The 62,426-nt window shown below is 37.6% G+C and overlaps 2 protein-coding genes and 1 long non-coding RNA gene across 4 annotated transcripts; all 3 read left to right on the top strand.

Moving 5' to 3' along the window:
• Nucleotides 1–15,296: 15,296 nt before the first annotated feature.
• On the top strand, nt 15,297–42,886 carry LOC105702600. Its single transcript, XM_012430279.2, has 4 exons — nt 15,297–15,475; nt 32,439–32,607; nt 40,290–40,549; nt 42,695–42,886. Exons 2-4 carry the CDS (start codon nt 32,440–32,442, stop codon nt 42,795–42,797), a joined length of 531 nt encoding a protein of 176 aa, XP_012285702.1. The 5' UTR covers nt 15,297–15,475; nt 32,439; the 3' UTR covers nt 42,798–42,886.
• Nucleotides 42,887–54,509: 11,623 nt separating this feature from the next.
• LOC105702603 lies at nt 54,510–58,435 on the top strand. The gene is made up of 3 exons (XR_001104302.1): nt 54,510–54,823; nt 56,270–56,494; nt 58,342–58,435. It is a non-coding gene; the product is annotated as an uncharacterized LOC105702603 (long non-coding RNA).
• A 306-nt stretch (nt 58,436–58,741) lies between these two features.
• Nucleotides 58,742–60,243, top strand: LOC105702601 (28S ribosomal protein S21, mitochondrial). 2 transcript variants are annotated; one of them, XM_012430280.2, is made up of 2 exons: nt 58,742–58,839; nt 59,529–60,243. In XM_012430280.2, exon 2 carries the CDS (start codon nt 59,529–59,531, stop codon nt 59,799–59,801), a length of 273 nt encoding a protein of 90 aa, XP_012285703.1. In that variant the 5' UTR covers nt 58,742–58,839; the 3' UTR covers nt 59,802–60,243. The 2 variants fall into 2 exon arrangements, with proteins under 2 accessions (XP_012285703.1, XP_012285704.1); XM_012430281.2 differs by lacking the exon at nt 58,742–58,839 and adding an exon at nt 58,867–59,377.
• Nucleotides 60,244–62,426: the final 2,183 nt, after the last annotated feature.

Here is a 62,426-nt window from a genome sequence, read left to right on the forward strand (position 1 = left end):
GGCTGATGGAGAAAATCGAGCGATTTACCGTACTTGGTTCATTTCATGGAATTGAGTAGTTGAGAGAACCGCATTGGGGAAAAGTGTTTATGAAATAGGGCAGTCCTTAGAAAGGAGATTATATGCAAATCCGAAATAAAGAATGACATTATAAATTATGATTGTACAGAATATAGTTGCATATCACATCCCTTTCAGGGACTGGAGACTATTTCATAATGTTTAATGCTGGTTTCTTAAACACGAATTTTAGTTCACTCGACTAAATTCGTATAACGTGATTGGTTGAATCCATTGCTTAATTTTAAAAAATATTCCAGACAATAAATGAAACGTTTCGAAATGTATGAAATTACTTTAATGCTTCGTGTGAGCTATCGGGATATTTGCTGTAAACAAGCAAAAGTTAATTGCTGATGAATTTTATCGTGTAAATAAAATATTTGGTTGTTGGTTTAATAACCATAGTTTATAGTTGAACCAACGATCATTTTATTCATCCAACCAAATATTTTTCTGCGTGTAGTGAACTCGTAGGTGGAATTTAGGGATTCCTGAATAATTTTTTTAAGAGAGTTAGTAGGTTGTGCAGTACGTGGAATGTTCATATCTCACCCTTAGGGTTAAAAGACGTCTTTTGTTTGTTGTCTTTAAATGGCTAAAAGACGTCTTTTAACTGGAAAAGAGAAATATGAGGACATCCCTGAAATATTTACTTACAGGGATCCGATTCTCGAGTTCATCCGGACTTGTTTCGCGTACAAATAGATTCGCATGAAAAAATGATCCATTGTTGCAAAGTCGCGTAATTAATTAACATTTCAAAGTCTTGTATGAAAGTTTAAATTTTCCACGCGAAAACTGATCGTATGAATTCCAGAATTTCGGTTGTTTTATTTTATATCTTATAGAGAATTTATGACAAGGGATTTAAAATGTTGAAAAATGGCGAACAACAACTGCGCCATTTAGAAACATTTTAGAACCTTTTTTTATCTTACAGTCTTCGCAAAACGTGAATTAAAAATAGTCCCGTAGTATTTCCCGTATCTTTTCGTCCTCTTTAAACTCTAATTAAAATGCATTTGACAATCTACTAACGCCCTTAATTGCTCGCACTTTTCTTTCGTCTATTTGACAAGCCCCTTGGCTTGTAAACAGTGAGTACAAAAACTCACCCTGTAACGCCGTATTGTATTGTATTGTATTGTATTGTATCGTATCGTATTGTACTGTATTGTATTGTTTAGAATTTCATTTTTTGCGAGACAATTTTGAGAGTTCAAAAAGCACCGTCTGGGTTATACAAAACGTGTCTTTGAGAGGGTAGAAGGGTTGAAAAGGGGGCGTGAAATACAGTGCATGTTAACTCGTAGGTTTGAAGTAAACGCAAACATACGCACCGAGAAATGTCAAGGAAATTAAATACACCCTAGTAGCACAGAATAATTTCTATATATTTCTTTGTAATCTTTGCTAAATATCTCAAGCGACAGATTTTTCAAGATTTCTTGTAGATTTCATTCAAAGATATCTGAAATATTTGTTGAAAATCTCAATGACATATTTAGTTTCAATAATTTATAAACATATAGAGAAATTATATTTTTTAACTTATTAACATAATAAAAATACATTTTTTACTTCACGACTATTATCGGACACTTCATTTGGTATCAAAAAACACGAGAAATTTTTCTAATATTTTCGTTCCGCTATTTCATTATGGGAGCAAAACGTGTGATTTTGATTTTAAATATTTTTAAAACGTTTATAATGTATTCGGCAGATAATATTTAAAAAATACTTGTATTAAAATGAAACGAAATGTTTTGTATATCTGGTAGAAAAATATTATGAAAACACATGGAGCTAATATTATATAAATATTATAGGGATAATATTCTAAAGTAAACGTTTTTCAAATATTTCAAATGTCTGGTAAATATTTACAAAATGTAGGATATTCGTTAAATATATTGAAAATATAGGACAAATATTTTGTGCTACTAGGGCAGTGGACATTTCTCGCTCGGAATTAAGCCGGGGGAATATAGGGCTGAAAAAACGACTGGATAAATTTACTGTATTTTCAGGGCACTCTGAATATTACTAGACTTCCATGTTTATACAGCGGATGTTACATGCAAATTTGCCGTATATTCATGTGGGAAATGCACAGCAGAGTGGCTCGCAAATGGACTTATTCGTTAATTCCGTTTCGCTTTTTTTCTTCTTTTTTTCGTTACTTCTGCCTTTCCATTTCGGAAATGCTGATCCGCAGAATGTTTCAGACTCCGATTTCATACGAATCTCTCGGACACCTCGTAAACGGTTCAGACTTTTTGTGCCATTATACTTAAGAACACGTACGTTTTTCTTCCGAGTATTAAGGTGATATGAAAGTGTCATGTATATACATACTAAAAAGGAAAAATATTAATAAAACTTTTCCCCAAACTGGGGTCACCGAATCATTTGAATCTTCATCTCGAGATTATGGACGCCCTGAGGAAGAACGCGATGCTGGTGGTTTCATTTTTTGAGAAAAAAATTCTATTTATCTCGGACAAGATCCAAAAGAAGATATTTTTTGTTGGAAAAATGTAATTTCACCAGCACCGCGTTTTTCCTTAGAGCCTCCCTAATCACGTGTTAAAGTTTCAGATAATTCGGTGCATCCAGTTTGAAGAAAAGCTTTATGAACATTTTCGCGTTGGATATATATATATATATAGATTGACCCTTTCATATCACCTTAAGGGGATGTAATAGTGGCATCTCAAGAGTCAATCATGAAACTTTTCCCCTAACTGGATGTGCTGAATCGTTTCAAACTTTACAACGTGAATGAGGAGGATATAAGGAAGGTCCTGACACCCATGAAATATCATTATTCATAAGAAATTTAAAAAAATCCCCATGAACAAATGAAACAAAACTTGACATTTCGAGAGTTTCGGAACCTTCCTTATAGCCTCCATATTTATATTGCAATGTTTGAACCGATTCGGTACATCCAGTTTGGAGAAAAGTTACATGGCCGCCACTTTGACATCACCTTAACGAAAAATACAGCAAAAAAGGGAGGTGACAGCTCCGATGAATTCGAAAATCTGTTCAGACGAAATACAGAGATGTGTCGCGAGACCTTTAAAACTGTAAGACACGGTTCGATATTTGTCAAGTAACACACGGTTGCATGCAAGCACAAACGACGGGTACTTATGAAAGGGAAAGACAAATGTTCACCTACGAATACGAGGTTCAAAAGAAAGTAGACCAGTTAATCCGCGATTATGAGACCAAATTGAAGGTCAATGCGTAATCTCGCTCCGTGGAATTGTAATATATATATAAGTACGTTTACGCGAAAGCACTATCCAAGTTGGAGTCGACTCTTCTTCCTGTCTAAGTACTCATATGAGACTGTCTAAGGTTCTCTTTAAAGGCATGTATGGTGTCATTACGCATTGACCTTAAAAATTCGATGAATCGGCGAGCCATTTCGGCTGCGTGTGATTTTGCGTGCCAATCTGTATGTCAAACCCTGTTAACAATGTCGTTAGGTTTCGGCGGAAAGTACCATTTTTCGTTGCAATTTTAATAGAGTTTAGGGGAACTTAGTCCAGGATAAAATTAATTTATTAAAATTAATAGAGATGGTTAGAGGGATTAAGTCTATCGGTTAGTATTTTAGGTCAGTTTAAAAGACCAAGGAACTCAACCTTTAAAGGCCTTTTAATCAGCCACACATGGACGGAGTTTATGAAAGATTCGTTCCGCGGACAGTAAAATCTGCGATAAAGTGCACTTTTGTGTGGTGGTCGCTGGATCAGACTTTCCCACAGGTTATGTTTGGACTAATCAAGTCTATTCGTTAGTATTTTAGTTTTACACTTGCTTAAAAGGCCGAGGAATCAATTGTTTAAGGGTCCCTTAACCGTGTACACCCTGACGAAGTTTATAAAGGATTTTGTTCATGGGCAAAATTCACAATAAAATGCCCCTGTGTGTGGTGGTCCCTGGATCAGACTTTCCCACAGATTATGTTTGGACTAATCAAGTCTATTCGTTAGTATTTTAGTTTTACACTTGCTTAAAAGGCCGAGGAACCCAAGGTTTAAGGGTCCCTTAACCAGATACACTCTGAAGAAGTTCATAAAGGATTTTGATCATGGGCAAAATCCGCGACAAAATGCACTTTTGTGTGGTGGTCACTGGGTCAGACTTTTCCACGGGTTTTGTTTGGACTAATCAAGTCCACTCGTTAGTATTTTAGTTTTACACTTGCTTTAAAGGCCGAGGAACCCGATGTTTAAGGGTCCCTTAACCGGGTACACCCTGACGAAGTTTATAAAGGATTTTGTTCATGGGCAAAATCCACGACAAAATGCACTTTTGTGTGGTGGTCGCTGGATCAGTCTTTCCCACGGGTTTTGTTTGGACTAATCAAGTCCACTCGTTAGTATTTTAGTTTTACACTTGCTTTAAAGGCCGAGGAACCCAATGTTTAAGGGTCCCTTAAATGAAAAAATCCACGTTCCATGTAGCACGATATGATGGCGTGTCAAAACGCACCCCTAAAAGTGGCAAAAAATTAGGACCAACGAAAATTTGAAAAATCCTAACGGAGACCTAACGACATTGTTTTCAGGTGCGACATATCTATATCCGTACAAGTTTTGCGAAAGAGGCGTACAAAGTGTTTTCTCTCTCCTAAAGACTGTCCATTTTCGGGCGTTTGTACATCTTCCTCGCTTTACCGTCTTTACATGTGCGCGCTCTTTTATGCTTGATGTCCGCTATACATGCGTACTGTAACGTAATGTTAGATGTAAGCAAGGCAAGTGCGGAATACGTTGAAAATCAGGACGAGGACTGTCGAATTTCCAGACACTGCATCGAAATCCCCCCAAAAATCCACTTCTCTGAGATTTCCTGACAAATGTGTCAGATTATCCCGCTCACAAGGAAACGTTCTCAAGTGTCCCTATCCCATCCGCTATGGGCAAAGATTCATTTTAGGGCGAAAAAAAAACATTGTATATGCTTTATGAATATATGTTTGAAGTTTGTATACATATAACATTTCTCCCGCCCTAAAAATACACTTTGAACCACAGGGCATGAATTAATTGTAATGAAGAAATTGTTTGCAGACAGCTATTTTCTTCATTTTTATACAATGCAAGTCTCTTTCATCGTTTTGGAGGTGGAATGATAAGAGCGCACCATTTTCGCGTTTCAGATTAGTCACGAGTTTTTTCTAACAAGGAAACATTCCCAAGTGTCCGCCGCCGATCTTATGGATTTTCATATATGTTGAAGAACACAAAAATCTAAGAGACACATGTTCTTTTTTTATCTGCAATGGTACACATATTTAAGGGGTGATACAAACCCCCAAAGTTTAGCGAAAATTCTATTTTAATATTAATTTTCCTAGAAACAGTGGAGGGATTTCGACGAAACTTTGCATAAACGTAGAATAGAATGACCTTTTCTTATCACCTTAAGGCGACATGAAAGTGGGTCAATCGTATATGAAACTTTTTTGTTTATTGGATATATTGAGTCGTTTTGAATTTATTACGTGAATATAGAAGCTCTAAGGAATGTCCGTGAAACTTCATTTTTTGAAACCGAATTAAAAGACGTGTATAAACAAATTAAAAGAATGAAATTTCGCTGATAGCAGGACCTTCCTTAGTATGTCGATAGTCACATGGTAAAATTTCAAACGACTCAATACATCCAATAAAGAAAAAAAGTTTCATTAATGGTGGACTTCTCAGACGCCACTTTAGTATCACCTTAATGTCCCTAGGGGAAAATTTGGGGGAAATGCAGAGATTTGAATATCCAAAAAGGAGGTTTTTCGAGCAGCCTTGGTGCACGCGGAAAGTAGGATCCAAAGTGTCGATCGACTTTTTCACAAAGCTTTGATACGCCGCGCGATTTCCTCTTTTTTTACCGCCAGCCGTCGCACTTCTCGTGATATACATATTATAATACATATATATATATATACATACATACATACATACATATGCGCCTGTACATAAACGACTTTTCTTCCTCAAGATTAAAGGAAACGTCGAAGTGTCTGAAAATTTACGGTAAAGGTGAATTACAAATAAAACTTAATTAACTACGGTGCACCACGAAGTATATAAATACATTAAAATTAGCCGTTAATTATATAATTAATAATGCACCGCTCTCGATGGTACTTTAAGTCTTGACCATAAGTATTTTAAAAGTCTCGAAGCCTTCTCGCGCGTCGTTATTAAATTATATACATACGTGTGTACTTCGACTTAAGCCTACGTCTAAACAATCTATTTACACTGGAAAGTTTATATACATGTAAACAGAGTAGGACAGAAAAATTGTATATCTTTTGCGCCTGCGTGTCGACGAAGAGAAAATCCCGATATTCGAATCCGCGCGCGAAAATTTCTCTCTTTGTTTCTTCGATGATTCCTTCGGATGAAATTAGACTGTACTTGTCCCACGTTACCTGAAAGAACTTTATAATAATGTTACCGTTGTCTTTATAACCAGTCCAATCTGTGTAACAAGGGTAATGCCCAAGCATTTACATCTCTTTTGTTCCGGATAAATATGTCGGTGCTTCTTCAATTTCCTTTCATTTTGATAAAACTCAAAAACTCGTTAAGGGAAAGTTGTTTCATTATCTCAAACAATTTTTATACGAAACACCAATTGGTAAATGCAATGTTAAACGAGAAACTGCATTTATACGGAAGAATAGGATATAAACACTGCTCCGACATTTGGAAATGTCTTAATAATTTATCATATGTTTACATTTTCCATAAATATTTCTCATGGCCAGCTGTGCCAATTAATATCGTTAATTCAGGTGCGTTAATCAGGTTGACTCAATTTTTGTCCGACATTTGGAAATGTCTTAATAATTTATCATATGTTTACATTTTCCATAAATATTTCTCATGGCCAGCTGTGCCAGGGGGCAGAAAGCAAGAAATCTCATATATCACCACAGTCATTCGTGTTCGATAAAATGATTTTATTCAGTGGACCAAATTTCATTTCTGGGGGCATAAAGCGAGAAATCTCATATATCACTAGTCATTCATGTTCGATAAAATGATTTTATTCAATGGACCTAATTTCTTTTCTGGGGGCAGAAAGAGAGAAATCTGATATATCACCAAAATCATTCGTGTTCGATAAAATGATTTTATTCAATGGACCAAATTTTTTTTCTGGAGGCAGAAAGCGAGAAATTTCATATATCACCACAGTCATTCGTGTTCAATAAAATGATTTTATTCAGTGGACCAAATTTCTTTTCGGTTGGAGAAAGCGAGAAATCTCACATATCACCAAAATCATTCGTGTTCGATAAAATAATTTTATTCAATGAACCAAATTTCTTTTCTGTTAGCAGAAAGTGAGAAATCTCATATATCACCGAATTTATGTTTGATAAAATGATTTCATTCAATGGACTAAATTTCTGTTCTGGGGGCAGAAAGCGAGAAGTCTCATATATCACCAAAGTCATTCGAGGAACTCGCAGACAAACTTTGGCGCGCAACCTGACAAGTGGGACCCTGGAAATTATTCACGTACAAATTTAAACGAGAGAGAAAAAGATGAAAACTCGTAGATAACGTCCGTGGCCAGCACGGGAACTTATTAGAGTCGTTTCAGAGAAATTTAGCGTCGAAAATCGAGCGATCTTCTCGACACGCCGGCCACGATGTTCGACTACCGTTGGGGTCCACTTAAAAGTAATTAGACACAGTTGCAAGTCCGCAAGCAATTAAGGCAACGTTAACACGCTAGTCGCGTGAACGGAATGGCCAAGACGGACGAGACGTTAAGGTGAAGTGAAACCCGTCGAGAAACTTAAGGTGATATGAAAGTGTCATATACAGATGTCAAAAAGTTAAAATATTTACATAACTTTTTTCCAAATTGAATGAAACATCAACACGTGATTACGAAGGCCCTAAGAAGAACGCAATGCTCGTGAAATTTCATTTTACGACAAAAAATGTCCATTTATCTCGGCCAAGAACCAAAAAAACCAAATTTTTTTGTGAAATATGAAATTTCACCAACATCGCGTTCTTCCTTAGGGCCTCCAGAATCCCGTGCTGAAATTTCAAATGATTTGGTGCACTTTGTTTGGAAAAAAGTTTCATAAATATTTTGATGGTTTAATATATATATAGAATGAACCTTTCATAACGCTTTAATCGTTGTCGGTAAAAACAAATTTTTCTACCCGATATGCCACCTGAAACAGAGCTCCTTGTTATGGAGGTTTATATTTATATTGACACCTGGGTCGTATTATATTGAGAATTGTACCGAATAACATATTTCATATGTTGTTTCCGTTCGATGATCGTAAAGAGATCGAAGTAAAACTCAAGAAATCCCCTGGATTCATGGTTTTTGATATTATAATTAACTGCAGAGTGCCGCCCTGCGCCATCTGTCGCATTCAGGGGAAAGTAAATCTTTTCTTCGAGACATTGTTACCTTCGTCTCAGCACAGAAATTCATAAACAATTTTTTTTACATTTATCGCGTTCAAATGAGCGTTTCCCGATCACTTGTATGACGGTCTTGAGACTTTCGTTTCTTGTATCAGAGCTTTAATGAATTGTAAATTGGCTGAAATATGAAACCACGACGAAAACTCAAGAAATCCCCTGGATTCATGGTTTTTGATATTATAATTAACTGCAGAGTGCCGCCCTGCGCCATCTGTCGCATTCAGGGGAAACTAAATCTTTTTTTCGAGACATCGTTACCTTCGTCTTAGCACAGAAGTTCATAAACAATTCTTTTTACATTTATCGCGTTCAAATGAGCGTTTCTCGATCACTTGCTTGTTCTAAACACATGTATGACGGTCTTGAGACTTTTGTTTCTTGTATCAGAGTCTTAATGAATTGTACATGTACTGAAATATGAAACCATGGCGAAAACTAAAGAAATCCCCTGGATTCATGGTTTTTGATACTATAATTAACTGCAGAGTGCCGCCCTGCGCCATCTGTCGCACTCATAGGGAACTAAATTTTCTTGTCGGGATATCGTTACCTTCGTCTTAGCACAGAAGTTCATAAACAATTCTTTTTACCTTTATCGCGTTCAAATGAGCGTTTCCCGATCACTTGTATGACGGGCTTGAGACTTTCGTTTTTTGTATCAGAGCCTTAAAGTATTGTAAATTGACCGAAATATGAAAACACGGCGACATTTTGATTCTGGTCTAAGCTGCGTGAAAGAAATTTATTATTGAAAATCCACGTTTTAAAAGTGTCAGAATGTTTAGGTACTTGCGAGCCATGTGTTGAAATTTTATCCAATTCGGTGGAAAATTCTTTAAAAGAAGTGTCTTATTCGAATCGACCGCTTTGAGGTGGGTCTCACTTCACCTTAAAGTTCAGGACGAGGCGAAATGAACTCTTGGCCCTCGTTTTGCCGGTTCTCTGCAGTGATAAAAGTGTACATTTAAGCGATAAGTGATTTGCACCGTGGAAATCTCCACGCATAAGTTACGTGAGTTTCGGATTAATTCTAAGAGCTAAGCACGACTCGTACCTTCCTACGCTTGATAAACACGAATTAGCGGAATAGACGTTTTGTACAAATAAAAGTGGTATGCAACACTTGTAAGATGTTTGTGAATTTTGTTTATTCCATGTATTTTGTGGGAACGTCAAATGCGTGCTCACTTATAATTATTAATTAACGTAAAATAGACGCAACGTTAACGTTGAATTTGACGTTGATGACATAGATGCGTTAATTGAAAGTATAGTGAACGTATATAAACGATTTTTTATACATTAGAACTGTAACACCTATAAGATGTTTGTGAATTTCGTTTATTCCATGTATTTTATGGAAACATCAAATGCGTGCTCACTTATAATTATTAATGAACGTATAATAGACGCAACGTTAACGTTGAATTTGACGTGGATGACATGGATGCGTTAATTGAAAGTACAGTGAACATATATAAACGATTTTTTATACATTCGAACTGCAACACTTATGTTTGTGAATTTTGTTTATTCCATGTATTTTATGGGAAAGTCAAATACGTGCTCACTTATAATTATTAATTAACGTATAATAGACACAACGTTAACGTTGAATTTGACGTGGATGACATAGATGCGTTAATTGAAAGTATAGTGAACGTATATAAACGATTTTTTATACATTCGAACTGTAACACTTGTAAGATGTTTGTGAATTTTGTTTATTCCATGTACTTTATGGGAATGTCAAATACGTGCTCACGTATAATTATTAATGAACGTATAATAGACGCAACGTTAACGTTGAATTTGACGCGGATGACATGGATGCGTTAATTGAAAGTATAGTGAACGTATATAAACGATTTTTCATACATTCAAACTGCAACACTTATAAGATGTTTGTGAATTTTGTTTATTCCATGTACTTTATGAGAACGTCAAATGGGTGCTCACTTATAATCATTAATTAACGTAAAATGGACGCAGCGTTAACGTTGAATTTGACGTGGATGACGTGGATACGTTAATTGAAAGTACGGTGAACGTATATAAACGATTTTTTATACATTCGAACTGCAACACTTATGTTTGTGAATTTTGTTTATTCCATGTATTTTATGGGAATGTCAAATACGTGCTCACTTATAATTATTAATGAACGTATAATAGACGCAACGTTAACGTTGTATTTTTACGTGGATGTGTGGAAATTGGACTGCGAACGACATATTTCCTTGGAATATTATCTTTCTACGATTATTAGTTAACGATTGTGCGTTACTTCTAAACGTGTATTCCACTACTTCGTGTTTATCGGGCGATGTAATAGACCCTCGGCATTGCGGCACTCCATGTATGTACCGAGGACGCATCGCGTACTGCATTACGGGTATGACACGTTATTGGGTGGAAATTGGGTTCCTTCATCGCCGTGTAAATAATTTTCTACTGGACCCAGCTGAGCATCCAGCCCAGCTGGAAGCCGATAATTTGTTCAGCGCGATTTTGATATCATGATTTGATATCATTTTTTTTAATTTTTTATCTTTACATCGAGCCCTAGGGTAACCAAAAATGAATCACTTGAGCGTAGAAGCGTCCATATGAGTTTTACGTCTTGTGCACGTGTGTAGGTCATGAACACTACTTTAAGTCCTTATTTAAAGTCTGAAGATAACGAGTAACCGCATTTTTGGAGCGATTATCACATGACGATTATGATGATTTCGTAGGATTTTTTATTTTTACATTGGTCCATCCGATCGTGAAGTCTTCAAAAATGAATTACATGGGCATCGTTGATGCAAAGCATCCCTATGCGTGTATGCTACATGCACGGATAATGCAAATCATGTACAACTACCTTAATAAGTCCTAATTTTGGATTGGTAAATAACGAAAAGTTGCATTTTTTGAACGATTCATTATGATTTTTGATTTTTATAATTATATCGAGATGCAGGGTTTCCAAAAATCAGTTATATAGGCATCATTGATGCAAAAGCTTTTACATGAGTTACGTGCATGCACGTAACATGCACGCATAATGCAAGTCATGAACAAGTACCTTAAGAAGTCTTCATTTTGAGTCGTAAAGGAACAAAAAGTTGCTTTTTTAAGCGATTTTGATATGATGATTTTACGTAATTTCACTATTTTTATCATTAAATCGAGTCGTAGGATCTCCAAAAATGAGTTACATGGGCATCGATAATGCAAAGCTTCCCCAAGAGTTACGTGCATGCACGTAACATGCACGCATAACGTAAGACATGAACAACTACCTTAAGAAGTCTTCATTTTGAGTCGGAAAGTAACGAAAAGTTGCTCTCTTAAGCGATTTTGATATGATGATTTTATGTGATTTCACTATTTTTATAATTGAATCGAGTCGTAGGATCTCCAAAAATTAGTTACATGGGCATCGATAATGCAAAGCTTCCCCAAGAGTTACGTGCATGCACGTAACATGCACGCATAATGCAGGTCATGAACAATTATCTTAAGTTCTCATTTCGGATCGGAAGATAACGAAAAGTTGCTTTTTTGAGCGATTTTGATATGATGATTCTAGGTGATTTCTTTATTTTTATCATTTAATCGTATAGTATGGTTTCCAAAAATGAGTTACATGGATATTGTTGATGCAAAAAACTTTTACATGAGTTACGTGCACGCATGTATCATGTACGCATAATGGAAATCATGAACAACTACCTTAAGAAGTCCTCATATGGAGTCAAAAGATAATGAAAAGTCGCATTTTCGAATCGATTTCATCGATTTTTTACGGTAACGCGGCACGGAAATCTCGCAGAAAGTGTGTAATAGTACCGCACTATAGATCGTTATTTTTTTAAGCATCTTTTCTTATGACACTTGAGTATCAAATAATTGTATACGCACGAAATCTTAGGTCTATGTTTATTCCTTCGTTTTAAGTACACCTGATAGAGTTATTACTACATTTTATGGTTATAACACGTAGCTACTATATTCAGTAACATTATGACGAATTTGCAGCTATTTCTCGATTTTTCTAAATAATTGATCTAGGGACAAGTTAATTGCGTATGTATCGCGGCATTTAATAACAATAATTGTGTTTGATCGCAGTTGATACTGCACATTTTTTCCTTATTAATCGAACGATCTTATTAAACATTTCGTGCTGCGTCGGGATAAAATTATAACAATGAAAGACGTTTCGAAGGACGAGCTTAGAGTCGCTTTATTCGATGGCGAGCACTATTGTTTAAATAATAATCCACATGCAGCGCCTGCAAAAAGTAACCACGTAAATGTACATATATAAGCCGCGCACACACATATACTGCGTTCACGCTGAAATTGATACTAGTTATAAACAAAGTATGTAATACAGTAATACCGATAAAATTAAGCTAAGGTAGTAAAGAAAAGGACAAAAAAAAATGCGTACACGGTGTAACGAGTGTAAAGAAACGTCGTATCGTTTAAATGTATTATTATTTTTTTTTATATATATAAAAACGCACGTTGCTGTGGAAAAATCCTGTAGCGGATATTTTTCGAGCCTCGCGTGAAATTATGATTTTCTTTTCTAGAAAATGGTCTTCCTGTTCAGATATGAAAGGTGCAAAGGTGCCGACGATTTCTCTTATTAATTTAGAATAATTGTGAAAAGTATATGTTTGGTAATCTTGTTTAGAGGATAGGTTGTTCTTTCGGCTTGATCATTTTTCATGCACGAAAGGACTTTTAATCCTACGATATTTGTTCACTTTGTACACTCGGTACACCAGTCTAATCATGCAGAAGGAGTTGATATCGTAAGACGACAGTCTGACATCGTCGAATACAGCATATTGTAATCCTGTATGTGATTCTACCGTAAAACAAACTCTACCGCTATTGTAACTTTCAGAGTTTAATAAAACGTTTTCACTAACAACACATGCCTAGTCCTTCGACCTGTACATCTTTTACCGTTTACAATGCGTGAGATTATTAAAAATAATAAATAACACCCGTCCCTCAATTTACGCAGAATATCCGTCTCATGTGGATTCGTTTTCCGCGAATGAAAATCGCGTAAATAAAGTCTGTCGGTACAAAAGAAACGAATATTGAAAATAGAAGCCAGTACATATAAGTTTTAGAAATATATATTTGTTTCAAAGAGCTTAGCAACGAAATAATTAAAATAAATAACCGTGTAAATTTTGTTGTAATTTACCTTAAAAAGGGAAAACAAATAGCGCGTAAATTGAGGGAGGGATGTATCTACCTAATACAAAATAATGTAAAGGTAAATTTGTTTCATTTAAAGCCTATTTAAAATTATAATCGAAATGAATTCATTCAGAATATCGTTTTTGCTAGTCGCGCAAAAATGTATGATCATTTAACTGATTTTCATTTTGGAGTATAAGGGAGGGAGGGGTATATCTACCTAATACAAAATAATGTAAAAGTAAATTTTTTTCATTTAAAGCCTATTTAAAATTATAATCGAAATGAATTCATTCAGAATATCGTTTTTGCTATTCGCGCAAAAATGTATGATCATTTAACTGATTTTCATTTTGGAGTATAAGGGAGGGAGGGGTATATCTACCTAATACAAAGTAATGTAAAAGTAAATTTTTTTCATTTAAAGCCTATTTAAAATTATAATCGAAATGAATTCATTCAGAATATCGTTTTTGCTATTCGCGCACAAATCTATGATCATTTATCACTAAACACTATTTTAAATGATCGAATGAAATTTCCCCGAGAGCCTAAACATTCATAAGCACCTTTCCCCTGTTTTATCATCTTTCCCATTTGAAATTGTGTAAAATACGTATAATCAACAAGCCAGCATAAAGAGACATATTGCTACAGAATGCTAAAATAAGATGTGATCCTATCGTTTGACATTAAACACTATTGTAAATGATGAAATGAAGTTTCCCCGAGAGCCCAAAACTTCATAAGCACCTTTCCCCTGTTTTATCATCTTTCCTGTTTAAATTCGTGTAAGATACGTGTAATCAACGAGTCATCATAAACAGACATATTGCTACAGAATGCTCAAATAAGATGTGATCCTATCGTTTGACATTAAACACTATTGTAAATGATGAAATGAAGTTTTCCCGAGAGCCTAAAACTTCATAAGCACCTTTCTTCTGTTTTATCATCTTTCCCGTTTGAAATCGACCCACTATCCGTTATCGTCGTTGACAATAAGAAAGAGATTTCCCGCAAAGTGCGCACTTAGAAGCGTTCCTTCCCTGATATTCGATCGCCTATATAAGTAGGAATGCGATCCAGGATTGGTAGTTATTTCGAGCTCGCCAGCTATAAGCACTATTGCGGTGGGTCAGGAAAGCTCGGTTTCGTATATACCATTGAAGAATCGTGCTTCTTCAGGGGTAGTTCCAGACGTCGATAAAACAGGTGCAGCAGCCTTCCTTCCCGGAGCTCGACCGATAAGTCTTATCCCTCCTAAAAACCACGAGAAAGAAACCCCAAAGAGAATCGAAAGACCCCATAAACGAGTTCCGCCGAAGATCCTAATTTTGTCCACGTAGAATCGCGTATTTCATTAAGATGTTCATTGTTTTCTTAGACTAGGTGAGGCAGGGGTGGAGGGATGCCGGAACACGGTTGTGGGGACACCTTTACACCCAGGTGGGCGGAAAGAGGGCGGTTTATCGACCAGGGTACGGACCTCGCGAGACTCAGTATTCGCGGGACCATCACCCCGTCGAAACGACCTCTGGTGTGCATCTCCAAGTAATCCACTTGTTCTGCCATTTTCCGAAAACTCGATGACCTGTCGGAGATCCGTGTGACTGGAAACGTCATCGGGATTTGACAGCTCCAAAGCCACGTGGGTCGTGGACCGCCAAGGCAGGAGACGCAGCGAAGTGAGTACCCCCAAACACCATTACACGTAACAAATGAACACTGTTTATGGAAGTCAAGTAACCGCACATCAAGAAGACGTCTATGTTCATCAGAAGAAAAATATTGGAAATTTATCCGTCGATTATTTCCATTTTTCCGAGAATTTATCTTCGGTTCCGGGCTCGAGAGTTAAGGGGGTTAGTAGGTTGGGAGGTGGATCTTGATCAAAGTGGGTCCAAAAGGGAACGAAAAGGAGGAGGAAATAATACAGGACTGTTTTAATCGTATCTTTACGTAGAATTTAAAATAAAAGAAGTTTTAAACGCCTCAAAATGCCGGGCTTGGGGATGCTGAAGATTTTTTAGTTTCTCTTCAGGGCGAATTCTGTCACTGATTATAGAGAAAAGATGTGAAAATGATTTCTATTGGCTTCTTTGTAGTGGAATCTACAGTTCTTTTCGGTATTTTCATTTGATCATTACTTACTACATTACTCTTACGCAAAAAATCTGTATGGACCTTAAGGGGGTTAGTAGGTTGGGAGGTGCATCTTGATCAAAGTGGGTCCAAAAAGGAACGAAAAGGAGGAGGAAATGTTAGGGGACTATTTTAGTCGATGCTTTACGCAGAATTTAAGGTAAAAGAAGGTTGAAAATGTCTCAAAATGGCGAAATTGTGGGGGCTGACGATTTTTTATTTTCGTTTTCAGGCTGTCCGTGATTCGGGGAGAACGATCGGTACGAAAGGAAAAGTTAGGGTGTTTTTAGAAACTGGAAAAGACTATTTAAGAAAAGATGAGATGGGTTTTCGACGAACTTGGTACAGAAATATCAACGATCAAAGTGCAAATAACAATGAACAATGGGTTTCCATTGATTTCTTTTTGCTAGCATCTGAATTTCTTTTGCATCGAAAACTCGTGCCACTAGTTATTAAACAATCTTCTCCAGTTTCAGAGCCCACCTTAACAATTTGCCCCACACTTTCCGTGCTCCTGGAACGACGTACATTAGGAATAATAATAAAAAATCTCCATCCGACCTAAGTCCGGCGTTTCGAAACATTTCCAAACCTTTTAATCTGAAATTCCCCGTAAAACATGAAATAAAACCCGCCCGTATCATTTCCTCCCACACGTTTTCATTCTCTTCCAATCCAACCTTGATTAGGACGCATTTCACAACCCACTAACCCCCTTAATGCCTTCAGGGACATATCTCTTTTAAACAAAGAGTTACCAAATGAAATTGTAGAAACAGGACGACATATTGAAGTCTCTGCAATTCGATTGGCCAGTTCTTGTCGTTATGTTTACGGTCACCGTAAAACGTATCCGTGAAAGCTTTTATGACTTTCGATGTTCGGTATCACATCCGAATCGAAGATGGCGTCCAGGACTTTCCAGGGATCCTCGTTCGGCCGATTGTTCAACAATCCTTATCAGAGAAGACGACTTTCTTCCTCTGCGGTAAATGTAGAAGTGAAATGTAGGAAAGTGCTCGAGACGTGAGTTAGCCTTTTGCTCGTTTCTACTTTAAACTCGAGAGCACTTATGCCTTCTACGTAAGCGTCGTTAAGGGTAACGTAGTTTACTTGTTGAGTCTTTTATCACTCAGTTCTCGAGGCGGCATCGTGACTTCATTGTCTTGGACTCCTGTTTTCCTGTCCCCTTAATTTCGTCCCCGCGAAAAAAAAAGGGGGGAACAATTATGCGTCGATATCAAGCGAGGTATTCGTGAAAGCCTTTACGACTTTCGATGTTCGATATTACATTAGAATCGAAAATGGCCTCCAGGATTTTCGAGAGTTAATGAAGGAAAGCGCTTGAGACGTGAGTTAGTCTTTTGCTCGATTCTGCTTTAACCCTTTGAGCTACGGAATTTTAGGAAATAAAAAGGCCCGTGTTGCACAGAAATTTTATTTCCTTCTAAACCACCTTTAATTCACGCATTAAGAAGGTGGGACACTTTTAATATCACCGTGCCTCAAAGAGTTAAGGGGATGTGAAAGTGGCATCCGAGGATTCGATGGTTCATGAAACTTTTCTCTGAACTGGGTGTACCGAATCGTTTCAAACATTTTAATGTTAACATAGAGATTATAAGATAGGTCCTGACACCCGTGAAATTTCAATTTTTCAAAAACTTGTTTATATACATTTTTAATTTTTTTATAAAAAATGAAATTTCATGAGGGCCAAGACCTTTCTTACAGCCTCCATACTCATGTCCTACAGTTTGAAACGATTCGGTACACCCAATTCGGAGAAAAGTTTCATGAACGATTGGTACATCAGATGCCAGTTAAGGGGATGTGAAAGTGACATCTGAAACGTCAATCGTTCATGAAAATTTTCTCCGAACTCGGTGTGGGGAATCGTTTCACTCTGTACAAAGTGAATGTGAAGGCTATAAGGAAGGTCCTAACCTTCGAGAAATTTTATTTTCTTTTTATAACAAATTTTAAAAATACCCCCTGAAAAAGTATTTAAACAAATTGACATTTCATGAGTTTCAGGACCTTCCTTATACCCTCCATTCTGATATTGTAAAGTACGAATCGATTCAGTACCCCCAGCTCGGAAAAAAGTTTCATGAACGAGAAATTTACTTCCTTTTTATAACAAACTTTCAAAATACCCCCTACAAAAATATAAAAAAAAAAATTGAAATTTCATGACTTCCAGGACCTTCCTTAAACCCTCCATTTTTATACTGTAAAGTACGAATCGATTCGGTACTCCCAGCTCGGAGAAAAGTTTCATGAACGACTGATTTCTCAGATGCCACTTCACATCACCTTAAGCTCGGCAACACTTATTTCTTCTACGTAAGAGTCGTTAGGGGTAACGTAGTATACTTGTTGAGTCTTTTATCACTTATTTCTCGAGGGTGCATCACGGCTGCATTGTCTTGAACTTCTGTCTTACAGTCCGTTCATTTTCGCCCCGGCAAAGAAAAAAAAAGAAGGTAGCAATTGTGCGTCGTTTCTCTGTGAAGTACCGCGAAGGTCATTGCGCACTTCCGCGTCTTTCAGCTTTTCGATGACACTTCTGAGATAATGATCCGCCGACCCACTTTCTTTTTTGGGAAATGATCCGCGGAGGGGAAATAGAAAACCCGGGGAACGGGTCGAGTGGGCCGGTTGCGGAATTCGTTGTGCATCTACGGGGCGATAAATGGGAATCATTGCACTTCTCTGCGCATCTGTGTTGATGACCAGTGGTCGCCGAGTCGGACATTTCCCTCGTGCTCCTGTCCTGACCCATATTCGGGTGATCCCGATTGCAGGAAAAAAAAGTATTCGACATAATATCCAGGAAATTAAAGCGAGTTGTTATCGAACTCTGGGATGAATCGCGAGAAATTTTTTCGTCATTATTATGTCGTTATCGCCGAGGGTATTCACTCGGGAAATCATGGATTTTAACGCTTCAAGACATATGGAAATCAGCTGGACATCGCAAACAGCAATCACGATATCGCTGGAAATCACCGAACACTGTCACAATTTGCAGGCCGAACGTCTCTTGCTACCGAATTGCATTGTTGTTTATCATATGAAATCAAAGGCAATTGTGGATATTAACGCTTGAAGACATGTGGAAGTCAGCTGGACATTGCAAATAGAAATCACGATATCGCTGGAAATCACCGAACACTGTCACAATTTTCAGGCTGAACGTCTCTTGCTACCGAATTGCATTGTTGTTTATCATATGAAGTCAAAGGCAATTATGGATTTTAACGCTTCAAGACATGTGGAGATCAGCTGGACATCGCAAACAGCAATCACGATATCGTTGGAAATCACAGAACACCGTCACAATTTTCAGGCCGAATGTCCTTTCCTACCGAATTGCATTGTTGTTTATCATATGAAATCAAAGGCAATTGTGGATTTTAATGCTTGAAGACATGTGGAAATCAGCTGGACATCGCAAACAGCAATCACGATATCGCTGAAAATCACCGAACACTGTCACAATTTCAGGCCGAATGTCCCTTGGTACCGAATTGCATTGTTGTTTATCATGTGAAATCAAAGGCAATTGTGGATTTTAACGCTTGAAGCGATGTGGAAATCAGCTGGACATTGCAAATAGAAATCACGATATCGTTGGAAATCACCGAACACGGTCACAATTTTCAGGCCGAATGTCCCTTGCTACCGAATTGCATTGTTGTTTATCATATGAAATCAAAGGCAATTATGGATTTTAACGCTTCAAGACATGTGGAAATCAGCTGGACATCGCAAACAGCAATCACGATATCGTTTGAAATCACCGAACACTGTCACAATTTTCAGGCCGAACGTCACTTGTTACCGAATCACATTGTTGTCTATAATATGAAATTAGTGGCAATTGGTTCTCAAATGAAGGAAATCGTGGATTTTAAAGCTACAAATCATGTGGAAATCAGCTGGACATCGCAAATAAAAATCACTGGAAATCGATGGAAATCAGCGAACACTGTCATAATTTTAAGGCCGAACGTCACTTGTTACCGAATCACATTGTTGTTTATCATACGAAATTAAAGACAATTGGCCATCAAAGAAGCAAATCGTTTCCACTGATTCCTAAGTGAATAGGTTATCTCAGTTATCACCAAATAGCCCCGAAAGAAATAAGAAACAAATATCTTAGTTGATCTCGTTTGCAGAAAAAATATTGGACATAATATCTAGGAAATTAAAACGAGTTATTATCGAACTCGGGAATGAACTATGAGAAATTTAATTACCATTATAATGGTGTTATCACCGAATAGTCATGAGAAAAATAAAGATCAAAGAAGCGTGAATCAATTATTGATTATGATTTCCTACACTCGGGAGTATGTCAGATTATAATTCAAAAGTTGCGGACAAAAACCAATAAAAAAGTGAGAACAGGAAGTGTCCCTTCAAAGGCAGTTTGATGACTTTAATATCTCCAAACAATTGAGCTCATAAAAGTCGTTGGCGATTCTCTCGGTTTATAGATTCGTATAAACCTAAAATCGCATTCCAATTAACGTCACTGGATGAAAACCATAAATCTAAAAAGAGCAAAGGGCACGCTTTCGCCCCCAGAGATTGGAAATGAACAAAATGGACAAAAAGCACTGTACGAGGTATTTCGACAACCTCTGCATTTTTAAACAACTTCGGTTAGTCTAAATTCTAAAAGCTTTTTCAAATATTATATCGGTCCGCAAGTCCTTATCGGGTTATATTATTTTTCACTTTTAATTGTTAGCTTTTTTGTTTTCCATTCAAACAAATTTTTGAATTGATATATTCTCCATCGTTGTCAATGATATTAAAAGCCATGTGCTGGACAATGAGTGAATACCCTTTAAAAAAAGAACAAGGTGGTCTTCGGAAACGACGTTATCAATGATATTAAAAGCCATGTGTTGGGCAATTAATGAATGCGTTATTAAAAAAAAAGCGGGGTGATCGTCGGAAACGACGTTATTAATGATATTAAAAGCCTTGTGCTGGGCAATGAGTGAATGCCTTTAAAAAAAAAAGCAGTGTGGACTTGGAAACGATGAAACTTCGTTGGGAAAGCGAATGGGGTGGTTCGACTACTGCACCGTGTGGTAATGTTTGGATAGGTCACCCTCGTATTTACACATTTATTTAGAAATTTACAATAAATATTTGCCAATTCTTTTTTGAAACATGAAGCTTTTATACGACTTTATGAACTAAAAGTGTGCAAAAGTAATGGACGTTTTTAATAGGGTTGGAAGAACAAAGCCCGCTTGTAAAAATGAAACAGCTGATCGAGGGGTGTATCTCGATGCTGCGTTTGGCAGTAATTCGATGGGTCACCCTTGCATTTACACATTTATTTATAAATGTATAATAAATATTTGCCGATTCACCTTTAAGACACCAAATTTTACGGTTTTAATACGACTTTATGTACTAAAAGTGTAGAAAAGTAGACGTTTTAAGTGTTGAAACGACAAAGTTAGTTTGAGAAAACGAAACAGCTGATCGAGGGGTGGTTCGGCGCCTTGTTTCGCAGTAATAGGGTGAACCACCCTCCTATTTACACATTTGTTTACAAATGTACAATAAACGTTTGCCAATTCACTTTTAAGACACCAAATTTTAGACAATAAAAGTGCCCAATAGTAATGGACGTTTCTAACAGGGTTGAAAGGACAGAGTCCGTTTGTGAAAACGAAACAGCTGATCGAGGGGTGGTTCGGCGCCTTGTTTGGCAGTAATAGGGTGAATCACCCTCCTATTTACACATTTGTTTATAAATATACAACAAACGTTTGCCAATTCACTTATAAGACGTCAAACTTTACGGTTTTAATACGATTTTATGTACTAAAAGTGTAGAAAAGTAATGGACGTTTTCAACAGAGTTGAAAGGACAGAGTCCGTTTGTGAAAACGAAACAGCTGATCGAGGGGTTGTTCGGCGCCTTGTTGGCAGTAATAGGGTGAACCACCCTCCTATTTACACATTTGTTTATAAATGTACAACAAACGTTTGCCAATTCACATTTTAGACACCAAATTGTAGACACTAAAAGTGCACAATAGTAATGGACGTTTCTAACAGGGTTGAAAGGACAAAGTCCGCTCGGGAAGACGAAACAGAAAATGATCGATGGTTCGACGACCGCCCCATTTGGCAGTTATTGGGCTGGCCACCCTCGTAAGCATCGCAGAATGCTAGAAATGTAACGACTGGAAAGCGTGGGTGGTCGAAGGCGGCCTGGAAGTTGGCCAGCAAAGTCGGGGCGCATTCGGTAATGCATGTCGGTAGACGTCGAGGGAGTCAACGTACTCGAAATCGGCGATACGAGGGCGATGCCGTAAATCCCGGGTGGCCTGCTTCGCGCATTCCGGCCTCTACGAGGATCGCGATTTACGTAACGCCGACGACCCGCGAAACTCCCCTAGCAAATATTACTTAGGGCAGTGTTCAAACAAACCTTGTATCACGAGCTGACGGTTGTCCACGAAGTTATCGCGACTTTGTTCTATTTACGATTTGACGCTTCATTTGCATAGGCACGGCTTTAAAGCGCGGCCTTCGCTTTACATTTTGATTACGATAATTGTCTTTTAAATACTAATTTACTAACTTTGTTTTATTTACGATTTGACGCTTCATTTGCAAATAACGTTTGGTTCTCTTCGCTCCCATTTTAGGCACCGCTTTAATGCGCGGCCTTCGCTTTACACTTTGATTACGATAATGATTTTTTAAGTACTAATTTACTAACTTTTTTCTATTTACGATTTTGCACTTCGTTTTCAAATGCGGTTATTTCTCTTTGCGCTCATTTTATGTACCGCTTTAAAGCGCGGCCTTCGCTTTACACTTTGATTACGATAATTGTCAATCAAATACTAATTTTCTTTTTATAGCGTCGATGGCCGTGGGTCATTCGGAAATAATTAAATATAAATAAGTCACATTTTTAATTAGTAATACATCTCAAACGGTAAAAATAGAAATGGTCATCTTATTTTTTGTTCTATTGACGCATTCTTTACGGGACCATTTCTTCCATTGGGGGCCCTGAATCCAGATCTGGCCCATTTTACTTTTAGCGACGTTCAAGGCTACGTATATCCTTCGAAGTTAATCCAAAATATGAATCTGGGAATTCACGAATATATCCACAAAAAGCCTGTTAATTTTCATGAGACAAAATTTTGCCATCGGGTTTGTACCCCATAACCATTTCCTTCCCTTTCTTTAGGCTTTTTACGTACCTATTTAAAGTCACATGAGAAATTTCAAAATCTCTAGCTACTCTCCTCTGACTGGGATTTTTATTAATAACTAAATCTGCAACACGTTCGATGATTTCTCCAGATGGACTTCTGTTCGATATCCTTTTGCGGACACGGGGCATGTTCAAAGAATCCGAAAAGAAGAGACAAATATATTGTATCGAATTTATCCGTGGGAACGTAGATGATCGGGGTCAATTGTCCCATGTTACATTTCTGCCAGTCCGACTTGTTACAATTGTTCCCGATGGCTCATTTCAAATAGTTGATACAATAACGGCAATTTAGAGCCATTCTAATTTCACATGCATTAAACATATAATGAACATCTGTAGGTATAATACCGTGACATGATTAAATCCGTTTTATCCCCTCCGAATTTAATATAAATCGAAAACATTAAACTCATAATAATATTACTCACCCATGCCTTATTACGAAAAATGAAAATACAAAGAAAATAGAAAATACAAAGACCTGATTTAATAAACATGGAACTACTGACAGATATTCATAGTATCCATGGAAAGCTTCCACTGTTTCACCGCGCTTTCTCAACATTGAATAAATAATTTATAACGTTTGTAATAATTGCCCGGTGTTCCATTTGACCTCGGTCTCCCCTACTAATAGGGGATGAATTTTATGAATATTTGTAACGGGGCAAAAAGACTGGAAGGCCGAAGCTTTACATCTCCTGAACACAAAACTACATCCCGATGTCATAAAATGGTAAATTCATAACAAATGTATACTAATTTACTATCAAGGCGTCAAATTTATAAATTCATTACCACTTTGTATAACAAATGGGGAGGAATTTTCTGTATATTTTGAACGGGGCAAAGGGGAGACGTTGCCCTGCCGCCGGGGGTGGAAGGCCGAGGCTTTACACCCCCGGCGCAAGGTGGCACCTTCCAGGGTGAACCACCTCCTGTCGTGCCGTGTCCGATAAGCAAACATAACCCAACATAAACCCAACCCAATCTAACCTAACCTAACTTAACCTAACCTAACCTAACCTAGCCCAACCTAACCTAACCTAACCTAACCTAACCGTGCGCCGCGCAATCCAACTATTTGCATCTGGGATTTATTTTTATGACGACCGTCTACCGCGTCGATGGCAACCTTAATATCGAATCCTGACAGAGAAACTGTGCCAGTCTTATTTTTTTTAGACGCCATAGTTCTCCCGTGTTTCCGGAATTCCCTTGTAAACGGTGACCCAGTTATCAGAATTTCATCCGGTTATTAAAAGTATTGAAAATATGCATACACTTTTAGTACATAAGGTTCAGGAATTGGGAATCCGATGTCTTACATCGTGAATTGGTATACATTTATTATAAGTTACTAAATAAGTTTTCTAATTTTGTGACACCGTGTTACAATTTTGTGAAGTTTTATAGGAATGTCGACATACTTATGTGCTCGTATTAACCAGCGTAACATAGTAAAAAGAACATAGGAAGGGTTAGTTAACAATTCAATCAATGTAACTACAAGGAACGAGTTGTTCCAACATTGTGCATAGTTGCGAATATCCATTAAAAAATTTACCGTCTACGTAAGAAATTCAATTATTATGAATATGAACGCTATGCTTACGGTTCTGTCAGGTTCTCTTCTACCTCAAGGAGTAAAATATCATTTGATGCTGAAAAATGTGGTTTTTTGACGATCACTTCCCTTTTCTTTCTTCTTCGAGAGGGGCAAGTTTATAATAACTTTGCAACGGGCATAACCTTTCTAGAATATGAGGTTACAGCTCCCAGATAAACCTTTCATTATCCTGCTCGTATAGTAACCTCTTCATGTAGTTAATATTACCATTCCAAATGGCGATCAGTCCTACACCTTTTAGGCGCAGCGCCATGGATACAGTACCCATTCGCAAGGTTACATTTCCCATTCCATGTGGTCAATTTCCCCATTTGTGTGGTTTTACTTCCCACGGTATTTAACCCCTGTCCCTATAGCAATTGTAACCAAATTATTTCTTATCCCGGGTGGAATTATCGTGGGACTGAACGGCGTAGGTGGAAAATAATCAGCACCTCCGAGGTCTTTTGAATTTCTTTCGAGTTTCGCGTAATGCCCGAATCACTGGGAGTAATTACCGAGGACGGAAAGAAAAGGGTAAAAAATTCTAGGGACTCGCAGTCTTTGTTTTCGCCTTCCCTTTGTTAGGCCGAAACATATTATTACCATTCCAAACGGTGATCAGTCCTACACCTTTTAGGCGCAGCGCCATGGATACAGTACCCATTCGCAAGGTTACATTTCCCATTCCATGTGGTCAATTTCCCCATTTGTGTGGTTTTACTTCCCACAGTATTTAACCCCTGTCCCTATAGCAATTGTAACCAAATTATTTCTTTTTCCTGGTGGAATTATCGTGGGACTGAACGGCGTAGGTGGAAAATAATCAGCACCTCCGAGGTCTTTTGGATTTCTTTTGAGTTTCGCGTAATGCCCGAATCACTGGGAGTAATTACCGAGGACGGAAAGAATAGGGTAAAAAATTCTAGGGACTCGCAGTCTTTGTTTTCGCCTTCCCTTTGTTAGGCCGAAACGCCGGGGAGCGTGACGGGAGATCCCGGAAACGGAGGACCCTCCGAGGTTTAATCAGGAGAGAGAGAGGGGGGTAAATTTTAATTCGGGTCTTCAGCGGCTAATCCTCGCCTTTTCATCGAGGAATTAAGGGGCGAGTGGATCTTCTGGCCCGGTTTTGGCCCGCTTCTGGCTAAATTCCAGAAGCGGAAGGGTGCAGGATGAATCGGGGGTGACTACAGTCGCGGCCTACCTTCGCGGGACATGCAGCCATGACACCGAGATCCAGGCCACTGTCCCACTTTACGCCTTTCCGAGCAATAAAGGTTACCCCTTCCTAAGTCGATACCTAACCGACTCGTATGCCTGCACGGGATAGTCGACCTGTCCGCTACCTTGCTCGAAATGCTTCGATATTTCCAACAATTTTCGATTATACTCCGCGAAGAAAAGATTTTCATCCAATATTGCTTATTCAGATTAGGGGGATATGATAATGCTTCGAAATTTCCAACGATTTCGAATTATCCCCGGTGAAGGAAAGATTTCTTTCGTTCATAGAAAAGATTTCTTTGATTATTGCTCATTTGGATTAGATGATATGAAAATGCTTTCTAAATTTACAACAATTTCAATTATACTCCGTGAAGAAAAGATTTCTTCCAATATTGCTTATTTAGATTAGGGGTATATTATAATGCTTCGAAATTTCCAACAATTTCGAATTATCCCTGGTGAAGGAAATATTTCTTCCATTCATAGAAAAGATTTCTTCGAATATTGCTCATTTGGATAAAGATGATATGAAGATGCTGCGAAGTTTCTAACAATTCCGAATTATACTCTGCGAAGAAAAGATTTCTTCGAATATTGCTCATTTGGATTAAGATGATATGAAAATGCTTCGAAATTTCCAAGTCCGTGAGGGTCGAAATTCGACTAGCGGTTCGAGGAAAATGAGCCTTAGGGATCGAGTCCCGTGGTCGGACGAACTGCGTAAAGTTCAAGTTACAATTAAGTTCAAAAACGCGGTGGGTAAACTGACCCTAAAGGTTAAAAAGTCACGTAATAGAGGATTGACGAGACATTCCGCGGTTTCGTGCAGCGACTGACGAGGGCAGTCCGCATAAGGGTGGGTCCAAGCCCGTGAGGGTGGAAATTCGCCCGATAGTCCGAGAAAAATGAGCCTTAAGTCTCGGCTCTAGAGGTCGGACGGATTACGTAAAGTTCACAGTTCAATGGTTCTCCGGCGAATGGAGGTACTAGCTGATGCGTCGTTGTAAACTGGCAATGAAGATTAAAAAAGTCCCGCAATAGAGAGTTAACGAGATATTTCGCGCAGGGTTTCGTGCAGGGAGATGAGCGTAGTCCGCATAAGGGTGAGTCCAACTCCTTGAAGGTCGGAATTCGACTAGCGGTTCGAGGAAAATGAGCCTTAGACATCGAGTCCGGTAGTCGGACGGTTTACGTAAAGTTCACATTTCAATAGCATTTGATAGCGAATTCATGTGAACAACCCTAAAGGTTAAGAAATGCATGTCCTAGAGGATTAACGAAACATTTCTTAATTTCGTGCACCGACTGACGAGGACATTCAGTGGAAGGATGAGTCCAAGTCAAAATTCGTGAGGGTCGAAATTCGTCTAGCGGTTCGAGGAAAATGAGCCTTAGGCATCGAGTCCAGTGGTCGGACGGTTTACGTAAAGTTCATTCAATAGCATTTGAAAGCGAATTCACGTGAACAGGATCTAAAGGTTAAGAAATTCATGTCCTAGAGGATTAACGAGACATTCCTTAATTTCGTGCATCGACTGACGAGGACATTCCGCGGAAGGATGAGTCCAAGTCAAAATTCGTGAGGGTCGAAATTCGTCTAGCGGTTCAAGGAAAATGAGCCTTAGGCATCGAGTCCAGTGGTCGGACGGTTTACGTAAAGTTCACGTTCCAATAGCATTTGATAGCGAATTCATGTGAACAGCCCTAAAGATTAAGAAATTCATGTCCTAGAGGATTAACGAGACATTCCTTAATTTCGTGCACCGACTGACGAGGACATTCCGCGGAAGGATGAGTCCAAGTCAAAATTCGTGATTGTCGAAATTCGTCTAGCGGTTCAAGGAAAATGAGCCTTAGGCATCGAGTCTAATAGTCGAACGTCGTCCGTAAAGTTGACGTTCTAATAAATGCGAAATGTGGCGGGTAAACAGACCCTAAAGGTGAAAAAAAAATTGCCACAATAGAGGGTTGACGAGGCATTCCGGGATTTCGTGCAGCGAGTGGAGGAGCGTAGCCCGCGGAAGGGTGAGTCCAAGTCCTTTAGAGTCGAGATTCGCTCGGCGGTCCGAGGAAAATGAGCCTTAGGCCACTTGTCTGGGGGTCGGACAGGTTACGCAAGGTTCACGTTCCGATAATTGACCAGGCGAATGCGTGTCGACAGCCGGGTCTGCCCAAGGGGTGTTTCTCCCCGACGCGTGCAACTGCAAAAGCCGCAGGTGTGTGGGAGCATCGAAGGGGCAGTCTCTCTCGGAAGGTGATTTCGCAGGGGCAGCGTGGTGCCCCCGGCTGCACCCCGGTTGCCTCCGGGTGCACCCCGGCGCACGCGGCAGTTCGATACGCCACGGCGCAGCGGACGTCGGCCCCGAGACCGTATCTAGGGCACCGCCTCTAACCAATTTATACCCAACCCCGTTCTCGACAAGGCACAATGGACCGATCCACGTGTCTGACCACGGACGTAAACCACCCCCGGTCCCTTTGACCGAGGATTCCTCCCTTGCCGACGCAGTCCTACCTCGGAAATGAATGCCGCGAGAAACGTCGTGGGTGCGGATGAGATACATTCCCCCGGAAATCGAAATAGACTTGTCCGTCTACCCCGGCGGTTCTTAAGGTGACGTTAAAGTGGCGTCAAAGAGGTCTCGTTTATGAAACTACTCTTCAAACTGGGTGTACCGAGTCGTTTCAAACGTGAGAATGCGAATAGGGAGGCTGTGGGGAAGATCCTGACATCCATTAAATTTCAATTTTTTTCAGAGATATTTTCAAAATATTTTATAAAAAATGAAATTGTATGAGGGTCAGGACCTTCCTTATAGCCTCCATGTTTACCTTGTACACCCAGTACACCCAGTACACCCAGTACACCCAGTACACCCTTGTACACCCAGAGCGGAGGAAAGTTTCGCGAACGATTGAGCTTTCGGATGCCACTTTCACATCCCCTTAAGGTGATATGAAAGGCGCAAATGAATTTAATTGTATACTTTGTATTGTAAATTGTTAAAGTGTATCCTTTAGTAAAGGACCGAGAAATTGTATACTTGTATTGTAAATTGTAAAATTGTATCCTTTAGTAAAGGACCGAGAAATTGTATTCTTGCATTGTAAATTGTAAAATTGTATCCTTTAGTAAAGGACCGAAACCCTTTTAGTAAGAATAAGTAAGTGTTTAACCCTTTTAGTACCGGGCGAAAAAGAGGTGCTTATGTCAAGATAACCGGCCGAATTTTACGATCTTACTAGGATTTAGAAAAAGGCTCATAAAAACCAAACGAAAAGCAATATTTACATAATTCAAAAAGCAGGGTACTAAGGACAAAATAGAGAATAAAACAGTGACGCTAATTTTTCTATAATCAGTGAAAATTACATAAACAAAATTACAAGGTGCGGGCCGATATATCGGCTCTGGCACTTTTCGCCAGGGCAGCGAGGGCCGATATATCGGCCTCCGGCACTAAAAGGATTAAGTTCTCAAATGACTCTGATTGTTATAGGTGTTGTTGTATTGTTATTTTAATTTTCTCGTAATGAAATTAGACTATTTATAACGTATTATAAATTTATTTTGACATAGAGATCTCTCGCAAAGCGAATAGTAAAGCGCTACAAGGTGCGGGCCGATATATCGGCTCTGGCACTTTTCGCCAGTGCAGCGAGGGCCGATATATCGGCCTCCGGCACTAAAAGGGTTAATAAAGGACCGTAAGGGAGTTTTACGATTGCGGTCGAATGACGTGGCAAACACGACGAGGAAATTGGAGGTCTACGGCGAGGGGTGGAAGTCAGGGGTTGCTCGCTGTAAACAGGAAATCTTGGAGAAAGAAATCGATAATGCAAATTAATCGGGGAAGAGCATGAGCACGTGGCGGATATTAAATACGTAGCTACAAGGACGAAGTGTCGAGAGGGTCGAGAGGACCTCGAGAAGGGGTTGTTGCGACGTAGGCATCGAGAGGGATCCCGAGAGCGTTCCGAGGGTGACGACGGACCTCGAATGCTAGGAAATTGCCTCGGGAATCGATAAAAAGTAGAAAAGGTATTTGCAAGGCTGACTCTCGATCGCAAACTCTGACTTCCGGGCAGTGGTCCTTAACCTCTTCACCTACAATATCGCGTGAGACACGTGGTATATCAATCGGGCCAAACGTTAACAAAACGTGTGAGAGACGTGGTATGTCAATCGGATCAAACGTAAACAAATCGTATGAGACGTGTGAGACTTGAATGTTCAGCGAAACCGTGAAATGGCCCGATGTATGACCGACATTTTTGTTGTTTGTGGCACATGCTATTGGAAGTTAACCTTTTCACTTGCAATATCGCGTGAGAGACGTGGTATATTAATCGGGCCAAACGTAAACAAATCGTATGAGACGTGTGAGACTTTGAATGTTCAGCGAAACCGTGAAATGGCCCGATGTATGACCGACATTTTTGTTGTTTGTGGCACATGCTATTGGAATTTAACCTCTTCACTTACAATGCACCGAATTGCTTCAAATTTTATCACGTAAATATGGAGCATCAAAGGAAAGTCCTGATACCCGTAAAACTTCAATTTTTTAATTTCTTTGTAAACGTTTTATTTTTATAAGGTAAAAAAATTATCATTTTAAAGTGACATGGAAGGAGCACCCGAGGGGTCAATCGATTATGAAAATTTTCTCCGAACTGAGTATACCGAGTTGTGTCAAATTTTACCACGTATATATTGAGGATCAAAAGAAGGTCCTGCCACCCATGAAATTTCATTTTCCCCGAAATTTTCTTTATTTATCATGAACTGGAACCTATATGGTGCCGTCTCTGCATATTTTGGATATTTTATGTACTTAAATGCGGCCGACAAGTAAAAAAATTTGATATCCTTATCTCAGGGACTTTGGTGATCTGTATATTTTCTTTCTCCGGCTTCAAAGAGGTTAAGAACCACTGCTTCAGGATATGCTTCGACAAAAATCGATTTTAATGATGAAACTACGTTGCTTCCGTTTCCGACCACGTGATCGGCTCGATGAAGAGCGTAAACTTTATTCTGGTCGATTTGGTTTATCGCGTGGCTCGCAATTTTTCATACAGTTTACCCTGGGATAACTTCCTGGCGTGCTCGTTCGAAGTTTCGCCGTTTTCTCGGCTGATTTCGCGATCGTTCTACTTTCCTTATCGAACGTCCACCTCTCCTCGGAGCAGCTTTCGATCCTGCGAAAACGAGGTTCCCTTGGAGCGTTCCTTTACCCGCAGTGTGTCGGTATGGTACAAGAAATTCTGACAAATTTCATCTCCTGTATACACTTACGCGAAGGACGAAGTTACGACTTCCTTCTCGTCGAAATTCACATCCATACAATTTATTTGTAGGGTCGGAACGGTGCAGGAAATTCTGATAATGCGGCGGTAATTGTGAATGCGCCGAGTCAAACGTTGAAGAAAATAAATTTATCCCATATTTAGTGTTGACTTAGGCCACTTTCATAATCATCAACACGTATGCATTTATACACACGAAGTTCCTATTTTACCTAAATTCATATTCATATAATTTGTTTTTAGTGTATTCGTCCGCTACAGTAAATTCTGACAATTTTCATCTACCATATGCACTTGTGCAAAGGACGATGTTGCGACTTCCTTTTTGTCTAAATTCATATTGATGTAATTTATTCTTAGTGTCGGAACGGTGTAGTACATTCTGACAATTCTCACCCACCGTATGTAGCGATAATTATGAGTGTTCTAAATCAAAAAATGAAAGAAAATGAATTTATCTCATATTTAGTGTCGACTTAGGCCACTTTCATAATCATCGATGCGTATACATTTATACACACGGAGTTACGAGTTCCTTTTGGTCTAAATTCACATTTATATAATATATTTTTAGTGCCGGAATGGTGCAGGAAAATTCTGACAATTCTCACCCACCGTATGTGGCGATAATTATGACTGTTCTAAGTCAAAAACTAAGGAAAATGAATCTATCTCACATTTGACGTCGAATTTGTTTAAATTAAATGATGTGGTTATTTTTGCAACAGATGAAATGATTTAGTCCACTTTCATAACCATCGGCACATACGTTCTTATACACAGAAGTTACGAACTTCTATTTTGTCAATATACACTGATATCATTTTATAGTGTGTCCATACGGTACAAGAAATTCTGACAATTTTAATCCATGATATGCAGTTATACAAGAAACGAAATCTCTACTCCCTTTTTGTTTAAATTAACCCTTTGGTTTAAATTAACGCTTAGAGCGCCTAAAGGCGTCCGACGTTTGGTCCAATATTGCTTGCACGGTTAGACGAATTTCACCCATATGTCGAGATGGCTCCGTCTTCAAAGGGTTAACGTCGTTACAATTTGTTTCCAGGATGATCACGGCGCTGCCCGTACCATCGGTCAAAGTCTTCCACAAAACTTACTACCAGGAGAAAAGTACGAGAATAGGAAACAGTCAACCAGGAAGTCCTTTGGCCGACAGCGAAGCTGTGTTAGCACTCGTTGATAAGGAACCACCCGAATATTACTTCTGTGGAAAGGTACCTAAAAAATCATACCGAGGGGGTATACACTCAGGAAATCGTGAATTTTCATGCTCGAAATCACGTGGAGATCAGCTGGAAATTGCAAGCAGAAATCACTTGAAATCGTTGGAAATCACCGAAAGACTGTCACAATTCTAAGACCGAACGTCATCTGTTATCTAATGGCATTGTTGTTTATAATACGAAATCAAAGGCAATCGATTTTCAAAAAAGGAAAACGTTTTCACTGATTTCCAGTGAATAGCCCCTCGAGTCATACTATAACTCATTTTTTCCACTTACAATAAGAAAATAGAGTTAATATTTATAAATAGTTAAATAGAGATACGAACGCAGAAACTATGTAGTTTATTTACGATTATTTATAATTTAACTTTACCGACGGAATTAGTTTTACGCTATTTATCAAAGTTTTCGCATGTGTATATTCAGAACAGACGAGCCGTTTATATAATTTGTTAAAAGTCTCTGTTGGATAACCATAGAATGTGGTTATTGTATGGACAACCCAATATTAAAGCATATAATTTCGTCCAAGACCGGGAGTTAGGTTACCTATTGATAACGCGGATAAGTTTCAAAGGGTGTGCAAGGTCTATTGTCTTGGAAAGGATGCAAGGATTCAAATTTTTGTTCTACTTCTAATTGAAATAGGAACAAGGACATCCAAGATAAGTTTCAAAGGGTGTGCAAGGAGTAATGTCTTGGAAAGGATGCAAGGATCCAAATTTTTGTTCTACTCCTTATTGGAATAGGAACAAGGACATTCAAGATAAGTTTCAAAGGGTGTACAAGGAGTAATGTCTTGGAAAGGATGCAAGGATCCAAATTTTTGTTCTACTTCTAATTGGTATGGGAACAAAGACATCCAAGATAAGTTTCAACGAGTGTGCAAGGTTTATTGTCTTGGAAAGGATGCAAGGATAAAAATGTTTGTTCTACTTCTAATTGGAATAAGAACAAGGACATCGAAGACCGGGAGTTAGGTTACCTACTGATAACGCGGATAAGTTTCAAAGGGTGTGCAAGGAGTGATGTCTTGGAAAGGATGCAAGGATCCAAATTTTTGTTCTACTCCTTATTGGAATAGGAACAAGGACATCCAAGATAAGTTTCATAGGGTGTGCAAAGCCTATTGTCTTGGAAAGGATGCAAGGATTTAAATTTTTGTTCTACTTCTAATTGGAATAGGAACAAGGACATCTAAGATAAGTTTCGAAGGGTGTGCAAGACCTATTGTCTTGGATAGGATGCAAGGATTCAAATTTTTGTTCTACATCTAATTGGAATAGGAACAAGGACCTACAAGATAAGTTTCAAAGGGTGTGCAAGACCTATTGTCTTAGAAAGGATGCAAGGATTAAAATTTTTGTTCTACTTCTAATTGGAATAGGAACAAGGACATCCAAAGCTGGGAGTTAGGTTACCTACTGATAACGTGGATATGTTTCAAAGGGTGTGCAAGGCCTAATGTCTTGGAAAGGATGCCTTGGCCAGACTGCCATTAGTCACCCTGTTTTATCATCGCTTTGATTTCGCCGGAATTGATTAGATTAGGAGATTTATTCTCCCCGCGTAGATACGAACATTATACAACCCTAAAGGGAAGGAAATTTAGGTTCCCCAGCTTAGCCAACAAACGTTATTACAGACCTATGTGGGAACATTCAAATATAGAAACGTTCTAATAACGCTTTAAGGTGAAGCGAGCCTCTCAAATCCCTATCGAAATCTCGAACCCCTGTCAAACCAGTCGATTCGAATGAAACACTTTTTTTTAAGGGTATTGGATCAAACTGTCTGAAACTTTGACACACGACTCGTGAGCACCTAGGAATTATCCTGACGCTTTCAAAATTTGGATTTTTGACAAACATTTTTTAACTAGCACAAACCGGAATGAAAATGACGTCGAGCTCTCATATTTCGATCGATATACAATTATTGAAGGCTCTGATATGTGGAATAAAAGTTGTCAAGACAATTGTACGACAATTTAGGACATTGTGGTAATCGAGAAACTCGTATTTGAATGGAATAATGGCAAAAAAGTGTCTTACGCGCTTCTATGCTAAAACGATGGAAATACGAGGTCTCGGAATGAAAATTTAATTCACCTGAAAATCACAGATGGCGCAGGGGGTCCCTCTGCAGTCAATTAGGGCCTCAGAAACCATGAATCCAGAGGATTTCTGGAGTTTTACTTCAATTTCTTTATAATTATTGTACGGAAACAACAGGTGGAGTATGCCATTTAGTACAATACCCAATATAATGCGACACAGCTCTAGATATAAAAACGAACGTCGGCAACGTAGGTATTTAGAAAAATCTTTTTCACCGACGACGATCAAGTTCCTCGACGTGTTTCATTTCACCTTAAGATTAAGTCCGAAATCGCGGTTTAAACTGTACGTGACAGTCAATTCGAAAAATGAATTAATAATCGCCAGCATAAGGTGCCTTGTGCCAAGTATTTATCGGTGTCACATCTTTGACGTGCCAAGAAGATAGGAGTCAAGGCCTTTTATCATTTGTGTTATGGATTCTCAAAAGAATATTTTATACTTTCGCGCCTTTCCTTTGTTGGGTATATTCGATAACACACAATGGAAGAAAAATCCTTAGATCCCGTTTCATAAGTCTCCAAGTGTCATATGTGTCAATTTAGAGCTCCTTCAAGGCAACGCTCGTGTGAAAGAGGAAATGTAATCAGTGGGCGATAACGAGATCTGGTATCAGCTTGCAAATTTCCTTCTCGTCTTTCACGTTCAGGATTTTGAAATCCATAGCTTCATCTGCCCTAACTCACGGCGACATACCTAATTCAAAATTACTAGATTAAAAAAACATCCCTTAATCCCAGATGTTGCGTCCTTAGTAGTACAAAATGTTTTCTAAATATTTTTTTGTAATCTTTGCTAGATATCTAAAGTCGTAATCACCGTATGTCTGCCTTAACTCACGGCGACATACCTAATTAAAAATTACTAGATTAAAAAACATCCCTTAATCCCAGATGTTGCGTCCTTAGTAGTACAAAATGTTTTCTAAATATCTTTTTGCAATCTTTGCTAGATATCTAAAGCGATAGATGTTTTAAGATGTCTTGTAGATTTCAATTGAAGATATCCAAACTATTTGTTGAAAATCTCAGTGACATATTTACTTTTTAATAATGTAGAAACCTGTATCAAAATTACATTTTTTAATTTATAAACATGTAACTCGGACTCTGCAAATCAAACTCAATGTTTCCAGAGGTATCACGCGAATTAACCTTCGCAAAACCGCGAAGGTTAAACCGTTAGCAACATGGCAACCAATCTTTTCAGATCTTCAATCCACAAAATGTAACACGATTAAAACAGACGCAACTAGTGGCTCGCATTTCTCGCTCGTGCAGCGCCACGGCGGTCCAGCGGACGGCCGGAGAAACTCCAGGGTCGCCTTTTGAGAAATGAGACCACCGCTTCGATAACCTGTTCAATTCTTTATATAACAGATCCACATACAATATAATTTTGTGAGAATTAACCTTGGAAAAAACGTCGAAGGTTAACATAACCATAAGCAACGTAGTTAAATAACTTCAATCTTCTTATATCCGATTCATAATGAAATCCATGATTTGATTGTACCCTCCCTAGTACAATAGAATAATTTCTAAACATTTCTTTGTAATCGTTGCTAAATATCTCATGCGAAAGATTTAATAAGATCTCTTGTAGATTTCATTCGAGGATATCTGAAATATTTGTTGAAAATCTCAGTGACATATTTACTTTTTAATAATGTAGAAACCTGTATCAAAATTACATTTTTTAATTTATAAACATGTAATGAAAATACAGTTTTTTTTTTTACTTTACGATCATTGTCGGATACTGTAATTGGTACAAAAGAAACACGACAAATTTTTGAAATGCTTTTGTATACCAATTTTCAATCACATTTATTAGAATTTATAGACGATTGTGTACAAAGGTACATGAATATCAGTGATTAAATGAACATGATATTAGACTCAGTCATAAGACATGTCCAGGAAGACTCGACCACTAATTATACCCTGATTTTCCATCCCGGACATACACACAATTGCACATTTAAGATAAACTCGCATAGTAAATTATTTAACCCTTTTTATTAATTTCTTCCCTCATCTTCCAGTACCCTTAAAAATGTTCAACACTATTTTACGAATTCTCATGTAGATACGGTGTTTTTCAAAACGTAGGGTGCATTCAACCCTTTTTCAATCCTAGGGTCGCTGTTTCTAATTTTGGTACAACTACAATTTTATTCGAAAACCCTCGAGATATTGACTAATGTTTAATGGTAGCTCAAAGTAATTAAAAACCGCGGTTTCCAATTTTAGAAAATCGAAGCTTCAGGTGGTTCATCTTCCGTCAATTGGAAGAGGTAATTATTTATTTTCTACCCCGCGCCCTCTGGAATCACAGCGGAAATCGATCTCGTCCATTATTGGCTGTTAATTTGAATTATTAAGAAATAAATAGAATCGGGATCGATCTCCTAACGTAAATAGACGGTATTAAACGTGCATCCCTCCAGTCGGCGGGGAAGGGCAAACACACGTTAAGGGTTGGAGGTGACGTCACTCGGAATTGCGTGGGCGTTCCTCCTGTGGGTGGACTACCGCCTTGCACAACGTTACTACTATACTTAATGCTAATCGATGGAAATTCCTGGCGAACATCTGCGACCTTTCGCTTTTCGAATGGTCCTGGACAGTCCCAACCCGTCTTCCTCCTACATAAAACAACAAATTAATATTCCCCTTCCTGCCCCACCGTTGTTGATCATTCATTAGTAACGTTATGGATTTAACGAATGAAGCATAGAAACCTGAAAATCCAGAAAATGTTGGGACCTTTGGATAGATAAAAGGCAATTTGAATTTGAGACATGTAGTTTTGCAGGAATTGCACGGGAGAAAAAAGAACGGGGGGCGCACACATATAAACCGGAAGTCAAGCGCGTGCTGCTTCGAGATTAAAAATGGTGTCCGGGCGCGAAAGTTCAAATACGAAGAAAAACCACAATGCCACATAGCATGTGTAACATAAGATCAGTTTATTCGAGTAAAACAACCTCTTGGAGGGTATTTTACCGAACGGTTTGACATTTTGCCAGATGAATTCCGAACACCCAAGAAATGTTCCGACGCTTTCAGAATATGAATTTTTACATTTTTCTAATTTAGTCTAGACCAGAATCAAAATGGAGACGTGCTGTCATATTTCGATCTTCATACAATTGGGAATGGGAAAAAAAAATCTTGAAAATGGTCATTCTGTTTTCCTTCTCATCCCACCATAGTTGGTAATTAATTAGTAACGTTATAGATTTAACGAATAAAGTATAGAAACCTAAAAATCCAGAAAATGTTAGGACCTTTGGGTAGATAAAAGGCAATTTGAATTTGCGACAAGTAGCTTTGCAGGAATTGCACGGGGGAAAAAAGAACGGAGGGCGCACACATATAAACCGGAAGTCAAGCGCGTGCTGCTTCGAGATTGAAAATGGCGTCCGGGCGTGAAAGTTCAAATACGGAGGAAAACCACAATGCCACACAGCATGTGCAAGAGAAGATCAGTTTTTATTGGAGTAAAAGAACTTCTTGGAGGGTATTTTACCGAACGGTTTGACATTTTGCCAGATGAATTCTGAGCATCCAAGAAATGTTCACGAAATGTTGACGGAATGTTCAAGGAATGATACTTTCAAAATTTAAATTCTCAAACGTTTTTATGATTTAATCTAGACCAGAACCAAAATGAAGACGTGCTGTCATATTTCGATCGTTATATAATTCCCCTTNAAATCGAGAAATCCAGTTGATTCGAGTGAGACAATTCCTTGGAGGGTATTCTATCGAACTATTTGACATTTTCCCAGATGAATTCCGAGCCCTTAAAGAATGTTCACAAAATGTTCACGGAATGTTCAAGGAATGACACATTCAAAATTTGAATTTTCAAACGTTTCTACGATTTAATCTAGACCAGAACCAAAATGAAGACGTGCTGTCATATTTGTCTGTCATATTTCGATCGTTATACGATTCTTGAAAGTTCCAATATAAAAAACGAAAGTCTCGGGACAGTAGCGTAATAATTAAAAACAATTTAGTAATTCGGAAACACGGATTTGAAGATGATAGAGACGAAGAAAGCCTTGGAAACTCCCACACTAACCTGAATGTAACACGTGCAGGGCACAAGTTCGATTGAACAATAATTTCAAATTAACTTTTAACCCATTATTAGTGACAATGTCCGAACGTATCTTACACGGTTCATGACGGTTCAAGACGAAGCGTGAAAATTATTAACAAGTCCCCAAACTACTACACATGCCTGTGACTAGTATTTGCCAATGCCGCCGCCAAATAGTTGGATAAAAACAAATGTCGCCAAATAGTTGGATAAAAACAAATGTCGCCAAATAGTTGGAAAAAAACAAATGTCGCAAGTTAAGGTTCATCATGTTTCCAGGTAGATGGCTATTTCATGGCTTATCTTTTGTAAATATCGGTACGGTTTAACCTACGGGACGATATCCCCAACTTTACCTTAAGAACATTTCCTGAAATAATAATTTACAACAGTTAATAAATAATCCTTTTCGATTTAGAAGCTTCATTTTTCGTGTGGCCACCTATCGAGTTCCTTGTTTGCTTTCACCTTATACATTTTTCCACTTAACGTTGTCCACCGAATTCTCTCGATGACCTCGATGATAAAAGTAGGATCTTTCCCATGAGAGGTTGCCGAGATCATTCGAGGTTGACTTGACACACAGGAGCGTTACACGCGCTCGACTGACTCCTACCGAATGCCCTTGAATTACAGAGACAGAGTGTTAAAGGTGCAAACTAGGTGGGGTACGAGAGGTCTTCGTAGTTGAAGTTTAAAGCCTGGATCGATCGGTAAACCGTCCCACCGGAACCACACGGCAAATTCCGAGAATTTCGTTGATTAACAACGCGCAGGCTCCTGGAATTGGGGGATGATTTCATCCTTTTCCTCGTTAAGGTGAAATTAAACCCCCCTCGATTCAGTTAATTCTAATGCAACAACTCTTTTTTAAGGGTATAGGACCAAACTATCTAAAACTTTGACACATCACTCCTGATCATCTAAGAATTTTTTTTAAGGGTATTGCCCCAAACTGTTCTAAACGTTGACACATGACTTGTGATCATCTAACAATTGTCCTGACACCTTCACGTAAAATTGTCCTGACCCTTTCGTTTCTCATATCAGAGCCTTCGATAATTGTATATTGATCGAAATATGAGAGCTCGACGCCATTTTGTTTCTCGTCTGGGCTGAGTTAAAGAATTTGTTTTAAAAATCCAAATTTTGAATGTGTCAGGACAATTCTTAGATGATCAGGAGTGATGCGTCAAAGTTTCGGACAGTTTGGTTTAATACCCTTAAAAAAAAGTGTTGTGTTCGAATCGACTGATCTGAAGGGGGTTTCACTTCACCTTAAGCTTTTGGATGCCACTTTCATATCCCCTTAATATATGGACAAGTTTCGATCCTAAAGAACTGTTACAATTAATTGTGGAAATAAAAACGGGAAAGTTGTTACAATTGAACTCGGTCCCTATTAGTAATGAATTTCGAATCGTTTAACAGGTGAACTCCTTGCACGTGGTGGTCGGATCTCTTCTCCTTGGAGTGATCGTCCTGGTGGTTGGTCTGGTGCAGCTCGCTCCTGGAGCGGAAGCTGCCCAAAATTCGGCTGCCCTCATAGCTGCAGGATGCGGTCTTCTCGTAGTAGGTGTTCTTTTGGCACCTCTCAGGGCCCTCTGCATCAGGAGACAGAAGGCAGCCCAGAAAGACGGCACTCATCAGCGCAGTGTCACCAGCATAGACATGCTCCTGGCGCAGCATAGGTGAAAACCATGTTTATATAAAACCCACCCCTCCGTACCTCCCATTTACCCGAAAGGCGTCTCTGCAATTATTCGCCCGGGTAAAGTAAACGCGCACCGCGTTAAAACGTAACGCGATAAATCACGGCAATTAAACAACAAGTAAAGAAACATTTCCCTACGCGACCGTGGTTTCTGCGAGCCTCGTTAGAGTCTAATTAATAAGGCGTATACGCGGTTAAATTTTACACTAGTCATACTGAAGTTAAAGCGACGTAATATTTATAAAAATTATCTCCAAACTGGGTGCATCTAATTATCTTAAACTCTAACACATGATTGTGGAGGCTCTAAGGAAGAACGCGCAGTCTGTAAAGTTTTATTTTTCGAAAAAAAAAAGAAAAAATTTTGCATTTTTCTCGGACATGAACGAAAAAAAAAGGTATTTTTTCTCGAAAAATGAAATTTCACGGGCAGCGTGTTCTCCCTTAGAGCCTCCATAATGACGTGTTAAAGTTTAAGGTAATTCGGTGCACCCAGTTTGGAGATAAGTTTTATAAATCTTTTGACTTTTTGGCACGTATATATCACACTTTCATATCATCTTAAGTAGGATGAAAACTTCGACGCGGGTCACGACGTCACTTTCTATCAAGGATTGCTCCACTCTCGAAGTCTCCGATCTAAATCTAGAAAACAAAGACGAATCAGGAAATGAAGATTTTAAACTTCCGCGGCCAGAGTTATTCTTTAAAAAAATGCATCAAAAAATTCCGAAGTCTCCATAGAAGCCCAGAAGGATACGGACGTTCGATGCTCGATAAATAGTACGTTAGCCGACAGATGGCGGCGCTGTAGTCATCTCTCCATCTCTCTCAATCTTATAGAGATATATAGCGAATTGCATTTTTTCTTTATCTTACCCACAGTACTCGCCTTTCTATATGCGTCTCTTTTTCTCCCGTATGTGAGACATCGATGGTTAACACATGGGATCTCTCTTTTACCCCCACTTCTTGTTTGTTAGCCAACTTTTAGAGCATCAAGCGATAACATGAGATCTGGGCTTCTGTGAAACTTTTTAATTCTTTACTCATGTCCATTGTCGCCAGAGGCCGACGTTTCGCAAAAGTTGAGGTCCACATCATCAGATGTACAGTAGGCACCCCCACATCGGAAATATGGAAGGAAACCTATTGGAGAATTTAGTGCTTTTTTAGTGCTATTTTAGTACTACAACCTGGATTTTAGTGTTCCACCCCTTATACCGAAAATCGGTGGTGGTGCTAAGTGAACGTTCACTCGACACCCCCACAGAGCATACTACGTTAAGGGAAAGATTCACGGAAAAAACGAGTATGCAGCATTTTGGTGCTAACTAAGTGCTTTAGGAATACCCAAGAGCCTGATCCGAAACATCACCCCCTTCACCCTAAAACTACCCCCGATCATATAGGCTCCAAGAAAGAAGAGGTAGAAATAATAACACATTTTACCCGTTCTTCTCTCGCATTATTTTGGTGTTATTTAAGTGCCTTAAGGATATGCAAGAGCCAGATTCTAAAGACCACCCCTTTCACCTCAAAACTACTCCCAATCGGATAGGCTCCAAGACAGAAAAGGTAGAAATATAAAAATTTTCCCGTTCTCTTTTCGCATTATTTTGGTGCTATTTATGTGCCCTGTGGATACCCACGATATCCTTAAAGCACTTAAATAACACCAAACAAATGCGAGAGAAGAACGTGCAAAATGTGTCATTACTTCTACCTTTTCTATCTTGGAGCCTACACGATCAGGGGTAGTTTTAGGGTGAAGGGGGTGATGTTTCGGATCTGTCTTTCGGGTATTCCTAAAGCACTTAAATAGCACCAAAATGCTGCATACTCGTTTTTTCCGTGAATCTTTCCCTTAACGTAGTATGCACTGTGGGGGTGCCGAGTGAACGTTTACTCAGCACCACCACCGATTTTCGGTATAAGGGGCGGAGCACTAAAATCGAGGTTGTAGCACTAAAATGGCACTAAAAAAGCACTAAATTCTCCAATAGGTTTCCTTCCATATTTCCGATGTGGGGGTGCCTACTGTACATACATCTTCATCAGGGCAGACACCGATGTAAAGGAAATAATCCCTTGGGTAACTAAATTCATGATCTTCCGGCAGGGACTTCACGGTTTTGACACCCGACGAGCTGGAAGACCTAGTGGGAAGACCCGCTGCCACCTTAGAGGGAAAGATCCGGAAGCCGGGTGGCCACAACACCTAGGTATCATTTGCCCCGAAGAATCATCAGCAATCATCATCGAGCTCTCCAACCGCCTCCTCGCCATCGCCAGGAACCAGCTCCTCCATCTTGTACACGCATCCGTACGACTCAAAAGAACACAGCCTGGTCTGAAGACCTCCAGCCCGTCTTCCCATCGAAATACCTAAACCAACGGCAACATCCATCAAAATCTTGCGTCAGGACCAAGGCAAAAGTACCAACGAGCGGATCGATACGTATTCGTACTTGCGAGAATCAGTTGCAGAGCTGCGACGAGAGCTGATACGAGAAACGATCATCAGTGTTCGGACATCTTCGGGGTTTTCATTCGTCCGTCGACATACTAGAGAAATATCACGAGGAGAGAGAACAATGTTTATTATTCGGGGTTTGGCGAGAGAAATTCTGGGTGCGAAATTTGTCCCTGCACTTACGCCGTAACGCCGTAGCACTAACGAGCCGCTTCGTTAGTGACGTGACAATGAACGGCGTTTAGCGCGGCAACGGTGAAAGTTAGGAGAAAATGTCTCGAGTAAAAGTTGTTCGGTATGAATTGATGAACAAGTTTTGTGGGAAGCTTTTTTCTATATCGCCTGTGGTTAAGGCGGTAAATCGCGAGGATAGTTTCAGGAGGCGAAGCGTGTGTGTGACATTTGTACGCTGGAAGTAGACGTGCTACGTTGGCGGATGAAATAGGACGAATTACTGACAGGGTGATTGTGGTTATCGTTGTTGCACCCGGAATTTTTATCTTGCCCGCACCTATTTCTAACTATTCTTTTTTTTTTCTTCTCTCGCACGAATTGTAAACTGTAAGAGTGTAGAGCGGCGTAGGGCACGCAAATGGTACACGTTAAGAGGCAGATTTTTGTAAGGCTACGAGGTGTACGAGAAGCGTCAGCACTAATAGTAATTGTAGCTTTTGTTAAGAACGAAATCGATGTAGGCTGCGCCGAAGATTTGCGATTTTACGAGGTAGTTTGTAAACGGTTCGCGCGGTAGGGATAAATCGATACGAATAAAGACTCGATACCAAATACTACTTAATATCGATGAAAAGTACTCGAATCAAATGATCAAACATATTGAGTTCATTGTTAGGTACTTTTGTTTCGTACCTAGAGGAACGTTAAATCGAATTACAACGTACTATGATTACTAAACAAACTTGTTCACAATGGATTTCCCTTCTTGGACTATTTAATTCCTTCTACAAGAGACAAGTTTGGTTTGTATAGTTGCGAGTATTTTCAATCGATACGAGCAGGTATCGATACTTATTTTTCCTGCGAGTTATAAGTAAAAGTATCGATAATTGGTGGAATCACTTCGTCCTTATACACGAAGAAAAACATTTGGTTAAATCAATATACTATTTGTTGATTCAACCATAGAATATGGTTATTACATGGAGAAGCATATATTCGGTTGACGTGACAAAAATATTTGGCCGATTACGTCAAATATTCAGGTAGATCACATATAATATTAAGGTAATTTCATTAAGGTAAGGTCATTTAACCGAAATATTTTGGTTTAGTTACTGAAATATTGTTTAAAATTGACAAAAAGGTTTCATTAAACACTTTAGCTGATTGCAAACGAATTTCGTCGAGTGGGACTAAAACTCAGTTGATTCAATGGAAAACGTTTTCTGAAAATTAAGAGAATGCAGTCAATCAAACGATTTGTTTTATGAACCACATTTTTTGCGTGTATCGATATTTATTTTGGTATCGAGTACGTGTTGATATTTCATTTAATTGCAAGTATTAAGTAAAAGTATCGATTCGTCCTTATTTTTTGCGTGTATCAATATTTATTTTGGTATCGAGTACGTGTTGATATTTCATTTAATTGCAAGTACTAAGTAAAAGTATCGATTCGTCCTTATTTTTTGCGTGTATTGATATTAAATTTGGTATCGAGTACGTGTTGATATTTCATTTAATTGCAAGTATTAAGTAAAAGTATCGATTCGTCCTTATTTTTTGCGTGTATCAATACTTAATTTGGTTTCAAGTACGCGTTCATATTTCATTTCGATGCAAGTAATAAGTATTGACACTTTGGTGGTACCGATTCATCCATATTTTCATTAATATTTATTTTGGTATCGAGTACGTGTTCATATTTCATTCAATTGCAAGTATTAAGTAAAAGTATCGATACTTTGGTGGTATCGATTCATCCTTATCTACGAGAACTCCGTGTAGGATGAGGGCGATTGGTCGTCGAAGAATTCAAGTTTTGAATCTTATCGCCCCGAAAGAAATGATATTGTCAGCACAGCAAAAATTTAGTCATCAACTTCCTCACCATATTCAGCAGTTCATCAATCGCAGTTACGCATCGCATCGCTTAAAAGAAATGCAATTTAAGCAATAAACGAGACGCGACGAAGGATTTCTCCTTCGTCGAAAGTAATCGATAGAATCTGCCCAGTATCATTTATCTCGAACTTCTCTTGACCACAAGCATTATCTCATTGGGTTGGCTAAAAAGTCGTACGACACTTAACATTTTCATCGTTTAAATTTTACGAAGACTTACAGAATAAACATTGAGATAGGCACAGACCGTAAAGGGAGATGCAGAATATATTACGGAAGTTCTAATTCAATTAATAGAGATAAATTTGGAAAATTCTGCCGATAGAGCGTTGCAATATCACGAATATCGGCAATACACGATATACGAATTTACTGCCGGATCAGCATAAAGTATTCTACAGCAACAATAAAATCCAGCAATTTATGTTTCCCTATGACGTTCGCAAGACTTAACCGCGTAAGGAATTCAATTGCTGTAACGTATTGCACAAGAATAGTACCTATGGACTGTTATTTTTGATGTTACAAATATCAATTGATAGAATAACATATTTCCAAAGGCATGGAATTCTGATCGGCATGCAAAACTTCTTTGCTCACGCAAAACGAGTGTAATTTTTTGCTGTAGCTACAATACCTTTTCCCCCGGATTTTGCGGAAAATTATTTCTTCTTTGTAATCGGGTTAATATCTGAGTCGAAATTTTTATCCTACTAAGAGCCTCTAATTAGCTTTAAATGGGCTTTAAGATATTCTATCCGAGTCTACATTTTTATTCCATTTAAAATTTCTAATTGTAGACCTTAAGGTGGTATGAAAGTGGCATTTACGGGGTCAGTTGTTTATAACATTTTTCTCCAAACTCGACGCACCGAATTATTTAAACCTTTATCACGTGAGTATGAAAGCCCAAAGGAAGGTTTTGATCCTCATGAAATTTCATTTTTTATTAAAAAGTAGTAAAACGTTTAAGAAATTGAAAAAATCTGAAATTTCATGGGTATCATGATCTTCCTTAGCGCTTTTATGATTATGGGGTAAAATTTCAAACAATTCGGTACGCACACATCAAACAGTTCCGAGAAAAGTTTTATGAATGGGACAACGATATATCATCGTTTTTCAAGGCCTAACGATTTTAAATGGCACTGAAAGGGTTAAATGCCACTTTCATACCACCTTATATGGGTTTAAGGTACACTAGTGAAGAAATCACTGATACTAATTTGCCATCGTTTAGGTTGCGACAATGATGATCCTAACAAACTCAATTTTTCTGAAGCCGAGAAATTTATTTAGCAAGAAACATGTAGATCTCTGGAAGAAATTAATACCGTCTAGAAAGTAAATTTTTGTTCAGTGCAATATAAGGAGAAGTACTTCTGTACAATTAAGAGCTTACTTTAGACCTTAGAACTGGCAGATATTCCAATTTTGTCTACTTTCAGGCCTGAAATAGAATTTAATTCGGACTAACAAGGAAGGTACCCCAGGTAGATTTTTCCGATTTGATTTCTTTTATAATATGTTATAGTAGACTAAAAACTAAGCGATACGTATTTTTTTTATCTGCCCTTAAACACTTTAAGGGGGTGAAACCATCATCCAAAGTAGGGCCTGTGAGGGTTGGCTCACCCCTTAATTTTTTTTTGAATTGAGAAAATTATATTTTTCATTTCTCGTTATGAGAAAGCTTCTCCAGGTGGATTGGTTAAAAAATATTATGTTCTTGTGAGTGAAACTGCCAAATCGCCCCTTGACATGCCTTACTTTGGATGGTGGTTTCATCCCCTTAAAGTGTTTAATGGCAGATAAAAAAAAATACGTCGCATAGTTTTTAGTCTACTATAACATATTATAAAAGAAATCAAATCGAAGAGATCGACCTGGGATACCTTCCTTGTAAGTAGGATGTCAAGGTGAAAAATTGAATATAAAGAGGAAGTAGGACTAAAAGAGGTCTTACTTGGGTTACGTAGATTCAAAGTAGGGCAAAAATTTCGACTTGGGAAATGTCTGATTTTTCGGAAGTAAAGTACAGCTATGCCCATGAAATTTATGAAAAATTGTCGGTTCACACCGAAGGACATTTGCATACGTTGGTAATTGCGGAAACATTTTCGACAGGTCCTGGAAATGATAACGTAAACGTTCTTTTGCACCGCAAAGCTCAGATCTTATTGTTAAATGAAAACGCCACAATTAAGTAGGTACAGTGAAAAATAACGTCATTGCATATTTTCGCATTATCTTTCTCGTTACAGTTTGGCAATCAGCACCCGAATTGGAATTACCGACCTCAGTTGAATTTTTACGACCTTTATTCTTTCGATCATTTATTGTTAATTCGTTGACAGAAATTTCGAACTCATTTAATTTGCTGAAAACCTCGGAAAACAAAGAATTCGCTTTTCTCATTAAAACATTAAAATCCTTGGAACGTTTCATTTGCATCGAAGCTTGGAAAATCACAGATTAAAATAGTTCTTCCATTTTATAGTGTAAAATGTCGGAGATAATGAAAATCGACATTCCATGGTATTGATTTCCCTGCGATGAAATTAAAGACCCATTACAAAATTAACCATGTATTGCATGATTGCATTTGTAAACAGTAGAATCTTAAATATGTCAAGTGTAAGGTTACAATTTATGTTAATTATTTATATAAAACTATTCCTAGGGTCAAGAGCGAAGAGGATGAAGCGAAACTCGATTGAACGATTGAAAATTGACATTTCTGAGGTTTAATCGAATTTCTGTGCAATATTCGTTTAAACAACCCTACAAAAAGGGACATCAATGTATATTAGAGGTTCAATCGAGACCAATTTCATTAAAATCCTTCCGTATTAAATTCTCCAATTATACTTTACATTCTCGCATGCATTTATGAGACTTGTGACATTTTAGATTCGGGTAGTTGACAAAATTCGAAGATTTATAACCAAGGAAAATTACGTAATAATTCCTAGGACCATCGTTTTGCACGCACTTGCGGGAGAGATCGTTAAAGGAAGCATTGATAAACGTATATCCAATATTTAAAACAATATCGCGTTAGGTCTGTAAGAAGCTCGGTCATAAATCCAAAGGTAGATGGTATACTTGCACGTATCTTTTGAAATCGCGCGACATCTTCAGATTATCAAACTTTTCTTGATAGCTCCCTTTTGGCGGCTACATCGCAAAACGCATAATTTTTTAAGGGGGTTGGTATGTTGTTAAATATATTTCGACATCTTCTTCTTGGTAGCTCCCTTTTGGCGGCTACATCGAAAACGCATAATTCTTTAAGGTGGTTGGTATGTTGTGAAATATATTTAAATCAAATAGAGTTAAAAAAAGAGAATAAAAAGCTACAGGAAATAATTATGTACTCTCGGGGCTGTTTTATTTTATATTTTTAGGGAGAATTTAAGATGAAAAAAGGGTACGAAAACGTTTAAAAATGGCAGACTTGTGAAGGAAATATCTGATTTTCTTATCACGGTGTACATAAATACAGAAGAACAGTCTGAAACAAGCAAAAAAATGAAGGTGGTACCAGGAGCTGGAAAAGATTACTTAAGTAACTGGTGGCACTATTTCCGGCAAAAGAAAAGCCACTAAAAATCACTTTTCTGAAACCATGTATACCGCGAGTAACAAAAATGGTCAGCCTCCGCAAGTCGGCCATTAAAAAATATATTGAAACTCTTCTTATCTGAAACTTATCTTCCAATAGAAAATAAAACAGCCTCCTAAGTAAATTATTCCTACGTTTTTTCGTTCTTATTTAAATAAACATTGATTATAAGACATTTCCTAATCTACCAGCGCCCTTAAAAAAGTCACACGGATGGGCACAATCGATTAAATGATTTGCACGTCGCACTTGTCTCCCATCGTAACAAAAATCGTGAAAAACGTATCCTCCATAAGTGAAAATAATTATTCACGATTCCAAATCAATCCAGTCGTCTGGCAATTTTTTTTTCTTTATTTTATCCAAGAGGGAGAGATCGTTTCCTCGATTTTTCTTATCGATACGTCGCGACGAATTAGCGATTCACCTTCTCTTAGGCACCTATAACGCTTTCATTTGTGATCGTCGATCACTAAAAATGAAAGGAACACCTAGTGTAATTGCACTCGAGAGAATGATAACCGAAGGGAGGAGAGATAGCGGAAGAAGTGCACTCTCGCACGAGTCCTGAATCTATCGTAGACCGACAAGATTCTGCGATTCTTATCAATAGAAACATACCGAAGTGAACCGTAAAAAGCGCTTCGGATACGAAACATACATTCGACGTAAACGTTAGCTCGTAATGCGACAAGGTTAATTTACATTATCGCCGGGAAGAGAAAACGAAAAGGTCCCTGCTTCCTCGAGATTAAAAGAGAACTAGAGAAATTGTAGAAGCCGAGAGCAAGACTCGTTGCATCGATTCTTTCCCTAATAGTAATTCACGATTAGCGCTCCAAAAGATATCAATCCTCGTTACAATTGTCGTATCTATGGATACGCAATTAAATGGCCCTTTAATACACGGGTAAGGTTCAGAAACTAAAGGAACAATGGCGTTTCCTTCATCATTTAAGTCCGCAGAAATGGATCGAACGAGTCTTCCTCTACGGCTCGACAATTCTGGGTAAACCTTGTATCAAGGTGCATGCCGCGTCCAGAGAGGAACAATTTGTACCGCATGCTTATGCAAGAAGTTCCTTGTTCGGGCAGATATAGTCGTTGTACAGTTAATCATAGAGCATGACGTCTTTTCGACAAACTTTAGTTCGCCCAGAATCGGCAGAGCTTGCGAAGGAAGTGGCGTCCATTTTGCCGGAGGCCGAAGAGAGACTCGGTGCTCGATTTTGAGAATTTCTTTAATCGCGAAGCAAAGAGCCTCGGAGACTTTACATATCCATTAGGCCGGCAGTGATCGGAATTATTTTTTTATTGCACGCCGTTGGCTGAGGAGGCATTCGGAAGGGACACCCTCTTTTCGAAAATAACGATACATATTTCATGTAGCACGTAAGCCTGTACATATACATACGTATGAGATCGTAGAGGCGCTATTTATAATGATTTTTCAAAATTCCTTTACACGATAAGAGCCCCTACGGGTCGTCCTTGTACAATGGCGGACATGAATGCCTCCCCTGGAGATACGGCATCGCTTGTGCAGGATGGGAGGGCATTGATGTCTCCCAGTGTACGCGATACGTTGTTTTACAATTAATCTTACTTCGTATGTAATCTTGCAGGAGTTTCGAGGCGTACGATCGATATATATATCGCAGAGGAAGGATCGAATTCACAATCGCGAGAATTCTCCACCGTCGGAGCTCCTGCGTGATAGCGCCACTTTATAATCATTAAGGGGGATGTGATAGTGGCATTAGAGAGTAACTTTTCACCAAACTGGGTCTACCAAATCGTTTCGTACTTTACAACTTGACCATGGAGGATATAAGGAAGGTCCTGACCCTCATGAAATTTCATTTTTTATTAGAAATCTTTTAAATACCTGCAAACAAATGTTTAAAAAATTGAAATTTTAAGGCCGTCCGGACCTTCCCTATGGTCTCCATGTTCATGTTTTTTAGTTTGAAACGATTCAGTGCACTCAGTTTATAGAAAGATTTCATAAACGAGACCTCTGACGTCTCTTTCACATCGCCTTAAGGGGGTTAGTAAAACGTGAAACGCGTTTTAATCAGAGTGAGATTAAAACCGAATGAATCGGTGCGGGACAAGTTTACTTACGCGGCTATTTTCTTTTATCTTTAAAAAAGTTTTTTTTAGAAATTTAAGATCGAGAAGGTTTCAAAGCGATTCAAAATGCCGGGGTTGTGACGACTGCGGTTGTGAAAATATTTCTATATTTTCAACACTGACGAATACAAATGTATATTTGTCCAAACCAAAAATGACACGAATTGGAAACCGGACAAATGTATGCTAAGTTTCGAATACAACATTTACATGTGAAAATTCGTGCAAAACTGTCCATCTTCAAGGAAATTGTAAGACGAGAAAAGTAATCGGTATAAATTTTAAGAAATGTATGACAATGCATATTTCTTAAAATACATGCAATTGTGTACAAGTACGTAATCGAAAGGCAGCGTACAACAGCATTCGAGTTTTTGTATACGTGTCTTGTGACAGTCGTACGTCTATATATGTACCTTTGTACGCAATTGCATACGAATTTTCATCGATGTAATCGGAAATAAGTATATAAAAAATGCCAACAAAAGTACATGTCCTGTGAAATTCGTATACTTGTACATAAAAATCCAAACACAATTCTATACATAATTTCGAAGTACTGCACTTTGGAAAAACTTGGACTACACGTGTTAAATATTTTTAACAATGTAGAGATTTATGACGGTCTTTACACGGTGATTTCAGAACAAGTCGGAACAAAAAAAAATTACGATGGTTTTACAAAACTGAAAAAAGATAATTTAAGAACCGATGGCACGAATTTTCGATGAAAAAGAAATTGAAAATCTGGAGAAAATAGAACAGTCAATAGAAATCACTTTCCCGTTGTTCTTGCACGTATTTCAATCGTTGACATCAGCGGAATAAAAATTTTCGTCAAAAATTCCCTGCCATTGATTCTTAAATATTCTTATCCACTTTTACAAAACCACCTTAACTATATATTTCCGATTTCTTGTCCTGGAACCACGAACACCGAGAGAAGTAAAAAAAAAATCATAAATTTCCAACCTTTGCAAGTCCGTCATTTTTAAAGACTCTCCGATACTTTTTGTCTTAAATTCTTCGGAACACATGAAAAATAAAACAATCTCACGAGAAGATACTTTCCGCACTTTTTTGTACTCGTTTAAACTCACTTTGAACCGCATTACGCGACCTACTAACTCCCTTAAGAATAAACTAAACGACTTAATCGATAAGTAAACAATTAGCGGTAAGTCGTTCAATGCATATTGGCTGTAAGTGTTTCGACAATGGTGTTCTATTTGTACGTTTTTGCCAATACCGTCCCCCGTGGAATTGAACCAATCGCTTTATTGGCAGAGAGAAAGAGGTGATGGGAAGGAAATTCCTGGTTTCACGAATTTCGAAATCCACCTCGAACACGTTCGTAGAACACCATGGTACACACGGAGCCTTGTAAATATTACAGATTTTTAACCCAAAGTGGGAAGAGTTCATCGTGCTCGTGATAATCGGTAGAACCTTCTTTGGAACTCAAAAAAGAGGGCCACGATACATCTAATTCAGTTTTCCAACGAGGTTGAGATTTAAGGTGGTGTAAAAGTGCCGTCAGAGGTCTTATTTATGAAACATTTTCCCGAACTGGGTGCACCGAATCGTTTCAAACTCAACAACATGAATATGAAGATTATAAAGGAAGTTCTGACACCCATTACATTTCAATTCTTTTTTAAATTTATTTATAGACATTTCTAATTTTTTTTTCATAAAAAATGGAATTTTATGGGTGTCAGGACCTTCCTTATAGCCTCTATATTTACATTGTAAAGTGTGGAATTATTCGGTGGGTTCAGTTTGGAGAAAAGCTTTATGAACGAGAAATCTTTCATTTCACTTTGACATCCCCTTAAACTTCTAACCGCGATTCTTCGTCCAGTGACATGAAATTCTTTAAGAACATTCACTCGTCCATTCGCGTTTGTGCTTATCATCGACGTCATTTCCTCCTTTGCAGAATTAAGTGAACAAGAAGACGTATTTGAAATTTCTTCGAAATTCATTTGGCAAAGAAGAAGAAGAAAAAAGAATTATTTGGCAAAGAAGAGACGATTAACCCTTAAACGGAAATTTGGTTATGACCTAACTTCATCGTATCATAAATATACACGAAATTCTAAGTGTCTCTCATCAAGAAATAGATTCCCCCTTTTTTTTTTTTCTTTCCAACTATTATTAACCGTATTTGGAATATAAACCCACCCCAGTAGATTTTGAATCTTTGCTTTCATGTTGACAATTTCTATGATTCATTAGTCTTTAAATTATGTTTTTATCAACGAACCATGCAAATAAGAAACATTTGGTAAAGCAAAAAGATATGGAGTGGACATCTACCCCAGACATTAAGGGTGGAACAAATAATACATGACATCCCTAGTAGCATAGAATAATTTCTAAATATTTCTTTGTAATCTTTGTTAAATATCTCAAGCGACAGATTTTTCAAGATTTCTTGTAGATTTCATTCGAAGATATCCGAAATATTTCTTGAANGTTAAATATATAGAAAATATATGAGAAATATTTTGTGCTACTAGGTATATATAGTCAATGGCAATCTCGCTTACAAATGTATTTGGCTTGAAACTCTACCGAGTTTCTTGACCACCTACGTGAGAATATGGTGATGATTATATATGCAAACTATAGATTTGTGATATGATAACACTGGGTCAAATTAGCCAAATCTCCGATTAAGGGTTAAGTAAATGAGTATACAGGAAAAAAGTTCTACAATCGCCGGAAGAAAAGCGAGAATCGATGCAGATTGATACAAGGGGTGAAAGGGTTAATGATAAACAGTGAATTTCTGATAATGTCCTCAAAAAGCGAGAGATGTGTTCGTACGAGTCATTTATAATGAAATTGTTAGTTATCAGGAAGGTTCGCCGATAGGCTTAGGGTACTATTAGCCGTAAGTAAACCACATAAACATAAACTTTTAAGTATACTCTACGTATCACTAACAATCGACATGATTGCAATCGTAAATGCAAGATCTACTTATTCGCGTACATTCTACACAAATATCGGGACTATTAACTTCATCGCTTAACGGGTTGCGTTGTCGGTATATTTTGTAATCCAGTGTTACTAATAGCGATTAACTAATAAACTTTACGAATATACATTTGCTGTTTCCTGTTCCATTCCTGTATGCACGTTTCACGATTTTCTACTATGATGGTAATTAAAATGTAAATATTGCCCAATCACTATCAATCTAAAACTAAAGTCCACAGATCTTCGCGGTGTTTCGAAGATGGGATTCCCTTTCTCTCGGTGGATGGTAAGGAAAATGCNTAAAGTAAACGTTTTGCTAATATTTCAAATGTCTGCTAAATATTTACAAAATGTACGATATTCGTTAAATATATAGAAAATATAGGACAAATATTTTGTGCTACTAGGGAAGTGTTAAAAAACTCGGCACCTTGTACAAGCTTATTGATACAATATTAGCACAAAATTAAATATTCTTATCGACTCACCGAGGCTATTAATCTTTTTTATTTTCGACATACTTTGTGGAAAAAAATGCAACTCAATAAATCGGCCCTGTCGTGTTTCCTTTTTTCAGTCTGGTGCCAAATTTCTCGTGATTAGTAATTGAAGTTGAGGGTTAGAAAATATGAGAAAATTATCGAGTTTGCCGACAGACGAAAAAGGAAAATGACTCTTGGCTCTTTGATGTACTGGGATAAGAATCAAGAAAACACATGTATTACCTTTTCACATACGAAGATACTTATAGAATACGTTGAATCGTTTACGGTAGTATCAATTGGAGTTAAAAAAGTTTCACGAGAGTCAGAGTTTCCCGTTTCCCATTGACTCTATAATTTAATTTTCCAAATTGAACGGTAAGCTAACGATGATACATGGTATCTTCCAAAAATTCCTATCAAGGAAACGACGTCATCGTTCCATCACGAAATTAGGTGAGACAAGAAATTGGCAGTTTGTTTACTTTAAACTCCTCCATAATTTAATTTTCCAAATTGAACGGTAAGCTAATGACGATACATGATATCTTCCAAAAATTCCTATCAAGGAAGCGACGTTATCGTTCCATCACGAAATTAGGTGATACAAGAAATTGGCACAGTTTGTTTATTTTAAACTCCTCCATAATTTAATTTTCCAAATTGAACGGTAAGCTAATGACGATACATGGTATCTTCAAAAAATTCCTATCAAGGAAGCGACGTTATCGTTCCATCACGAAATTAGGTGAGACAAGAAATTGGCACAGTTTGTTTATTTTAAACTCCTCCATAATTTAATTTTCCAAATTGAACGGTAAGCTAATTACGATACATGTGATCTTCCAAAACTTCCTATCAAGGAAGCGACGTTATCGTTCCATCACGAAATTAGGTGATACAGGAAATTGGCACAGTTTGTTTATTTTAAACTCCGTGATCATCAGGTCCAATTATTTTATATAAATTGCTTAACCCAATTTGTTCAAAATAGATACTATTCCATCCTCCCGGAAATAAGCAGCAGAATATAGCTCCGCAGTATAATTATTTAACTGCATTCAGGCCAAGATTAACTGTACAATTATTAGTTTATAATTAACCCAATTTAACAGGAATGTCATAAACGTCTTAAGCAACGGAATTAGTGGCCGGATCAATTTCAGTAATGTAGATTCTGATATAAATAATTAAAATATATGAGCGTTGGGAAGGAAATATCCACGTAAAAAAATACTAAAGCAGAGGAAAAATTTATAAATAATATAATATTATTACCGGAGACAATTTCCTACGAGGGTTTTATAATCAGGAGGCGTTTTGATATGACAACAATTTCACGTCATATAACAATACGTAACAGTTTTCTATTACAATCGTTAACACATTTATGCATTTTGAAAGTTGAACCTAAATTAACATTTTTCTTCTTTTTTTTTCAGGAAGTGCCCACCAAACGCGGTAACATAACAATAATATAACTGTTACATAACGTTTGTAACATTTAATGTAATATAATATATAACATAAAAGTAACATTTGTATTACTATTTCCTTCGCAGTTATTTAACCCTGTTATAAAACGAATAATGTAACATATACATAACATATCGGTAACATGTTATATATTATGTTAATGTTATACAACTGCAGTGCTTACAAGTATGTAACAATGATACCGAAGGGTAGTTATTCGACGTTATCTGATATTAATGTATCTTTTGAATAATATTCGTTATATATCACGTTATTCCAGTGTTATGTAGTTTTAACAGTGTGTTTGGTGGGTGCTAGTTATATTTTAAGGGTTGAATTTTTAATAACATTTGTTATATTATGAGACTTTTGATAAGAATAACGACCCAAGAAATTATAGGATTGCAAACTATATTTATTTTTCAGTACGATGAGGTGCGCTTCGAGGAACTTTCAAAAGTGCTCAGATATGAAAGGCGTCATAATCCTGGAATTAAAAAAGACGATTAAGCATGCGGAAAGTTGATAGATGAAATGTTTAACATCCAAGTTTATGCCTCGCCTTTAGCAGCTGTTTTACTTTTGGTGTCATTATCCGTTTGGCTTTGTATATGTCGATGGGGTTTCCGATATGACATGAAGGATAGTGAAGTAAATAACATTAGAAAATAATAACATTCAAAATAATGCGTCCATTGAAAAAATTACTTAATTAACGAGTCCTTTGTCATTTATACAAGAAAAAGTAAATAATATTAGAAAATAATAACATTCAAAATAATGCGTCCATTGAAAAAATTACTTAATCAACGAGTCCTTTGTCATTTATACAAGAAAAAAAATCGAATTTACAAAATAACTCGGCAACAAGACTGAAATAGAATGGAATTAAACGTTTCCAGTGAATGCCTGATTTTTTTGTTTATCCATTACACTGAATGGAAAAATAATTTTCCAAAAAGAAGAAATTTGTGTGTCGAATAGATCTTAACTGGCTGCTATCAACCAACTTTTTTGGTTTTTCCACCAACTTTAGGCAATATTTATGTATCATTACAATTGTTTATATAAAATACTAACCCCATTAATACAAAGTAGGGGAATTCACGTTTTATGCGCACAAAATTAGTGGTGAAAGGGTGATAGACGTAAAAAATTAAACGTTTATCCACCCACGGTTATTTCTCTAAGTTAAATATACATTAATGAGAAACTTTAAATTTTCGTGTTAAGTTTTCGATGTGTTTATCCCTAGTTGAGATGAAAAGTGTACTTTAGTGTAACATTTTAACGTTATTTGAACGTACAGTAAACGATTACCCACCGAACACTGTTATACAACTGTTAAGTAAATGTTACGTTTTCGAAGCTAACGTTATGTAGCATAAAAGTATCATGGAAGTTAGACGTTTGTTATTATTTCCTACTCAATAAGGTAACATGTTATGTAACATGTTATATTAATATTATAAGTTCAGTTACCTTAAAATAATATTAACTCTTCAAACATTTAATAAAAAATAATGCAATTTCATACAAAATTATGAAATTTCTTATTTTGCATTATTTTGTGACACTTGGCAATAGTTAGATATTATATAATAAATCAGACTTTAACTGAAATTATGTGAACGATGAACTATCTGATTTTATTTAAAGACCATGATTTCATTCGACTAGCAAACAATTACTGATAATGTGTATGCGAGTACAAATTAATGTCATCTTTTCATACGAGTAGTAAACGAAATATGACATATAATAATCTTATGACATTTGACAATGAATTATGACAATGACGATGACGATGATGCACTAAAATGGATGACAGCACCAATGTAGTACTCTTTTGTTACAAATATGTGCTGCATATATACAGTAATATCAGGACAGTAATGTAGTGTGAGATAAGAGTAACAAAGTTACGTTACATTTATATAGATATGATAGTAACAAATGTTATGTAACCTGTTAGCTCCATGTTACATAACTGTTAAGTTCCTGCATTGTAACAAATGTCATGTAACTAGTTAGCTCTATGTTACGTAACCGTTATATTATTACCTTGTAACAAACGTTATGTTATTTGTTAGTTTTAAGTTACCTAACTGTTAGGTTTGGTGTTCAGTGGGTATGAACGATTATCTTACGTACAGACGACGTTTAAACGATGTTCATGTCACACGATTAGAACTACAGTTTAATAAACGTAGAATAAACGTTATATTAACGTTGAATTTTTCGTGGAAAGGGCGGACATTAAATAAAAAAAATACATTTTCTTTAAACCCACTTTATACGGGTACTGTCAACGGTTTAACATAATTTCTGAACGTGTATTCCACCACTTTATGTTTATTGGGAAGTTAAGTTAAATACATCTGATCCAAAAAGTGATGTAACTTTCTTAGATCGAAGAAAAAACAAACTTTCGTACATCCCTTTTAGATCGAAGTACAGAAATGCAAACAAATAATGCATACAATTTTCTTTTCCAGATTGTCTACTGTCTGGTGGTCTATTTTGTCGTCATAACTTTACTGAATATCATTTTTCTGGGCCACGTGCGATTTTCCTACGAGTATCCGTCTGATTCTACGGAAACTTGCGTTCCTTAGATCTATAAAGGTTTCTGAATGATTCATCGTGTATATGAGCTAAAAATAAATATCCCATAATCTCTGTAATCATCACGAATGCAGAGTTAATTTTAGGAGTGAGCAACTTTATCGACCGAGTTTGGTCGACCGTGTGGTAAGGCAGGTGTCCTATTGAGCGTGGCTAGTGTCATACAGAAGAGCGTCGTCGCGTCGAGGATGGAAACCTAGTCACAAGCGCAACGCGTTAAACCACCGCGCTCTGTGTGACATTCGACCCGCTTAGTAGAACGCTGGTAGTAACCATTTGAGTAAAAAGGACGTAATTTTGCATTCGGATGGCGCTAGTGCCTCAAGTCATTGAATGCATCCATGCACACGTTTTAATAATAATTTAACGTAAGTATATTGATAAATCAGTTTCATTGTGGAATCGTAGGTACGTTTAATACGTTTCATTTCATTAACAACAAGTGCACAATTTATCAAATACAGTTTCGAAAGTATAAAGATAATGCTCTTTTCTAACCTCTAAATTAACCTGAGTATACAAAATGAAACTATGCAGAAAAAAATATTTTGTTGGTATCATAAAATATGAATATTTTATGGGTAACCAAGTATTTGATTGACGTGAAGAAATTCTTTGGTTAATCACAAAAATTGTGGTAGATCGCAGCAAATAATAAAGTAATTTGGTCTACTTAACCGAGATGTTCGGTTTATCGACTAAAATATTTTCATTGAAATTCACAAAACAATTTAATCAGAACGCTTTAGTAGATTGATGCCAACGAGTTAAAACGTACGAAATAAAATTCGATTCACTCAACCAAAAGATTTTTTTAAACAAACCGAATGCAATCAAACAATTTTGTTCAATGAACCAACATTTTTTTCTGTTACTACCAAGAGTTTAAACGAATTAGTTAATAATGTAAGTAATCACTTCTTGATGTACACCAGATTTATTAATGCATGTAGTGATAATTTTCAGGAAATTATTTCCGAGATAGATCGCAACCTTCTTTCATCAACGAAGTCTAAGTAAACAAATAACAGATGGGAATTATTTTATTGAATTTCAGATGAGAGGCATAAAGCACACTCCGTTCATTGCACGCACTGTCTTTGTACAGAATGGAGACGTCGACGGTGCTTGTCGAGTATTAAATCGTCTCATGGGTCGTGAAGGAATCTTTGAAAGATGGCGACAAATGATGTTTTACGAGAAGCCTACAAGATGCAGACGGAGAGTGAACTATGAGCGGTGCAAAGCGATCTATGATGAAGACATGAACCGGAAAATCCAATTTGTTCTGCGCAAAAATAGAGTGGATCCGTATCCTGGTTGTCTGTAGAGAATTTTATGAACTACTTAATATTAATAAACTAATTTCTTCGAGGTATACTGTCATGTAGACATTTTCTGCATTTGTGTCTGACAGCGATTCAATTACAAGAAATTTGATTTTGAACAATTAGCATATTAAACAAAGCAAAACATTAGCATTGATACCACTTTGTGAGACGATAACTATTGGCCTAATTTGAAAAGTCAAGTAGCTATTCTGTCCTTTGCGTCTCAAATTTCTGGTGTCGACTCGATACAAAATGTTATAGATCCTTTACAGATTGCAAAAAATACTTTTTGAAGTTCCTAAGTCATTGAAGCGATGAATTTACACACCGAGTGAAAAAATTACTTTCCATACAAGGAGGTTTTGTGACAAGGATTTTTGCTTGTTAACAAAATAAGTTACAGGGTTCATAGAATGAAATTAATACAAATTTGAAATAAAATTTGAGTTTCTTAAGTTTAGCCCCACCAAGCTTTTATTATTCATTATCATTAAATTTTCTGTATATAAACGTCTTGAAATGAAAAGTTAATTTGTTTAAAAAAATGGAAAGCTTTAGAAGAATTAATAACATTCTTGTACCAAAGTAAAATTTGATAGATTTACATAAATCTGACGTTATCTCTCAAACTTCTGTAATTTATCGGCAAACTCTTTCCTGCGTTAACTTTAAACAATATTTATTTGCCACTAATAATATTTTTTATCAAGTATTACGTCGTTTGAATTAAGGAGGCTCATATCTATGTACAATGTGAAAATACCCATTTTTCAAACAGATAAATACAGTGTAAACGTGTTATTAATCATACCTTTAAGTGCATATTTTATCATTTTATATAGAAATACTGTTTTGAAACTTTAAAACCATTTTTCATACTTTATCGGAAAACATTGCAAAAAGTCTCTTTCTGTTGGCTCCATGTAGTTAAAATTTTCCACGCAAATTCACAGAATATGTCTATAGAAATAACCGCCGACAGCAACGTGGTAGCGAAATTATTCAATTTTAATTAACTATTAATGTTTCTTCTCTATTTTCCGATACTTCAATAAACAGACTTTAAAATTATCGAATGCTATCGGAAATTAATAAAAAAAAATGGTCATGTCTGAGCATGTACGCATCATGGTTCTTCTTTTAAATGCGGAATCTAGGATGATAAATCTGTCTAACAATTTTTGACAAATGAGGATGTATACAGGGCGTTTCCTAAACATGCGGCAAAAATTCAAGGGGTGATTCCTGAGGTATTTTTATGAAGAAAAGTTCATATAAACATTTGTCGAAAAATGCTTTCTAAGGGAGCTACGCCCCTTCCAATGGGGCACCCTGAGGACGGTTTTCCTCAATATTTTCCAAACCGTCCATATTGAAATTATGAAATTTGGTACACCACATAAACTTTTGATGCTGATTCGGAATCGTAGCTCAGAGTCTCAAAATTTTAATCAGAAGCGTCTCATACCGAAGGGGTTAAGGGTAAAAATAACCCCATTTTTTAATGGACATTTCTTTCACATTTTGGTTTTAGAATATGATACCTGAAGGACTTTTACGTAAAAACAGACACTCTTATTTCATATCGATAGAGCTAATAGTTTTCGAGAAAATTGCAAATTTCTACCTCGTGTTCCCATCGTTTTAGCATAGAAGCGCATAAGACACTTTTTTACCTTTATCCCGTTCAAATGCGAGTGTATCGATTACAAGAGTGTTCTAAATTGTCGTACAATTGTCCTAACACTTTCGTTTAACATATTAAAGCCTTCGGTAATTACATTTCAATCGATATATTAGAGCTCGATGCCGTGTGGGTTCTGGTCTGGACAGAGTTGGAAAATTTCGTGAAAAAATCCAAATTTCGAAAGTGTCAGGATAATTTCTAGATGCTCACGAGTCATGTGTCAAAATTGCAGACAGCTCTATCAAATACCCTTAAAAAAAAAGTGTCTTCTTCGAATCGACTGATTTGAGGGGGTTTCACTTCACCTCAAACTGTATTTAAACGTTGTACCTGATTTCTTTATTGTACTTGTTTGTAAAATGGGTAGTCTAACCGCCGTCAATAGATAGAAGGCCCCTAAAATACTACAGGTTATCCAAAAGATAGTATATCTTCCATTAATCGTTTGAGGAGACGGTCTTCCGTGTTTCTCAATCGACGATTGCGAAACTTAGTTGCACTACTTATTGCATTCCGTGTCCAAAATTGACAAGCAGCGCAATAGCGCTTGTCCTACTCTGTGTCTGATCTATATAAGAGATGAGTTGGGAGATTGATCACGGTCGCGCGATCGTGTTCTGTGTTATCATCGGTGGCAAGAGCGCAATCTCCCAACTCATCTCTTTGATGACAAACATCCTTCAACATCATTTAACATCTTTTACCAACAACTCCAGCAAGCTCTGCGACGATGAACTACCCATGATGACTTCAACAGAAAATGCATCCTGTCAAGTGATCCACCTAAACCTGGAAAGGGGCACAAAAGGACAGGCAAAGCAGAACATTGTAAAAAATCCAGGAAGTCGGAGATTAGACAGCGAATAAGTTACTAGTAGTCAAGGATATTAATGGGACATCGAACTCGTTAAATTTACTGAACTGGTATTTTTCATAT

This window comes from Orussus abietinus, unplaced genomic scaffold (assembly GCF_000612105.2).
Source record: "Orussus abietinus isolate OABI.00-Male unplaced genomic scaffold, Oabi_2.0 scaffold239, whole genome shotgun sequence".
In the NCBI taxonomy this organism is placed as follows: Eukaryota; Metazoa; Arthropoda; class Insecta; order Hymenoptera; family Orussidae; genus Orussus; species Orussus abietinus.

Excerpts from the sequence above, each read along its gene's own strand:
- LOC105702600 (XM_012430279.2), top strand. The coding sequence starts at position 32,440 with ATGATCACGGCGCTGCCCGTACCATCGGTCAAAGTCTTCCACAAAACT. Across the intron at positions 32,608-40,289 it reads AATATTACTTCTGTGGAAAG|GTGAACTCCTTGCACGTGGT; the intron begins GTACCTAAAAAA and ends ATCGTTTAACAG. Across the intron at positions 40,550-42,694 it reads ATGCTCCTGGCGCAGCATAG|GGACTTCACGGTTTTGACAC; the intron begins GTGAAAACCATG and ends ATCTTCCGGCAG.
- LOC105702601 (XM_012430280.2), top strand. The coding sequence starts at position 59,529 with ATGAGAGGCATAAAGCACACTCCGTTCATTGCACGCACTGTCTTTGTA.